A 70,951-nucleotide genomic window follows, 5' to 3' on the forward strand; every position below is an offset into this window, starting at 1 on the left:
ACCAGAAGAGGGTATCAGATCCCATTACAGATGATTGTGAGCCACCATGTGGTTGCTGGGAATTGAACTCAGGACCTCTGGAAGAGCAGTCAGTGCTCTTAACCACTGAGCCATCTCTCCAGCCCCCTTTGGTTTGTTTTTAATTTTATTTCTATGGTTGCTTTGCCTGTGTTATGTCTGTGCATCTTGTATGTGCCTGATACCCACAGAGATAAGAGGCCTTCAGATCTCCTGGAACCAGAGTTCTAGAAGGTTGTGATATGAGTCATATGGGTGCTGGGAGTGGAACTCAAGTCCTCTGGAAAGAGCAAGCAGCCAGTGCTCTTCACCAGGGACATCTTCGGCCTTTTTTTTTTTTTTTTTTTTCCTTAAAAAGTTTTTGAGACAGGATCTCCCTATGTACCTCTGGCTAACCTGGAACCTGGTATGGGGACTGTGTCACCTGCCTCCACTGGGATTGAAGGTGTGTGCTACCACACTCCGGCCTCTTCATAGATTTGAAAACTAGCGTACAACATCACATAGCACTTTCGTAGATATCTGTTCTGATTGATTGATCTGTTTTTCCTTATTGGCATATCCGAAGTTGCCCCTATTACTTCCATTATCCGTCATTTGTAAATTAAAAAAAAAACTTTACATTTATCTAGTGGGGTGTGTGTGTGTGTATGTGTGTGTGTATGTGTGTGTATGTATGTGTATGTGTGTGTATGTGTGTGTATGTATGTGTTGTATGTGTGTATGTTTATATGTGTGTATGTGTGTATGTTTATATGTGTGTATGTGTGTGTATGTGTGTGTATGTGTGTGCGTGTGTGTGTGTGTGTGTGTGTGCATGCGCGCCATGCCCGTGCGCTTGCGTGCACACTCATGTGCAAGTATATGTGTGGAGGTTAGAAGACAACTTTTAGAGTTTGGTTTCTCCCTCTATCATTCAGGCATGCTCATTATTTAAGATCTGAATAGAAATACCGAGCAGAGCTATGAGTTTTGTTTTCTTTGGAAACTGCTGGCTAGACACTTGAGAGCTGTCTCAGTGGCTGACAACATTGACTGCTCTTCCAGAGGACCTGACTTCAGTGTTCAGCAGCCACGTGGAAGGTCACGACTGTCTGTAACTCAAGTCTCAGGGGATCCCACATCCTCTTCTGCCTTCCAAATGCACACAGACATGTTTGCCAGGCAAAATACCCATATACATAAAAATACATACATACATACATATCCAGGTGTAGTGCCCCTTATCTTTAACCCCAGCACTTGGAAGGCAAAGGCAGACAGATCTCTTTGAGTTTGAGGCCATGTGTTTTGAGGCTGTTCCAGATCAGCTGGCGCTACATAGTGAGACCTTCTCTCAAAAGAAAACCGTAGAAGGCAGGAAGACGACTTGGTGGTTAAGAGGATCCTACGTCAATTCCCAGCACTCAGATAGCTCACACCTGCCTGCAACTCCAGCTCTAGGAGATCGGATCCCCCTCACCTCCCGGAAAACCCACACTTCTGTGCACACCTCGATCCACAGACATACACATATGAGCGCACACCTGCGATTTAAAAGAAAGGTAAGACATGACTGACATACAGTACAAGTTCAAGGCAGGCCTAAGCAAATTTACTGTATCCGGCATGGCTCCAGGGATGGGCCATATTGGGGAGGTGCGGGAATGAGGAAAAGACAGACACACTCACAGAAAAGCTGGGAGAAGCTGGGAACTGGACGACTCTCTCTGACGGAGAAGCCACAGCACCCTGGAAGTACAGTGTGTTTATTACGCAGAGCTGAACAGAGAGGCAGGATTCTTGCATAGAACACGGAACCCTGTTATTATATGAATATAAACAAGGAGGCAGGGCTTATGGTAATCAGTTGGTCCAAGGAGACAGGTCAAAGCTAGTTCAGTAGAACCAGTCAGGAGAAGGCAGGCCATGCATACATGGGTGAGGAAGCTGTGGGGGGCATTTTCTGCACACACTACCAACGTCCATGCATGGATCTGACAGGAAGGCTTTGTTATTTCCCTCTGAGTCCCAAAGGTTTTGCCATTTTCCATGGGTCTGAGGCCGGGGTACTTGGCGTGGCTGTGCCATGTCAAGAGTACACATTCATTCAGACTTTTATTCAGTCAGGGCTTTCTCCACTCCACACACAACCCAGTGAGACTGGGTTGAAATTTTAAAAAGGGTGGACTGACTCTCTCTCTCTCTCTCTCTCTCTCTCTCTCTCTCTCTCTCACACACACACACACACACACACACACACACACACACACAAGAGAATGTAGTAAAGACACCTGTGATGGCCTTTTGGTGCTGCATTCTGACATGGTGAAGTTGAAGTGCAGAATGTATGGATGGGGACCGGGATTATCGTTCATCTTGGTTGTCAACTTGATTGGATTTAGTATCAGTGAAGAGACCGATCTGTGAGGTTGTCTCCAGGAAGGATTAACTGCACAAAGGCTCTCCTTCCGTGTGGGCAGCACCTTCTGGTGGGGTTCAGATTTGAAGGGTTCTGGAGGAAAAGCACTGCTGCTTGCCTGTGTGCCGTTGCTCATAGCTGGCGGGTGTGGCTACTTGTTATTGTTGGACGGTGCGGCGTGCACTGTGTAAATAGACTTAAATCCCCTTAGTAATATCTACCCCTTCCATCAGTTCTGCTCCTCCTCCAGGGCACTCTGACTAACAGGTGCTCCTCTCTTTGGTAACAGTGCTAATCCCTTTTTATGTGAGCAGAACACCTCTCAGTTTAACCATCGATAAAAGCCTACCTCTAACGACTGTCAGATTGGATTAAGTTTCTGCAGGGGATCTCTGAAGGGACACGAACCTTCAACCCATCACGATGACTGAATGTGGATTACTAAAAACGTATAAAAATCATAAAGAGGAAACCAACTTTGAAGAAAAGAATGACCATGCGGCTTTTTAAAGGTTTTGTTTTTTAACCTTTGTTTTTAATCTTATGTATTTGGGTATTTTCCTGTATGAATGTCTGTGGACCACATGTGTGCAGTGCCTTCAGAGGTTGGGATAGGTTAGAAGAGGGCATCAGGACGCTGGGACTAACTCCCCTGGGAGTTGGAGATTGTGAGCTGTCATGTGGGTGCTGGGAATCGAACCGGCATCCTCTGGAGGAACAGCCAGGGCTCTTAAACATAGCCATCCTTCCAATCCCACAACATCTTTTTAAAGTACTAAAGTTTTAAGAATTAAAACAAACAAGCAAAATAACAACAAAAATAACAACAACAACAAAAAACAAACAAACAAACAAACAAACCCTATCGGTTTCTCTTAGAGACTGTGGTAAGGACTACTAAGCATAATTAAATGTGATATCCCCAATGTTAAAATGTAGGCCATAGACAGACATGGAGTCATCTTGAACTGCATAGTTTCATCCTCCCCAAAAACAGATAATTAAATATAAATAACGGTAGGCTTTATTTCATATGACTATATTGGGAGGTTTGAATGTGTCCCACGCAAACCATGTGGTACGGTGGTTTGCATATGCCCCTCCCCCAAATCCATTGCAAGTCCACGGTGTTAAGAAGCACCATCAGGCTTGGCTCTCATGAGTGGCATTAATGTTGGTTCTAAAGAAAAGACTGAGCCTTCAGGTTTGATTTCTGGCTCTCTCCCATTCTTTGTCCTCCTGGGGATGATGCACCTTCATAATATACGTGTATACAACAAATATCCATCACCTACCCATTTAGAACTAGTGATTCAGGCAGTTCGGGTGCATGCCTTTAACCCAGCACTTAGGAGGCAGAGGCAGGCGGATCTCTGAGATCGAGGCCAACCTAGTCAGTGCATAGAGTTCTGATACAGCCAGGGCTACACAGGGAAACCCTGTCTTGAAGGGGGGAAAAAAATGGAAGTAGATTCTTCGATGCCTTGAAAATACAGTGGTAACTAAACAGAGATAGCTCTGCCTGTGTATGTAAGAGTAGGGCAATGTTTAATTAGTACACGATTGTTGCTCATCGTTGTGGGGAGAACTGTGAAGAAGTACTAGAAACTATGAGACAGCAAAAACAAGTATTCTCATCAAGTTCTTAACTGCGCCTACAGCCTGTTCTAAGCTTACTTTTATTTTCAATGTGCGCATGCGCACCCGTGTGTGAGCATGTGGGAGTTGAACACTTTTGGGAGTTGGTTTCTCCTTTCTCCTTGCGGTCTGGGGGTCAAACTCGGGCCATCAGGCTTGGCAAGCAAGTCTTACTGGCTGAGCTATACAGGCTGGGCCAACCCATCCACCCTGGTCTTCAGTTGAGAGAACTCTTGTTTCTGCCTTTCCCGACAAGAAATCTCAGCTCTTTGCTGTGGGCCAAGAGGAACAGACTTTCAGAGTGGGAGGTTTGTGGGTTTTCCTGCATCTAAAATGAACTTTCAACTGTTTCTTCCTTTTGGTTCCCCTTTAACCTATCCTTATTTTGCACGGTATTTTGAAGATTTTTGCATGGTCATCTTCAGAGTGAGTGGAATTTACCCACTCCTTGTCATTCCCCTTTTTCCACTTTCAATTTGTTGACTGAGTTTTTGGTGTTTTTTTTTTTTTTTTTTTTTTTTTTTTCTGAGAAAAGGCCTCACTATGTGGCAGCCTGGGAATTCACTGTGTGGTCCAGGCTGGCCTCAGATTCACAGAGATCTGTCAGCTTCTGCCTTCCCAGTGCAGGGGTTAAAGTCATGTGCTACTGTGTCTGGCCTATACATGTATTTTGATAGACTTACTATAAGTCAGGCTGCCTTGAAACACTGTATCCCAGGTGGCTTTGAACCTGTGGCAATCCTCCTTAGTCTTGTAAAAGCTGGAATAACAAACATAAATTACTATGTTCAACATTTTTAGGTTTTTTTTTTTTTTTTTGTACTATGGATTGACTCTAGGGCTTAGTACACTCTGAGTAAATACTCGACCACTGACTTGTGTCTTAAATTATTAAAAAATAGAAAAGTGGGGCGGAGTGGATAGAGGGGACTGCTGTAAACTCTCAACAACCTGAGTTTAATTCCTGGGCCCCACATGGTAGAAAAAGAAAACCAACTCCTATAAATTATCTTCTGACTTCATAAAAAGGACTGTGAGGGGTTGGGGATTTAGCTCAGTGGTAGAGCGCTTGCCTAGGAAAAGGCCCTGGGTTCGGTTCCTGAAAAAAAAGAACCAAAAAAAAAAAAAAAAAAAAAAGGACTGTGTTTGCATGTGTGTGTGGCCTAGAATTTACTATGTGTGTGAGGATGATTCCTTCTCCTGGTCCTCCTCCTTCTAACTCCCAAGTGTGATTATAGGATATATATATATATATATATATATATATATTTTTTAAAGATTTATTTATTTTATGTATACAAGTACACTGTAGCTTTCTTCAGACCAGAAGAGGGCATCAGATCCCTTTACAGATGGTTGTGAGCCACCATGTGGTTGGTGGGAATCGAACTCAGGACCTCTGGAAGAGCAGTCAGTGCTCTTAACCTCTGAGCCATCTCTCCAGCCCCCCCCCCTTTTTTTTTGAGACAGGGTCTAGTCTTGAATTTTCTCTGTAGCCCATGCAGGTCTCAAACTTGGAATCCTCCTGCCTCAACCTCCAGAGTTACTGGAATTGTAACTCTGCACAACCAGGATTGACTTAATATCTAATTTGTGTAAATTTAAAATGTTTTGCCTGGTAGTGGGGGGCACACACCTTTCAGCTCAGAACTCCAGAGACAGGAGAATCCCTGAGTGCCAAGTCAGTCTGGTCTACAGAGTGAGTTCCAGGATGGCCAGGGTTACAGAGAAACCCTGTCTTAAAAAAAAAAACAAAAAAAACCCATGTCTGTAATCCATCATGTCAAGTTGAAGTGCCTGAGTAGCACAGGAAGTCCTGGGTTTATTTCCCAGCCAGCACTAGAGAAAAAACAAAAAACCTAACCTCTCCACATATACTAAATTAGGGTGTTTCATAAGATTTTATTATGTCTGTAGCCCATAACTTATCATTGTTAAGACTAAAGATCTCTACATTAATCAATGTAGCTTTTGTGTTTGTTCCGGGAACTTTTTACCTACAAGTCAGACTGTAAATCAGTACAGATCTTCTCTGTGAACTTAGGAACTTCCTGAAAATCCACTTATCTCAAGGGTTGGGTGCTCACCAAAAAAACACTTCCTTCTCCAACAGTGAGAGTCTGGACTCAACTGGCCAAATCCCTAACTCTCTGTTCTTATCGACAGAGCTGGGCCTGGGTTCAATCCCAGCAACCCAAAAGGGAGTGGGAGATCTGATTTTCATTTCTTCACTTTGTTTGTCTCAAACTATTATACCATGAACAACCAGAGCTCCATCTTGAAAAGGTCACCTCAAATCACTCCACCTTAGAGTACAGAACTCTCTAAAAACAAAATCACCTTTTACTTTTTCTTGGAGGTACTGATGAGGTCCTGTCAGAGCGCTTTTACACTTGCCTACATTAAGAAATTTGACTTAGTGAACACATCGCTGTGGGCTCTTTATTATGTGGTAGTAAGGATGTGGCAGTCACGGTGATGGGAGTTTACAGCCAGCACAGTTAGTAAGTGCTGGCTGGCTATGCTGGGAACTTAAAACTCTTGTGTGTGCGAGCATGTGTAGGTCAGAGAACAACTTTTGGGAGCTGGTTCTCTCCTTCCACTGTGGGTTCTGGATTGAACTCAGGTGCTACCCATTGAGCTACCTTGCCAGGCGTAGTCTAAAATCAGACACACTGGTGTCACAGGAACACAGGAGACAGGAAACAAACCAAAGGAATGCATAGCAAGATGAGGCTGGTGAGAACTGAAGGAATTCCTTTTCTGTCTTCATGTAGAATCAACACAGTGGGATTATCTGTATGAGTCAACCTAGCTGCGTAATCCGCTTATCCTGTTATAATTCAAATGGCCTCCTTTTCATTATTGACTTGTGACTGTGCCCTCATAGTTTGAACTTCTAGAGGCTAAAGTTTTTTGTTGCTATTTATTTTTGAACAGGACCTCACTGGGGCCTGAACCAGTCACAATCCTCCTGTCTCTGTCTTCTAAGCACTGGGATTACAGCCACAGACTACCATGCTTAGCAATAAGACTCATAGCTTGTTTACAAAGCAGTGGCCCTAGGTCCAATTTGCCGTCGCAATTTTCCTTTTATTGAAAGTACATTTTTTTGCTTGGAGAGATGGTTCAGTGGTTAAGGGCATTGGCTGCTCTTCCAGAGGTCATAGGTTTGATTCCCAGCACCCACTTTGGTGGCTCACACCCATCTGTAACTCAGTTCCAGGGGATCTGGCCCCCACAGACATAACACCATATACATAAAAAATTTTTCCAGGGGTTGGGGATTTAGCCCAGTGGTAGAGCACTTGCCTAGCAAGCGCAAGGCCCTGGGTTCGGTCCCCAGCTCCGAAAAAAAGAAAAGAAAAAACATTTTTTTCCCCCTCACATACTATATCCTGATTTCTGTTTCTCCTCTCTCTAGTCCTCCCTACCTCTCATCCCATCTGGATCCACTCCTTTCCTCTCAATATGAAACAGGCTTCTAAGGGAGAATTAAAATAAACCTAACACATTGGCTAAGACAAAACAAACAGAAGAGAAAGAGCCCAAAAGGAAGTGTAAGAATCGTGGCTGGAGAGATGGCTCAGCGGTTAAGAGCACTGACTGCTGGGCTGGGGATTTAGCTCAGTGGTAGAGCGCTTACCTAGGAAGCAAGGCCCTGGGTTGGTCCCCAGCTCAAAAAAAAAAAAAAAAAAAAAAAAAAAAAGCACTGACTGCTCTTCCAGAGGTCCTGAGTTGAATTCCCAGCAACCACATGGTGGCTCACAACCACCTGTAATGAGATCCGATGCCCTCTTCTGGTGTGTCTGAAGACAGCTACTGTGTACTTATATATAATAAATAAACTTTAAAAAAAGTGTAAGAATCAAAGACCCATGTTGGCACACTTGAGAATTCCATAAAAACACTAAACTGAAAGTCGTAAAACAAAGGAACTTTAGGGTAAAAAGAGGTAAGAAAAAAAAGACCCTGACATGGCGTTTCAAGACCAGAACCTCCGCAGGAGCAGTTGCGTTCGTTTACTGTTGCTGGGCTTTCATCCCCTTACAGGTACTGACTTCCTTGGAGTGAATTTTTATTTGCGAGTGGTTATCAATAGGAGATCATCTGGGTTAGGGATGGAGATAGGAGTCCACTTTTTTGGGCCCTAGGACCTTATCTGGTGAAGATCCATCCAGGCCCTGTTCAGGCTGCCTCAGTTCTCCCAGTTCATGTTCATCGACCTTTTTTGATTTAGAGGGCCTTGTCTTCTTGGTGTTCTTCATCCCTCAGGTTCTTACTCTTTCTGCCTCAGCTCTGAGGGGAGGAATTTGATAGACATCCATTTAGGGCTCACTGTTCCAAGGTCTCTCAAGCTCTTCTGTTTACCTTTTTTTTTTTTTTTTTTTTTTCAACACAGGGTTTCTCTATGGAGATCCACCTGCCACTGCCTCCCTCGTGTAAGATTAAAGGCCTACTCTAACCTTCACACTTCAGTCCGGAAATACTTCTCCACACTGCACAATGTGGTTCTGTAGCACTATATACACACATTCTTTATATCATGGCACCAGACATCATATAGTCTCTGTACAGGACATCTATCCCAGAGCTGAGTCTGTTCGGGGCAAAAACCAATGACTTACACATACTTGAAGCCAGGCAAGCTGTGGGACATAATAAATGGAACTTGAGTTAAACTTGTAACGTGATTGTGGTTATTGAGGGTTGAGGATTTGCAAAGTCAGTGGGGAGGCCCTCCACACCTGAGCTCTAAGTTACCAGAGCTGAGTCATGGAGTGAGAGTGAAGTCACTGTGAGGCTGAGGTTAAGTCATAACAGTAACACATGTAGGCAAACTGACAGAGAGGACAGTAAGGGGGAGCAGATCTAGGGGGATCTCCACGCGGGGGTGGGGCAGGAAAGGCATTCAGCAGCAGGCCCCACTTTTAAGCTTCTCGCAGGACCTGTTAGGGAGAGAAGATGCTTAATAACTTGTAAGCTAGGAACCAAAAGCCCAGTTACCCCCAAGTGCCGCAAGGCCACGGGGCCTCGCAGAGTCAACTGCCCCTTTTAAGTCATTTCAGTCTTCTGAGTACCATCTTTTAGACCTGCACAGTGGGACAATCCAGTCATCGCGGCCATCATCAGATCCACAGGACAAGGACCTCCCTGGACCTTCCCAGCCGAAAGAGATGACCCGCGCCGTCTGAGCACCGGCTATGGGTTTATCTCATTCAGGCCCACGCCCCAGCCTCAGGGCCTAAAATCCTCTCTCGGTCCCTCACAGCGTGAGCCCTCCGCTCCAAGCTCGCGGAAGGCACGGCCGGAAGGGGCGGCACTACGCCCGGCGAATCCTTCTCGCCATGGCTTCTCGTGGCGTCGTTGGCATTTTCTTGCTCTCTGCTCTCCCTCTCTTGTGTCTGGAGCTCCGGCGCGGGATCCCGAGTCTCGGTAAGTGTTGCCTTTCCCCCTCTCGGTGCTCACAACTGGGATGCTTTCACCGGAGTGGTGCGTACCTCCGTGCGCTTTTGACTACAATCCCCAGAATGCATCGCGCCCGCCCCTCTTCCGGAGCCGCCTCCATTTCGCGGGAAAAGTTCTATGCACCTCTGGCCTTGGTCGGCTTGGAAAGGGAACGGAGTGAGAATTGCGGGGAGGCTTATGAACTGCTCCGCCTCAAAGAGTGATGAGAGGCGGAAATAAGTAAGCTGAAAGCACGAAGGTCTTCAGGGCATTGAGACTGAACCTTAAAATCAAGGAGCCATCGCCTGGAAAAAGGGAATGGTTCCGGCGAAGGCCTTGTGTCAAGATCAAGGAATGGATGAAAGGAGTCCCCAAATAACATGTATTAAGTCCTTAGTTTAAGTCAGACTCTGCAATCACAATCTCCACGACTGCCATTAGGACTTGTAGGTACTGTTAGCTAAAACAGCTCTCCACCCCAAAGCGGGGACGAGTTTATTTTGGAATCAACCCAAAATGCCCATGGTCTGGGAATACAGGTTTAGATAGCTTCAAATTCTGTTCCCATGGTTCCATAAAGTTTTTATAGTAACAGCCAGAAATATCATAAAGCACTTCAGATAGCTATTGGTCTGTCGGGGAGATGAGTTAACAGCAACGCGTAGGGAAACCTCTCTCAGAGACCTCAGATGCTCACAAGGTTCCGAAGTTTTGGGTTGGTGGAAAGTTGTGGGCTAAGTTAATATATTGTGTAGGTTTCGTGTGATAGTTGTAGTCATTGACTATTACGGGGGCTAGAGCCCCTTTATAGTATATATATGTTATAGCCCATAATAATTCCTGATTAGGCTCTGGACCTGCAACATTTGAACCATTCCACAGTCTAAAAAGTTCTTATCATTTAATCACCTTTTGTAGAATATACAATGTAAGGGGAGGTTTCTTTACCTGTTAAAATCTTTACATTCGAGAGCACTGTGATCTATTGAGGACGACCAGTGACTAATTGGAGGTGGTTTTGATTTTTTCTTTAAAGATTTATTTACTATACATATATTTTTATACACACACATATATATATACATATATATACACATAAATACACACACACACATATATATATACATATATATATACACACACACACACACACACACACACACACACACACACTATAGCTGTCTTCAGACACACCAGAAGAGGGCATCATTACAGATGGTTGTGAAACACCATGTGGTTGCTGGGATTTGAACTCAGGACCTCTAGGAAGAGCAGTCAGTTCTCCTAACCACTGAGCCATCACTCCAGCCCTGATTCTTTTTTTTTCTTTTTTCTTTTTTTTTAGCCAGGGTTTTTCTGTGTAGCCCTGGCTGCCCTGGAACTCACTTTATGGACCAGGCTGGCTTTGAGCTCATAAAGATCCATCTGCCTCTGCCTCCCGGGTGCTGGGATTAAAGACCTGGGTCACCACCGCCCTCCATGGTTTTTCTTTTTATGTGTATCTTTTGAGTCTTCAACTAGCTTAGGTTAGCCTGCATCTTGAAGCAACCTCCTGCCTCAGGCTTCCAGGTCCTGAGAGGATAGCTGACAGCCTAGGTAACCCAGAGTTTTTTTAAAGGGCCATCCTGTGTGGAGAATGTTTTGGAAGGAAGCTATTAGAGAGCGTGGTGAGGCAAGCTAGGGTTTGCTGAATGAGGATGAATTGTGGACAGAGTCGGGGTAAGGTGAGGTAGACACAAAAGACCTCACAGATGAGTAGTTTCTGTGTCTGCCTCCCTCCTTAAGCGTGTGTGTGTGTGTGTGTGTGTGTGTGTGTGTGTGTGTTGGTGTGATTGGTGTTGTTTTTCGAGACAGGGTTTCTCTGTGTAACCCTGGCTGACCTGGAAGTCACTTTAGACCAGGCTGGCCTGGAACTCAGAGATCTGCCTGCTTCTGCCTCTCAAGTGCTGGGATCAAAGGAGTGTACCACATTGCCCAGACTTTAAAGTTAATGTCCAAGGTAAAGTTCTTTTTCCTCCAGCCTAACTCCTCTTCAACCAAGAGTCAGGTGCCCTGAAATATGCCTGAGACAAGAAGTGAAAATAAAATGGTGTTTGAAAAGCTAGACTGGGGGCTGGAGAGATGGCTCCCTGATTAAGAGCACTGGCTGTTCTTCCAGAGGACTCTTATTCAATTCCCAGAACCCACATAGCATCTCACACCTGTCTGTAACTCCAGTTCCCAGAGGAAACCCACACCCTCACATAGACATACATACAGGCAAAACCGATACACCTAAAATAAAAAGAATAATTTTAAAAAGCTAGAAGTTTTAAAAATAAAAAACTAAAAACCATTGTGAAATCAAATGTCAGGGCTTGGGTGGTTTGAATACACTTGGCCCATGGGAAGTGGCACTATTAGAAGATATGGTCTTATTGGAGGAAGTGTGTCACTGTGAAATTGGCTTTGAGGGCCTATGTTCAACCTCTGCCCAGTGCAGAAGAGAGCCTCCTTCTGGCCTCTTTCAGTCAAGATGTAGAACTCTTGGTCCCTACAAGACCATGTCTCCGTGCATGATAACATACTTCCCACCATGATGATAATGGACTGAACCTCTAAAACTGTAAGCCAGCTCGAAGTAAATGTGTGCCTTTCTAAGAGTTGCCTTCGTCATGGTATCTCTTCACAACAATAAAATCCAAACTCAGACAAGGCTAAACAAAACAAAAGAACAACAACAAACCCCTAAAAACTCGCAGAGGATACATTTTTAATCCTACTGTGCATGTCTTGCCTCCAAACTTAGCAAATTGTTTTGTATAGACTGATACTCCTGCTTTATTCTATGGTATTTTTAGACAGGGGTTCTCTGTGTAGCTGTGGCTGTCTTGGAATTCTCTTTGTAGACCAGGATGGCCTCGAACTCACAGAGATCAGCCTGCCTCTTCTCTTCCTCCCGAGTCCTGGGATCAAAGGTGGCTAGTGATTCTGTTTAATTAATTAATTAATTAATTAATAATTAATTAATTAATGGTTTTTATTCTAATTCACTTGCGCTCTCAGAACAGTATAAAAAGCACTGATAAACACATGAGTAGTAATTTTATGTGTAAATGACTTGAGTAAGTGCTGGAAACTAGAGAAATGCACAATGGTGGAATTCAATTGAAGAATTTGGTGATTTGGGGGCTAGGCGGAAGTCTATAGCTCAGTAGAGAAACGTATTCTTAGAAGGCTGGTGGCTGAGCCCCAGGACCTGGTAAGTAAATAAGCAAATGACATTTGGGTTGGTAGGGTGGCTTCACTAGTAATGGCAGTCACTGCCAAGCATAATGACTGGAGTTGGATTCCTGGAACCCACGATAAGGGAAGAGAGAGAAGAGAAGAGAGTGAAAAGAGAGAGGGGCGGAAGAGGAAGGGAGGGAGATAAACAGAGAGAGACAGAAAGAAAGAGAAGTTGATTCTTGGTAATTGTCCTCTGACCGCTTGTGCAGTGAGGGATATAACAAATACTTTAAATTATTTTTCTGTTATTTTGATGAGAATGACTAAAAATAGAAGTGGGTTTCACAAGATATCACTCTTAATCTTATTTAGAAGCAAACCAAGTTTTATGTTTTATTAATGTTCATAATATTTATATGCAGCGGGACGTTGTGGGTTCCTAAAACAGGGTGTTTCTTCTAGAATGATTTCCTGACGGTTTGCAGTGACCACCATGTTGAGTTTTAGGGCCCTAGAAGACTTGGGAGACCAATCAGGAGGCTGTGCCATTTAGCATTTAACTCCGCTTTCTAGTGCAAACAATCCGCCATTTATTATTAGCATCGGGAGAGAGAAAGTTTCTTTTTTTTTTTTTTTTGTTCTTTTTTTCGGAGCTGGGGACCGAACCCAGGGCCTTGCGCTTCCTAGGCAAGCGCTCTACCACTGAGCTAAATCCCCAACCCCAAAAGTTTCTTTAGGAAAGATGTTTAATTACATTTTTTTCTTTATAAGGAATTAAAGATCTCATTTTGCTCAGTGGCCGGGTATTCCTACTGCTGGCCCTGCTTACGATCGTCATTTCCGTGACCACCTCCTGGTTTAGCTCACTTAAACCTCCCCAAGTTCATCCGAAAGGTAAGTTTAATGCTTGTACTACCTTAAAAAAATTTTTTTGTTTTTACTCAAAAAATAAAAAGTAACCTTTTCTACTCAATTTTTTCTTACTTATTCTACAGCAAGAACTGTTTTATCACTAATTTATCATGTGTAATTTCAAGTGGGAGCCTGTTCTCTCCTTCCACCGTATGGGTTCCAGGGATGGGAACTAAGGTCATAGGTTTCTCAGTAAGTGTCTCTGCCCACTGAGCTATCTACCAGCCTTGGGAGCTTTAAAAGCCCTGCATGGAGAGGTGGTGGTGGGAAAGAGAACTGGCTGCTCTTCCAGCACCCTGAGCTCTAGCCCCAGCACCCACATGGGTGCTGACAACTGTCTGTAACACTAGATTCTGGGGCTCCGACACCCTCTTCTGGCCTCCATGGGCATGCATGCATGTGGTACAGACATACATGCAGACAGAACAGTCACACACATAAAATTTAAAACAAAGCAAAAAACAAAACAGAACAAACCCTCCCCCCCCCCAGTATTGTACTTGGCTTCTAACAAATTACTTTTAAAACTCCCAGCTATCCTTAAATGCTATTAACAAAAAGCTTCCCAGTAATGAATTTGTGGGGTTTTTTTTAATAATTTATTCATTTTTATTATATCTTTATGTGCATTGGTGTTTTGTCTGCCCATGTCTGTGCGAGGCTGTCAGATCCCATGGAACTGGACTCACAGGACAGTTGCGAACTGTCATGTGGGTGCTGGGAATTGAACCCCTGTCCTCTGGGAGAGCAGCTGGTTCTCTTAACCCCTAAACCATCTCTCCAGCCCTGGGTTTTGTTTTTGAAGGTAGGCTCTGGAATAACCCAGGGTGGCTTATTACTCCCTCTATAGCTGACGATGACTTCGAACTAATGATCCTCCTGCCTCCACCTCCCCCTGCCGAGATTGCAAATCTGCACCAGCATAGCTAGTAGTTTGTGGTGGTGGGGAGCCAGCCCAAGGCTTGGCGTGTTAGGCCAGCATTCGCTGACCAAACTGCAACCTTAGCCTCTGTAACTTATTGCTTTTAAAATGTAAGTCAATACAAGGAATAGTGTAAACGTATAGCTCCTTCACCTTAGCCATGCAAAACATAATTGCAAAGGATCACTCAACCCAATACTATATGGCTCTGTGTGTGCTTTGGGGATTCCCAGTCATATAGATTTCCCGCTTTCTCTGCTTTGATCGTTCATACTTCAAATGATTCAATTTACATATTCAACAAAAAACACTGTCTTTTCCATTAGGAATTTCTAATCTAATAAAACCTAACAATATGTTGCTATCAAGAAGATGGTTTGCTGTTTACGTTGCATTGGGAGCTCCTGTGGTTTGCTGGTTTTAATGTGGAAATGTGCCCTCCACAGTCCTGCCTTTGTAAATTGTTCCTTTGCATTATTTGGGTGTGAGTCAGTCACATGGCTGATTTATGGCTTGACAGGTTCTGTGCTGAGCTGTGCTTGCCCTGCCTCCACTGGGGTGCCCCAAGCCATTCAGGGGAGGCAAAACACAGTCTATAATGGGGGTCCTCAGTTAATGTTTTTCCAGGGTGGGAAACAACGGAGTCTCGGATGTTCGCCCTGATTCCCAGTCTCCTGTGTACCCAGGCGCAGCTGGGGTGCCTCTGGGAATTGGGAATAGGGGTCCCGATTGGCGCTTCCCCTCAGAATACCCATGTGCCAGGCAGGAAGGGGAAGGCAGAGCCTTGGAAGGGGGGCTGAACCGGTTTGGTTCCAAGAGAGGGGCTGGGAGAGATTTAGGCTCAGCTCTTTGTGACAGCAAACCCCTCCCACCCCCATCCTTGGTGAAGAGATGGTCCGTGCTTGTTCAAACTGCTTGATTTGATGATTCGTGAGAACGCATCTACTTTACACAGGGTGAACCAGGGATTAATTACCTTTTGCAGGAAGGAATTGGAAGGGAAGCTCAGTGACTCTCAGCCCTATCTTGACACCTCATTAGCATGGATTTTATTAGCTGGGCTTTATGCTCCCTGACTGATTGTCCTCTCAGTGGGGTGTCGCATGGTTTGTTGCAGAACAGGTAAAGGGAGGTAGAGGCAGGTAGGGTGTGGCCCCATTCCTACTGTTCTTAATTCTGAGATTTATGGGGTTTGGGCACACTCAAAGCCTTACTGGTTCTCTGCCTGCTGGCTCAGTCCACCTGCCCTGCAGTTCTTGGCATAATCTTCACTGAAGGCAACATAGCATAACATTAAAGCTGTATCTAGGTTAGGAATGTGGCACATGCTATAATCGTAGTGTTCGGGAAACCGAGACAGGAGGATCCCCAGTTTGAGGCCAGCCAGGACTACATAGGGAGACCCTGTCTCCAAAAAAAAAAGAACTTTGTAATACACAATAATATCACAATAACATACAATGTTAGTGAATTGTTCCAGTACAGCTTTTATTATAGGTTCCATGTGCACACGTTTATTGTTACTGTTAACGTTACCTCTGTTATTGTTTAGTGTGCAGTGTTCAGATCTAAAGACTTGTTCTCAGAGAAAATGTAGTTGGTTCTTTAGAATTAAAAGGTACTTCTCTGTTTTGGATTCAGAAGGAGAAGAAGAGAATGCGAAAAGACAAAAACTCGCGAGGGAGAGGCAACAAGAAGCCCAGGGCGAGAAGGTGAGGCTCAGCCCTTGAGGGCGCTGCGGGCACTGTGGGCGCTGTGGGCGCTGGTCCCTCACTCTCTGCGGTGAGCAGTCACTGGTGCCTCATTCACAGTGCATGTGAGGAGCTGGAGGGGTGGCTCAGCGGTTAAGGGCACTGGCTGCTCTCCCAAAGGTTCTGAGTTCAATTCCCAGCAGCATATATGGTGGCTTATACTGCATATGACAGTACCTTCCCTCCTTTTTTGAGACAGAGTCTCTTGTGTTGTGAGATGACCTTGACTTTACAATGTCATTGAGGACAACCTTGAGTGCTGTTCACTGCCTCCACTTCCTAAGGGCTGGGCTGGGATTACCATACTTAGTGTTGACCCTTTTTTTTTGGTTCTTTTTTTTTTTTTTGGGAGCTGAGGACCGAACCCAGGGCCTTGCGCTTGCTAGGCAAGCGCTCTACCACTGAGCTAAATCCCCAACCCCCTCAGTGTTGACTCTTTAATTTTACAATAAAAAACCTTATTTATTACATTTTATTCACTCTTCATTCATGGGTCTGTGGGACGAGTGTGGAAAGAGTTGGTTCTTTCCTTGTCCCAGGGTCAGGTGATCAGACACGGGGACAGGTGCCTTTACCCACATGGACAGTTGTACTTGCCCTGGCCACTGTTGTAGCCAATGTTGGCCTCAATCTCAGGGTCTTCCTGCCTCAGTTCAGCAGCCTGAGTGCCGCTACCAAAGGTGTGTGCCACCATTCCCAGAACATCCTTGTCTTCTGCGTGCAATATTTTTTATTATTTCGGAGTCTTGGTCACTGTTCTGTTGCTGCAAAGAGACACCATGATTCTAGAAGAAAGCATTTAATTAGGGGCTTGCCTAGTCCCTGATCGTCATGGCAGGGAGCAAGTATGGCACAGTTGAAGTAGCTGAGAGTTTTATTTCCTGGTCCCCAGGTAGCAGGCAGAGTCAAAGTCGCTGGGCCTGGCTTGGACTTTTGAAACCACAAAGCCCACCCCCAGTGACATGCCACCTTCAACAAGGTCACACCAGCTAAGGTGACTAAATGCTCAAATATATGAGCCTGTCTTAGGGTCACTATGGCTGTGATGAAACACCACGACCACGGCAACACTTATAAAGGAAAACAGTTCACTGGGGCTGGCCTACAGTTCAGAGGGTCAGCCCATTGTCATCATGGTGAGAGCACAGCAGCGTGCAGGCACAGGGAGAGCTGAGGGTCTACATCCTGATCGGCAGGCAGCAGGGAGAAAGACACACTGGGCCTGGCTTGACTTCTGAGAAATTCAAAGCTCCCCGTCCCTCCCCACATACATCAAGGCTTCCTTGTTGAAGGATTACACGTCCTAATCCTGCCAGTCCCTAGTGACTAAGCAGGCAAATATATGAGCCTATGGTGGTGGTGGGGGCATTCCTGTCCAAACCAGCTTGAGTTTCAAACCTTGTTCTTGATTTGTAACTTTGTAGACAGCGGGAGCTACACAGAAACGCTGATGTATAGTAATCACACATTTTCACTCCACCAGGCCAGCAGATATATACAGAATGTCTTAAAGCCTCAGCAGGAGATGAAGTTGAAAAAACTGGAAGAGCGGTTTTACCAGATGACGGGGGAGACCTGGAGGCTGAGCACGGGCCACAGACTGGAGGTTAGGGCGCTCTGCTTTTGTACTTGGAATCCTGTTGTTGGTTTCCTGCTAGGCATGTGTGTTATGCCCAGTGTGTGTGCGTGCTCGTCCATGTAGACACTCTCGGGAGTTAGTGTCAAGCGTCTTCCTGTATTCTCCTTTGTAGATTGTGTCTCCCACTGAACCCAGAGCTCACAGTTTCAGCGATGCTGTCTGGATAGGTCAGGGCCCTGATCCCTGTGTCACCTCCAGCACTGGGGTTACAGATACCACCACATGAGCAGCAAATGCTTTCTCACCCAGCCCTCTCCCCAGCTCCCGTGTGTCCTTCAGATGTGTTGCCAAGGCCCACGTTTGTGCTCATGTTTCCTTGTATGTGTAGTTATTTGTGTTTGTAGTTATGTGTGTTTGTAGTTATGTGTTTGTGTGTTTGTTGTTATGTGTGTGTTTGTTGTTATTTGTATGTGTGTAGTTATTTGTGTGTATGGTTATTTTTGTGTGTGTGTGTATGTGTAGTTGTGTGTGTGTAGTTATTTGTGTGTAGTTATTTGTGTGTGTGTATGTAGTTATTTGTGTATGTGGTTATGTGTGTGTGTATGTGTAGTTGTGCGTGTATGCGTGTGTATAGTTATGTGTGTGTGTGTGTGTGTGTGTGTGTGTGGTTATGTGTGTGTGTGTATGTGTAGTTGTGTGTGTATGCATGTGTATAGTTGTGTGTGTGTGTGTTTGGTAGGGTTTTGAGTCTGAGTCTCGCTGTGGGACTCAGGTCAGCCTTGAACTCACTTTGTGGCCTCCTACTTGCAGTGACTCTCCTGCCTCTGCCCCTTAGTACTGGGGTTGCAGGCACCAAGCCCAGTGCTTGACTCCAGCATCAGTTTTATTCTGTGCGTTTGTGTGAGGTGGTTAAGGGACCGTTTCTACCTGTGGTAGAGAATGTGTTCCTTGAGAAAACTACTGAGTAACACTGTCCTGAGCAACTTCTGATCTTCGCTTAAGTAAAATATTCAGATATGCAGAGTATTGAGCTCTCATTAGGAAACAGAGGTATTTATTTTTATTTCGTGCGTGAGTATTTTGCTTGCATGTATGTATGTACTCAGGAGAGGGTGTCAGAGTCGTCACTGGAGTCATGTGGTTGTTAGCCTTCATGTGTGGATCGGGAACAAACCTGTGTTGTCCACGGAGCAGCTCTTCAGTGCTGAGCCTTCTCTCCAGCCCTAAGCTCACATCGGGTGGAGCACGCCCAGCTCTGTTTCTGAAATCACGGGCATGAATCCTGTGTTTTCATTTGGAAGTGAAGGGTTACAATCTAAGTATTTATACAGAGCAACGGGATATCCAGCTTTCCAGGTTAGAGTAGCTGCTGACGGGTTTATACTGAGGCCATTTTTTTGTGTGTATTGTGTTTCCAGCTTATAGGGCATCTTACGTTGCCTTGTAAAGGAAGGGAAGGATCCCGTAAAGGTGTCAGGGTGCGTATCCAGTCTACAAGGCCAGTTCTTTTTTTTTTTTTTTTTTGTTTTTTTTTTCGGAGCTGGTGACCGAACCCAGGGCCTTGCGCTTCCTAGGCAAGTGCTCTACCACTGAGCTAAATCCCCAGCCCCCTACAAGGCCAGTTCTTACCTGTCTCAGACACCACCTAGTCAAGCTGGGCAGCACACAGTGCCACTGCCCTGCGTTGTCACGTCCTGGGTATGTGGTACATGTGTGACATGTGGACCCAGGACGAGGCCCCAGGGCATCAAATGTGCTCTCTGTCGCTCTCCACCTCATCTATGTAATTTTCATCCTATTACCCTGTTTGTGTGGTGTTTGCCTGCCTGTGTGTCTGTATGTACTACAGTCGTGGCTGGTGCCATAGAGGTCAGAAGAGGGCATTGGCTCATGTGGAACTGGAATCAGTTGTGAGCCGCCATGGGTGTTGTGAGTCAAAACCAGGACTTCTGCAGGAGCAGCCAGTGCTCTTGACCACTGAGCCACCCGTACCTCATTTTTGAGACACTGCCCCTGACTGAACCTGAAGCTCCGTGCTGTCACTCGTTAGCTGGCCGGTGAGTCCCTGGGGTCTGCCTGTGACTCCGGAGTTACAGGGACGCCCTTCCATGCCCAGCTGTTATGTGAATGCTGGGGATTTGAACTTAGGCCTCTCTGGTGTTGGAGCAAACATTCTTACGCCCCGAGCTAGCACGTCTTCAGTTTCTGGGCCAGTGGACACAGTTAGGCTGATTTTATTTTCGTTTATTTTTGCTTTTGAGATGAGGTCTTGCCACAGTCCCTGGGTTGGTTTCCACCTCCTTGGCCCAGGCGTCCTGGAGTAGCTGAGACCACAGGCGTGTAGTTCCATGTACTGCTGAGTTCCAGTGTGCAGCACTCTATCCCACTCAACAGGCGGGCTTTAGCCTGACTGGTAGATTCGGCAATGGCCCCAGAGTGACTTAGTTATTAGTACTGCTGTCAGAGGTGGTTAGTGGTGTCGCAGCAGCCCAGGAACAGGGCAGACTGTTGGCGTGGTCGTTCTGAGGCTTCCGTGAGAATCGTGGTGTGAGAGCTGAATTGGATCTGTCAACTCCAACCTGTCTACAGCGGGCTAGCCTGGGCTTCACTAGTGAACTGCTTGGCGTTATTCCTGTTCCCCGTGTTCCTCTCACACATTTTTCTTGATAAAGGAAGGGCCACTAAACCCCAGTAAAGTGGTGACCATTCCAGTTCTGTGAAGAAGGTTCTGAAAACGTTAGAGCGAGGAAGGAGTTCCTGAGCGATTAAGTCTGTTCTAGAAAACTCTGCATTAGTGTTGGCTTGATGTCCTTGGGAGGCCTGCTCTGTTCTGGGGAGAGATGTGAGGTGGACCTGGGGGAGCGGGAAGCTGAGTGGGGTGGGAGCAGTGGAAAGAGGGGAAACTGTGGTCGTGATGTATTTATTGTATAAGAAAAGAATAAAAATTAAAAAGACATTCAGCATTAAATTCTTTTCTGAGCAGGCCGTTTAGTGAGATATGTGAGGTGCTGTCTTTGTGGTCAAGTGCTTTAGAGGACAATAAAGAACTTCAGTCTCACAGAGGTTAGTCCCGGTGGCTGGAGGGCAGAGCGCACTGCCGTGCACTGGAGAAGGCAGAGTCAGGTTGTGCTCTAGGACATGCGTCCACTGACCTGTGGGCAACCCCACCCCATCTTTCCCCACTTCCCATAGGTCATCACATTCTGGACCTGTTAGGGCCCATTCCCTGGATCAAATGGTTTTATGTGTTGCTCTCAGATGCGCTCTGAGGCGGGCTTTACTCTTCTTGTGGCTGTTTTGCCCAGGTGGAACCACGGCAACAGATAAGAGTGTAAGGAGCAACCTTTGCACTTCCTGGAGTGGCTGCCGTTTAGAGGCTGATTACCTTGTAGGCTGGGTCTGCACGGGGGAGCCTAGATGTTTACCAGAACCGTACACTATGGTTATGCTTAGCTACGGATATTTTGGAATCACATCCTGAGACATTCCTTTGTAGGCATGTTGTTGTGTGACTTCCTGGGGAGATAGGGCACCATTCACAGACCAAGGAGGTGATTCCTCCCAGGTCTAGCTTGGTGAGTCAGGGAATTTACAGGTGTGCAGGTGAGGGGGAACTCACTCGCTGTGCCACTCAGAAGCCCGAAGGTGACAGTGATGCAAAAGTGCTGTAACCCTGGGTCTTCCTGCACCCCGTGCAGACCGCAGTCAGCAATAGTTTTCCTAACACTGAGGAGGGGTCTTTATGCATCCGAGACTCTAATGCTCTCCGGGTCCTTTGGCCTTGGGCCTCCTGGGAATAAGGATGAATCAGAGGAAAGAGCTGCACATCCCATCTCCTGTTTGCACAGCCGCTGACAAGCACATCACCTCCCTGCACGGCTGCCTTTGAGGCGAGGAGGTTGAATACCATTAGTCTTTTCCTTGTTTCTGTCTTTGGAGAGACTCAGTGGTTAGTCAGACAGACAGACACTCGTGAGGCAGAGGAGGAGATGCTGAGTGTCCGGGGCCAGTCTGGACTCCATATGAGCTGCAGGCCTGCAGGGCCGCCTGGTGAGGTCCTGTGCTGAAGCACAAAACAGCTCAACAACAGGAGCGCCGAGCAGGGTCTTGCTAGCTTTTCCTGGGCGGGGAAGACCTCCGAGCCCGGCTCGATAAAGGTAGACTCTGGGACTCACTCATGTGCTCTTGCCCAAAGAGACTACACTCGGGTTGTTTTTGACAGGAGGATGAAGATTCGGAGTTTGAAAATTCAAGTCAAGCGTCTTTTGAAACAGTTAACGGAGAGGCAGCAAGAAGACAGAACTTGCCTAAGTTTTTGACTGAAATTTCACCACCCGCTCAGCCGCCCTCAAGGAAGGAGGTTTGTCCACACCCACTCTCCAAGTCTGATGGAGGATGACAGGAGCGTGTTCTTTGAGGGGCTACTCTGGGAAGAGGAGGATGCTCTTAACCCGGGTGGTGTCTTCCCACAGCCTTGTAAAGGGGTCAGCTCTGTGGATCACTGGTCCTACTTAAAAGTCAACCCCTGAGCCAGGTTAGAGGAAAGCTATGGGGTGAATGGTACAGAAATAATTTGATAGTGTAGAGATGAAAGAGACCGTGCTCGCAAAGGGAAGCATTCCCATTGGCTGCCTTAAGACATTGCTGTCTTGGGAGCGCCTTTTACAGGTTGAATGCCCTCATTTGACGTTCTTGGGATCAGAAGTATTTCAGATTTTAGAATATTTTCATGTATACATCGAGATATTGGGGTAATGCTCAAGTGTAAACACACTCAGTTTTTGGTATCCCTTATTTACATAAACTGAAGACAGTTTATTCAGTATCTAAATAATTCTGTGTGTAATGGCATGGCTTCTGTCTCCTCCTCCCAGGTACTGCAGCACGAGCCAAGGCAGAGGGCCGGGTACAGGCTATGCACACAAGCGCTCTGGGCTGCCTCCCAGGCTGCACTCACTCTTCTTTTTTTCCTTTTCTAATTAAAAGACATTTAAAAATTACACGTACCTACTTAGTGCATTATATGTGTGTATGTATGAGAGTGTGAAGATCTGAGAACTACCTGGATTCTCTGGGGGATTGAGCCCAGGTTGTCACCCTGTGCCCTAGTCAATGTTCTATTGATATGAAGGGACACCATGACTGTGGCAGCTTTTATAAAGGGAAACATTTAATTGGTGCTGGCTTACATTTCAGAGGTTTAGTCCATTACTGTCAAGGAAGGAGCGTGGCGGGCACAGGGTGGGCATATAGGCAGATATGGTGCTGGAGAGGTAGGTAGCTGAGAGTTCTGTATCTGGATCTGAAAGCAGCAGGAAGAGAAATTGGGACTGGCTTGAGCACTTAAAACCTCAAAGCCCACCCCCAGTGATGTACTTCCTCCAACAAGGCCACACCCCCGATAGTGCCACTTCCTGAGTCTATGAGAGCCATTTTCATTCAAACCACCACATCTGGTAAGCCACCGTGTTCACCATGTAACTTTGATATAAACTTTATGTAGTTTTGAGATACTGTCTACTGTATAGCCCTGGCTATCCTAGAACTTGCTATGCAGACCAGGCTAGCCTTGGACTCAGAGATATGCCTGTCTCTCTTATAGATCTTAAGCACTGGGGTTAAGAGAAAAAGACAGAAAGCAAGTTAGACACAGCTAGAAAAAGCTGCCTCACGTTTTCATTGTAACTGTAAACTAACTTTCTTCCTGCCTTCGTTTGCTGAGGCAGGGTTTCTCTGTGTTGCCCTGGCTGTCCTGGAACTCACTCTGTAGACCAGGCTGGCATCAAACTCAGATCCACCTGTTTCTGCCTCCTGAGTACCAGGACTCAAGGCTTCATTGTGCACTTAAAAAACCGTTAGTTATTTATTGTATGTGAGTGTGTGTGTGCATGTGTGGGGCAGAGGATAACTATGCAGGAGTTGGTTCTTTCTCCTCCATGTGGGTCCCAGGATCAAACTCTGGGTCAGCTGGACAGCAAGCACTGTTAACTGAGCCTCCAGGCCCGGCCTCGCTGTAAAGGTCTGAGAGATGTACATAAGAAGCCTTTTAAACCCTAGGTGCATGTGGCCTATTGTACGGGGTTTCCTCAGAGCTTTCATATTTCCATTTCGTATTTCTTTAGGTTCCTGATTTACCTGAAGAACCATCAGAAACAGCTGAAGGGGTACGTTTCTCTATTATACTCCCTTTCCTTTGAAATCAGGTCCCGTGGGCTTAGGGGGAAGAGTGGGGTCCTTGCAGCTGCCTTGGGGTCAAGTCTCTTCTGAGGATGGCATCAGACGCTCCGCTGAGTGCGGCTTGAGATCAGGCTGCGGAGTGGGAGGGTCCAGCCCGGCTTACTAACAGCAGCGATGAAACGGGCTTCGCTGTGTTCTCCACTTACGATGAAGCCGGCAGCTGCTTGTGCGATTAAAGAATGGTTCGCTGTTGCTGGGCTGGGCTGGATTCTGCACCTGCTGTCACCGACTGTCCTGCTTTCTGCTACTGGCTGTCTTAGTTACAGGTGACTGATGTAGGGGACCACATGTCTTTTGAACCATGGAGTTGTAAGTCAGCATGCCTAGAAAGAGAACTGTCTGTATCCCATTCGTGAGTTCAGCATCCTTTAGACTCCTCAGAAAAGTTTTTTGAAATAGCCATGCACAGTTAAGAGACTTAATCTTGTCAACACATTTCTAACGTTCAAGATTGCTATCTGAGGGGTTGGGGATTTAGCTCAGTGGTAGAGCGCTTGCCTAGCAAGCACAAGGCCCTGGGTTCGGTCCCCAGCTCTGAAAAAAAGAAAAGAAAAAAAAAAAGATTGCTATCTGAATATCTTAGGAAAATCTGAAAACTTATTCACAGATAAATTAAAAGCAGTCCAGACACTGTGTATGTATATGTGCCTGCAAGAGTTTGTGTCCCACATGAGTGCAGGAGCCCATGAAGGCCAGGGGAGGCCATTAATCCCCTAGGATGGGGTTGCATGAGATTGTGTTTCAACTGAGGTGGGTGTTAGGACCTTAACCCAGGGCCTCTGCAAAAGCAGTACATGCGCTCTGCCCCTTTAAAATAATTTTTTTTTCTTTTAGATTTCATTGTGGAGCTTTCAGGGGTCCCACTGTGGGACCCAGCAGTAGAGGGCCATGCCATGGAGACATCTGTATAGCATAGGGCTGTTGTTTGTTTGCTGGGGGCAGTCCTTCAGCTAGCTCATCTGACTCAACCTGACTTCCCCACCATTCGGTCTCTCCACGCGGCTCTCACTGCTCTACCTTCCTGCCCTCTGCTGACCTCGAGCTTGCTTCTGTCTCTGCCGTTCTCTCTGTGCAGCGGTTCTGCTGCGGCTCCAGCAGCCAGCTCCTGATTATGCAAAATGCCACACTTATTCGTTTGGTCTGAACCAAGCAGCACCAGGACAGTGCCTGGTCCATCTCTCTGTGCTGCCTTTTGGCATTAAGGGCTATGTGACCTCCCCCAATGCACTTGCCTTTTTGGGCAGGTGTGCAAGTGACAAACATTTATATATCCCGCTCTCCTGGCGAAGCAATTGAGAACAATTGAGAATGCAGGGACATGCTTTTTTTTTTTTTTTTTTTTTTTTCTTTTTTTCGAGCTGGGGACCGAACCCAGGGCCTTACGCTTCCTAGGCAAATGCTCTACCACTGAGCTAAATCCCCAACCCCAGGGACATGCTTTCTTAGTTGATAAAATATCCCCAAATCATTTAATATGCATGAATGTTTTGCCTGCATGTATGTCTGTGCACCACATGCATGCCCATTATCTTAGGGTTTTAGTGCTGGAAAGAGACATCCTGACCATGCAACTCTTATAAAAGAAAACATTTAATTGGGGCTGGCTTACAGTTTCAGAGGTTCGGTCCATTATCATGGTGAGAAGCATGGCATCGTGCAGGCAGACACGGTGCTAGAGAAAGCGCTGAGAGTTCTACATCTTGATCCGTAAGAAAGCAGGAGACTGTGTCACTGAGTGTATTTGAGCATTTAAGACCTCAAAGCCCAGGGGCAGGAGAGTGGTTAAGCACATTGATGGTTAAGCTCTCCCAGAAGACCCAGTAGACCCAGTTTCCAGCACCTACATAGCAGCTGACTAACGTTCCTAGGGTTATGATACATTCTTTGGACATCCACGGTTGTGGTGGCTTGAATAGTTAGGCCCCCATAGACTCAGGTGTTTGAATGCTTGGCCACAGGGAGTGGCACTAACACTAGTAGGAGGTGTGGCCTTGTTAGAGGAAGTGTCATGGTGGAGGTAGCTTTGAGGTTTTTTTTTTAAGATTTTTTTTTTTTAATATGAGTGCACTGTGGCTGTTTTCAAACACTTCAGAAGTGGGCATCAGATCCCATTACAGATGGCTGTGTTGCAGGGTCATCTTTTTTTTTTTCTTTTCTTTTTCCTTTTTTTCGGAGCTGGGGACCAAACCCAGGGCCTTACACTTGCTAGGCAAGCGCTCTACCCCTGAGCTAAATCCCCAACCCTGCAGGGTCATCTTGAGCGTTTGATCCTCTCGGCTCCATCTTGGTAGCTAGGAACTGCTTGTATCACCATGTGTGGCGTAAAATTGGTCCTGGTTCTTCCTCCTAGCCACATGCTCTCAGAAACAAGATGCAGACTCAAAATATTATTTATAAATACCTTGCTCTTATAGCTAGGCTTTACTCTATCATAGCTAAAATAACCCAATCATTTTAACCTACATTCTGTCACATGGCTGGTTACCCGCATTCAGATGCCAAGTGTCCGTCAACTTACATCTTCCCAGGTGGGTTGCCAGCCTGCTCTATCCCAGAATACTGTCTCCTGGATGTCTCTCACCTTCCGTTTCCTGCCCACGCTATAGGCCAAAGACTTTTAAATTGACAGGTAGTGCATCCATACAATACAGGAAATATTCTCGCCACAGTGTGGTGCACGGGTAGTGGGTTCTGAACCCAGGGCGTTGTGCTGCTAGGCACTCTTGTACCAGCTGAGCCTCATGCCCAGGCTACAGTAGAGTTCCGCCTGGAACTAGTTCTAGTTCTGTCTTTGTTTGAGGTCTTGTTTTGTAACTTAGGCTGGCCTCAGATGTGCCGTCCTCCTGCCTGGGCATTGTGTGTGGATTGGAGTGGGTGACCACTGTAGCTGACATTTCTAATTCACAGGTGGTTACTGTTGCCCTTCGATGCCCAAGTGGACGTCTTTTGAGGAGAAGATTTTTCAAGTCGTGGAATTCACAGGTAAGGAAATCAATGTTTTCAGAAATAGCGTCTTACGAAATTTGGTCAACAGTGTGTTCAAATGCAGTGGGAGACAAGAGCACACAATTTGAGGGTTCTGCACTGCAGTTTGAGAGAATTATGATCTCTACATAACATTGTTTTCCCCTTTCATTTTCTTTTTTTCATATTAGGAAAGAATAATCTCTGAGCTACATTTCCCTAGTTGTTTGGCTACATTTAAGCTGATGGGTATCTAGTGCTTACCCTGTAGTCAAGGCTGGCCTGGAACTCACTGTGTGGTAGCCTCCCAAATGACTAGGTTCTAGGCATGAGCTACCACACCTAGCAGCTTATTTTAAAAAGTTTTAATTGGGGCTGCAGTGTAATATGAGTGTAAAGCTTCCGCTGCAGGGGCTGTGGACCTGACAACTGGCAAGACTGTGAGTTCAGAGCCAGCTAGGGAGGCTCTGTCTCAAAACCACTGTCAACTTACTATGACAGAGTGTGTGCTCAGTGCATGTATAAAACCGGGGTTCAATTCCCAACACTTCCAAAACCATCTTAAGGTTATGACATACAGATTTATTCTATAGATCAGCAGTGGCTCCTGGGCTGCTGGCTGGCAAATTAAGGCTTGGGCTGCATGATTTGATACTTAGACTCCCTGAGAACATTATGTCTGTCATTTGTCTGACTTTTGTTGTTGAGACACAAGATCTTGCTGTTGCAGGGGTTGGTCTCAAACCCAGTAACTTTTGGTTCCAGTAAGTTTCCGATCTTAGCTCTGGACTTCAGCCATAGTGCAGTCAACCACGCTCAGCTTTCTGTTTTTGAAGCAAACACGATCTGTTTAAAGTGTCATGTTTTGAGGCAAATGTGTTTCCAGTTGGGTGTGGTATGAACATTTTCTCTTTCTTTTTGGTGGTGCTGGGCTTCAAACCCAGTGTGTATATGGTAATCTTTATGGACAATACAGGGAAGGCCATAGTCAATCAGACTTTGTCTCAGGTATGCCAAAACATGTCAATTTCGACAAGGCCTCTTAGTGATTTCAATCCAAAAATTTTCCCAAATGTTTTTTTTCAAGACAGGGTTTCTCTGTGTAACAGCCCTGGCTGTCCTGGAACTCTTTGTAGACCAGGTTGGCCTCGAATTCAGAGATCCACCTGCCTCTGCCTCCCAAGTGCTGGGATTAAAGGTGTGTGTGTCACCATGCCTGGCCTCTTCTCGAACTTTAAGTATTTTTCATCTCATTTATGGATTAGGTTTTGTTACTATTATGACAGTAGGCCTACACTTTCTGGAACAAAGACATCTAAGGTTCTCCTATCTCCAAATTCATGACATATTGTTCTCCCTTAAAGTCTAAAAAAGTTTCTTTGGAAGATATGGAAATTTCTTTTTATTCATTCCTAGGGACTGGATTTCAGAATGACAGAGCTATACAGTGCCACAGTGACAAAGATTCTGGAGGAACGTGTGTGGTTTCAGTCTGATACTTTTTTTTTTTTGCCTCTTAGGTCTTATTTGACTGGATGATGAAAATTGGGTACCACAGATCCCTATACGGCCTCTCCACTTCCTTTCCCAGAAGGCCTTTGGAGGTGGGGGGAGGCTCGTCACTGGAGGACATAGGAATAACTGTGGATACTGTACTTAATGTGGAAGAGAGAGAGCAGAGCAGCCAGTAAAGAGAAGTACCTGAGTCCTTCAACAGAGTGCTGTTCACATTAAAGCCATGCTGTACCTTGAGCTCCTCTTGTCCACAGGCGTGTACTGTGGATGAGGACCGCCTTGTGATGGTGTGTGTCTCTGTCATCTTATAACGTGAAGAGGTAAAAAGCACATATCGTAAGACAGGCAGCATCTGATGATGTTACTGCCTCAACTCCCAGGATTTCTGAGTTAATTAGACTATCTTCAAACCAAACCAAACCAAACCATACCACACCACACCACACCCTAGCTTATGTAAGAACTATGATTTCTGCTTGAGTCTACCTTACCATATAGTATTTCACAATTCAGTCAAAATCTAAGGAGGAATGTAGATTCTATTGTATTTCTAAAAATTTAAAGAAATTCCACGGCCAACTGATCCTATATAATTTTGACTTAAATCTGGAGATAAAGTTTGTATGACATGAACTTTGGGGAATATATTGAAACTGCAGTAAACAAGGCCATTCTAAGTGCATTTGAAATGTGAGCTGTTGTTTGTGTGTGTGCTGATGCCCTTAGCAGAGCATGTCAACCTGTGGGGTCCTGTGGGCCTCCAAACAACCCTCTCACAGGGGTGCACCTAAGACCATCTGCAGTAGCAAAATTATTTTTTTTTCTTTTCTGTTTTTTGAAGCTGGGGACCAAACCCAGGGCCTTGCGCTCACTAGGCAAGCGCTCTACCACTGAGCTAAATCCCCAACCTGCAAAATTATTTATAAAGTAGCGACAAAATAATTTCATGGTTGGGTGTTACCACAAATGAGGACCTGTATTAAACAGTCGCAGTATTACAGAGGTTGACAACTGCTGCCTTAGTCTGTCTTAGGTATATTTCTTAATTTTTTGGAGAGAGTTTCATGTAGCCTTGAATTTCCTGATCCTCTCCTGCCCCCTTCCAAGATCCTGGGATTACCAGGCGGAGCTACTGCATCCCGTTAATGAACCGGTAGACGGACCCTTGTGCCTCATCATGCACCGCAAGTACGCTATATCAATTGAGCTCCTTCCCAGCCCCCATGATTTCTATCCTTCAATTTCCAAACTACCCAAGGCTCTACTTGTGGTGTGTGTCTTCAAATCACTCTACAGACAGATGTTAAGTAAACCCTGGCGATGGTACGCATGACCTCGGAATCTCATCATTACCACTGCTACCAAACAACAAACAGGTCCATTCCCACCTCTAGGTCAAAGGAGACAATCAGCTTTTAAAGTTTCTTGTGTTATACTTCGTCTACAGTTATTAAAGCAGACTCAATGAGATGCTTAGATATATGAAAAAATGCCTTTTCAATGCCCTAGAAGTTATCAGCAAATGCTTGACTACTTTGCATTTGAATGTAAACGATAAGCAAGCATTTCTTCTGTAGTTGTTTGTGTACATAACCTGGACTGAATGTAGGGCCTGGGGTGAATGCCCCACCAGAGATAATCCCCAGTCCCTAACCACACCATGCAAGTTATGTTAGCACAGCTGTTTACTGTTATTACACAGCAGATACCTGGCCAGACAGGGTGCCCCATACCCTCGGAAGGAGAGCCAGGACAATCAAGGAGGTTCAAGGTCTAAGAAGCCTAAAGCGAGGGGGAAAGCCAGCCACAGTTTTGAGTATCTGTATCAAGTTCCAAAATGGCGATGCTTCCATTGAATGCACATCACATTAGAATGTCTCTCTAAATTGGGAAGTTTATTTGTTCAGTACAGCAAGGAGGATGCAACACTGTCAGGACAAATATACAGAATGTGCAGGTCAACATCCAACAGTAATTCAGTTCAGGAAACTTGAAAGGAAATCTTAGTGTTATGACAACATACTCCCAAGAATCTCTTCTTCAGTTAGTCATACATTTCAACAAAATAAAGGGTTATGAATTTAAGTGGAAGTCAGCTTGTCAATTCTTAAAAATAAAACTCCAACTCTATAATCCATGCCAGTTAAACTTGTAACTAAATTTCCAAGTAAGCGCAAAGGAGATGAAGCCACCAGTGACCCTTTCCCTTAACCAGTCACGGAGGACGGCTACTACAGCAGGCCGGCGGGCAGGCGGCTGCCTGGTGACGCGGCGAGGACAGTGGACTCAAGTTCACACCGTGCTGATGGCTCACCATTAGTATGGCACGTTTTGGTCCATGATGTGTTTTAACGTCAAGACATAGCACAATTTGTTACAGAGACACACAGATAACTGTTGTTTTTAAATATATATATGTATATATATTTTTTAAAAAGCCAGGTATACTTCCACATACAAAGACAGGTCCTGGGGAGGAATTTACAGGAAGTAGTCTGGGGTGCGCCGGGTCACATGAGGCTCTCCACGACGAGGTGCTGGGTCAAACTGAAGACTAAAAGCGACAGAGAAAATGGTCAGCAAGTAAGGCAGCAAGTGAGGCACGGGACGGCAGGGCCTCCTTTCTGTAGCTTTCTGCTATGGTGCACCCCATGTGGCTGGGATGACCCCAAGCTCATCACTAGCAATCAAGCTGTTACCACTTCATGGCCATGGTGAAAATTTACATGTCTGTTAGTGCCTGGCAGAAAAGAACACTGAATTTTACCCAAGTGCCTTTCCTGTCAAAACTGCTGTTTGTCTCAAATATTAATGTTATTATAGTATTATAACATTAATATTTGACTTTTTCATATTTTAAATCAACACTGTTGCCCTGAGATAAACCCCACTTGGGTTTTCCTTCTCCAGGCAGCCCTAATAGGATGTAACCATAGTTACACACAAGCATTCACAGCATCAGGATCAGGACGCAGCCCCAAGTTTGTGTGCTGCGGTTGAGACATGGCTTCATATAGCCTATAGTGGCCAAAACCTGCAGTAAAGGCTCTACCTTACAGTACTGGGATTATAGGCATGCAAGTGACATCATATATAGCACATGTTTTATTTTACAAGTGTTTCTGAAACAAGGTTGCATGTACTCCAGGCTGGCCTTGAACTCAAGCTGGCCTGCTCCCATCTCCCAGGTATCAGGATTATAGGTGTGCATCGCCAAGGCCAGTTTACACAGTGCTAAGCTTGAACCCAGGGCTTCGGATGCTAGGGTGAGCAGAATGCCAATAAGGCCATCTCCCAGTAGGAAATGTTTTACTAAACCTAAAACGAGTCAATTGTAGTTTTGTGTTGTGTGTGAGTGTGAATACATATGTGTGTGTGAATACATGCATGAATGTCAGTGGTCAAAGGTCAGTAGGTGTCAGATCCCCTGGAACTGAAATTACAGAGGGCTGTGAGCTGCGGCGTAGGAGCTGGGAATTAACTGCCATTTTGTGGGAGGTCAGCCGTACTCTTAACCACCGAGACACTTTCCAGCCCCTGGTAGTTGTAGTGGACAAGTTCCTCTGTTTGTCTGAGTTCTTGTTTGTTTTCTGAGACAGGGTATGTGTGTAGTCCTGGCTGTCCTGGAACTCATGTAGAGCTTACCCCAGACTGCTCTCAAACTCATCTCTCCACCTCTGCCTCTGCCTCCCGAGTGCTAGGTAAGAACTTTTACCACCACACCCAGCTTAAGGGTCTCTTAAATGGTTTTCTATTAGCTGTTAGCTCTTGGGGAGATTTCAATAAAGTATAAATAATTAAAAACTACTTTTTTGAGCTGGGTAGTGTTGGTGCATGCCTTTAACATGGGAGGCAGAGGCAGGAGGATCTCTGAATTTTAAGTCAGCCTGGTCTAACAGTTAAGTTCCAGGACAGCCTGAGCTACCCAGAGAAACCCTGTTTTGAAAAGCACTTTTCTGGGCTGGCTGTGTAGCAGTGGCAGAGCAGTGACCTTGAGTGCAGGAGGCCGTGGCCTGCGTACCTGGCGTACTAACGTTCTCAAGCTCAGTTAGGGAAGACGGTCGGCACTCCTGTACAAGCAGGGCTATTCATGTGTCTTTACAAGACTTTTTTATTCATGCATGCATGTGTGTATGGGTATGACAAGTCTGTGTACATGGGTGTGCAGGTGTCTGCGGGAGCCAGAAAAGGGAGCTGGACTCCGTCCCTCATGACTGTAGTGTGAGCTGCTGAGCCGTCTCTCCAGCCCCTAAGTCTGTCTTCAGTACCTGCTTTCCCCTGTAAAAGCATTACATGCGGTTACAATGCAAAGGTACTTACAAAGAGTATTTTAAAGTGTCGTCTAATTCCATGATAGCAGCCTGGTTCCCACAGCGGTAGCAGTAATTGGGTGCACTAAAAATGGTGACCACATTCCGATCATGGCACCAATTATATCCCTGCAACATGACAAAGGTCACTGTTTCATTATAAAACCCAATCTTGACACAGATCTCAAATCACAAATACTTCGGTGGCTATGCTACCTTCAATGATCTAAGTTTACACAAGTGCCCAGAATATTAAACAATTATTGGGTACAGGATTCTATTATACACCTCAGTAACCATATAGCTTTTTTTTTTTTTTTTTTTTTTTTTTTTTAGATTCATTTATTATATATGAGCACACTGTAGCTGTCTTCACACACACCAGAAGAGGGCATCGTATCTCTTTACAGGTGGTTGTAAGACACCATGTGGTTGCTGGGAATTGAACTCAGGACCTCTGGAAGAGCAGTCGGGTCCATATAGCTTTTCTTAACCTACACTTAGATCTTAACTTAGAGTATACAACTCAATTTCTCAGAAAAAGATAGTAACCTCCCCGTTTTCCTTTATAAACTTTGTTAAGTATTTTACTGTTTTTCTTTTTTTGTTGAGGAAGAATCTTGCTATTAGGCTACCCTGTTCTCAAACTTCCAATTGCCCCAGCCTCCCAAGTGCTGAGACTCGATAGAAACGCGCCTGGCTTCTAAAGTTTGCTACACAAGTCTTCAAGCTAGCATTAGGCAAGTAACAACGTAGAAAATGCTTTCCCGGAGGGCTGAGCCAATGCTCACTGGTAACCTTGACAGTCTCTAATGGTCACCTGTGTCAGGGCCGCTGACTCACACTACACACTATGTGATGTAAGGCAGTATTTACTCGATGTATAACACAGCATTTCCATCCTTTAATTTGTTATGTTAAAGGTTTCAGTTTTTCTCAAATAGCTAAAATTTGATTGTTTTCCAATTCTGGAGTCTCAGAATTTCAGAATGTTAAAGCTTAGTCATCGATTTTCTTCCAGTCACATTGACATCTGTGCTTGCTGGTATAATGAAGTTTAATGTCACCACTACGTGTATGTGCTTTTGACTGCGCTCCTACCCCACTCACTCCTGGCCTGTCCTAGGCTGGTGACGTTTGTTTTGCCTTCTTAAAGCACTAATGCTGGTTAGAGGGGCTCTGTTCTCCTTTATTCCTTTAGTAGTGACAAAGCTAACACAACAGGAAAAGTCCAGCAATTGCCACCTCAACTGAGTGGCCAAACAGCTTTCAAACCTCCTTGGTAAATGTACCAAGGACACAGCACAGCACTCTACAATGTGCACCTCAAAAGTGGCATGTAATAATGGTCTCTACTGAGATCAATTAAGTCTCCATTGAGCGTCCTCTGGAAGAGCAGTGTGCCCCTAGTGAGCCTTCGCTCCAGCCCCTATTGAAGGTATTTTAATTCAGAGTATTTCCTTATATGTTCTAGACAGCATGAAACTCACGCTCCCTTCCTGCTTTGGCCTCCCAAATATTGGGATTACAAGCACCCAACATGCCCAGATTTAGAAACACCAAATTGGGTAACTTGGATATAAGCTATATACATTGCAAAACTTAAAACACTGTTACAATCATCTGACTCAAGGTTTGAGTAGGAGTATACAGATGAAAATGGTCTGACTGAAACACTGGCTACAACAGACAATGGCTTTAACAGAATCATGGAGCTCTGGATTTGGTAATGGGCTCTGGCTCCTTCACTCTGAGTCGCGAAGCCTTATCACAGACGCATACACCATGAGATGCAGGTCAATCTGCAGGAAAAGTACATACTTCCATTACAAGCTGGTGAGCACGGGACACCAGTGTGAGACCGTTGGCATGGTTAAATGTTTCAGAAATATCTTGTCCAAATGTGTAGCCAGCACCACGTGGAGAAATGCCCCAGCCACCACGGTCATCTGGATCTGACCATAAGAGATCACACATTGGGCCCTGGACAAGGATAAAGAACAAATATATACTATGAGTTATGTTTAACTGAGTTACCCTTCCCACACGTGACTACACTTTTTTCCCTTAAAATCAAAACCAACAAGTAACTGCCAAATTTACCTCATGTGGGACTTCCTGCAAGCGATCCAGGGCTCTTATGTGATCCAGTGTATCTATGGATGGAGAGAGGCCACCATGGAGGCAGAATATCTGTTTTTTAAATTGAGAAAAACATGTTTTTGACTTGTAATTGCTAAATTAACGAACAGTAAGCAATGGTGACAAGCGTCGGCCGTGACAGCCTTTCCTTCCCAATGGTATTACAGCGCAAAGCAGGATCAGGTCACCAGCAGTAACCACAGCAGCGAGTGCTGAGGGCTCTCCTTTCCCCCGCTGTGGTCCGGGGTCTGAGGCCTCTGCATGCAGTCCAGTGTCCCCACAGTGGGGCTGCTGCTGCTGCTGCTGCTGCTGCCCCAGCACAGGATGCTCACCACCGTCACTGCGTCTGCTCACACTCCCGATGCACACAACTGTTTCTCAACATCAACAGCCTCCTGACTCCTGGTATTGACTACAATGAGCTTTTTGGTGTTCCTCAGATTTCCTGAGCACATACCCACATTACACACTTTCTCTATATAGCTTATCACCTTTAATTCCTTCCTCATTATTGTATGATGTGTGGAAGACATCTCACAGAGGTCGGGGCAACTTTTAGGGTTCTTTCTCTCCTTACACTTTACTCACTGGGTCACTTCTCCTGCACACCGAACTGTAGTTTGCATGTATATGCAGGCCTGTTAGTGGGTGCACACAGATGTGCAGGCCTAAGGTTGGTAGTGGATGTCCCTCTTTGATCCCTCCACCTTTCTCACCAAGGCAGGGCCTCTTGCTTGAAAGCTTGCTGCTGTGGCTAGCTCACTCCGGGAATCCCATCTCCAGGAGAGGGGTCACAGGCGGGCACCGTGCCCTCCATGGCTGCTAGGTATCTAAGCACCAATCTTCATGGTTGCAAACAAGTACTTGATGTGTTTACAAATTAGGAAGAAGGTGTTGGTCACCCCCGGCCACCTCCCCAGTTGTCTTCTGTTCCTTTTACTGTAGACAGTGCACCTACAGGACTCTGACATAAAGTGGGATGATATAAGCGTTTTAAATTTTTCCTCAGGACTACCCTCTGTTCAAGGACTAGACTAAGGAAGAGAATAACGAGAATTTTCGTGAGCAGCTCATTGGCAGGGGCAATGTATGTGCTATGGATGTAGCCCAGGCTAGCTTAGGCGTCAGCAGTTCTTCCCAGAGCTCCTGAATGGGTCTACGTGAGCACATCAGCCTTTTCTCCTGAGTCTGACGAGGTTTCTCATGCTTCCCTAACAGAGAAGACTGTTAATGGATCTTCTAAAACATTTAGCACTGTATGATTCTTAACTGAATTTTAAATCACTGATATAGGACACCCTCCCCACCAAAATCGGTTTCACTTTATCTTTCTGTGCCTGCAGTATCTGGTTGGCTACTGAACTTATATAGATAAAACATACGGCCACGGAAGCCCTGAAACCCGAGTGCTGGGATTACAGTTGCACATCATGTCTATCTGTGAGGATTTTCAAGTTTTCCATTTTTTCCCACCAGCTCCATGCTCCTTAAAGCCCCATATACTTGGCCTACAGACACATTTAAGGAGGCTGGCAGACAGCTCAGCACATGACAACTTCATTTTGCCATAGGCCAACCTCCCTCGCTCCCCTGCAAATAAATGTATTAAAAATAAAATCTCCCAAACCCAAACCTAACAAAGCAGACCTGGTTCTAGATGGCTCGCAGTCAAGGCTTGCCACGCAGGGACTGGAGCCCAGCACCATGTAAGAAGCCAGGCACACAGCACTGCACGGAGGCTCAGTGCTGGGAAGCTGGAGACATAAGGGCGGCTCTGGCCAGGCTGTCTACCCGAATCAGTGAAAAACCCTGTCTCACCAATCAACATGTACATCAACTGAGTTAGGACAGCAACCTCCAGCCGCCATAGGCTCGTCTGCACACACGTGCACATACAATAGGCAGATCTGATTGCTAGGTACCAATATACTGAACACCACGTGTGACCTAAACTTGTCATTCCCTTCCAGGACTCTGTGCACCACTTGTTTTATCTACTTGATTTCTGAGGTGTTTGTGTCTTCCAGTGATAACACTTCATAAATGATAGCCTGTCACAATGGTGTGTGTATGCTGGCTGTTTTGTTTCTTATAAATACTTCAAAAACAGTAAAGACTAATGAGTTTGGAGAATGCTGGTTAGTATAAGAAATGCATAAGAGTTCTACCAATGTATGGACCAGGTTTAAAAATCAGATAGACAACTAATACTACTGTTATCTTTCTAAATTAATTTCATTACTTTAAAGCTAAAAGACTTTACTTGAATTACTTGAAAATTTTTAATTAAAATTTAATAACTTTTATTCACATTAGCAAGTATAGGTAAAGTATTGTCATTTTAATTATTACAGTATCCAAAATTATACTCAGACTAGCAAGCCAAAGAGTATCCATTACACCTTCAAGAGCGCTGTGCTTTCATGGTTTCTCTGTGCAGCTGTCAGTCCTGGAACTCACTCTGTAGCCCAGGGAGGCCTTGAATTCAGAGATCCATTGTCTCTGCTGCCTGAGTGCAGGGATTAAAGGCCTGCTAACATTCAGATTTTATTCTGTGTTTTGTACATGAATTTAAATCAGCTCACTGTGAAGCTTCTAAATACTGAACTAGGAAACCCGTGTAATGTCTTTTTTTTTTTTTTTTTTTTTTTTTTAAAGATTTATTTATTTATTACATATAAGTACACTGTAGCTGTCTTCAGACACACCAGAAGAGGGCATCCAATCTCTTTTACAGATGGTTGTGAGCCACCATGTGGTTGCTGGGAATTGAACTCAGGACCTCTGGAAGAACAGTTGGGTGCTCTTAACTGCTGAGCCATCTCTCCAGCCCCCGTGTAATGTCTTATGTATGCCTTAAAACTTACGGGGTTGGGGATTTAGCTCAGTGGTAGAGCGCTGCCTCAGCAAGCTTAAGGCCCTGAGTTCGGTCCCCAGCTCAAAAAAAAAAAAAAGAAAAAAAAAAAAAAAAAAAAAACTTACTATGCTGGAAACAGAGATCCCTCTTGATAAAAAAGATGTAATATACAATATTATATTTGTAGTTATCATGAAAATAGGAATAAAAAGCCACTAATGGTAACCAGGGAACGTAGTAATATGGGCACAATTTCCAATTACATCTTGTGTTACTAATAATATATATGCCCCAAGACTTAAGCAATTATTTACACTGTTTTTGTTTTGTTTTGTTTTGTTTTTTAGAGCACACATTAGGGCACAGATCTTCTTTGGCCAGAAGACTAGAGCCAGGGAAAGCAGGGCTTGGTGACTGAAGCCTAGAACCCCAGCTACTTGGGAACATAAGGCAGGAGAGTTGAGCTGTGCTGAGAGTACGGTCAAGTCTGAGCCTGAGCAATTGAGTGAGACTCCCTCCAAAATAGGCATACACAAAACCCAAAAACCACCACCGCCAAACCAACCAAATCATGAACGGGGCTGTAGCCCAGGGGCAGCGCCCTGGCTTGGCACCAGGTTTAACTCCCCAGCACTGTATTAATCAGAATAGAGAGACTTACATAACTTGTCAATACAGATCCTGGATGCCTGATAGTAAATGTTCTCCCACATTTAACCTCCTTCTGCAAGACACCGTCACCCACATACACACCTGTCCATCTACTAAAGCTGTAAGTGGAAGATAATCAAAGAGATCTGTAAAGTATTTCCACACGTTGGCATTTCCATACTTTCGTAGGCATTCATCATAAAAGCCATATACTTGTGTGATCTGCCGGCTTTCATGATTTCCTCGCAATATTGTGATACGCTCTGGATAGCGCACCTGGAAGACAAGGAAAAGAAACCCGTCATACAGTCACGTCTCTCCAGTGCTGTTACCTTTAACCTCAAATCCATTTCTTAAAGAAATGGATTCTTTTGTCCATTTTTAAATTAAATTTAAGAACGGGTATATACATATGATATATATAGAACAAATGGATTTTTATGCTTAGACTTGGGTCCCCTACTATAGACATCTCATTATGAATATGCAATTTTCTGAAACCTAGAAGTCCTAGGCATTTGTCTGAGCAGGAGTAGTAAGAAGGAAGCAGCCAGAGCAATCTTGTGGGGAAACTAGAGAAAGAAAGAACAGAAAAGCCTAGAGTAGAGCATGAATAAAAAATGTTCTTTTGAGGGGCTGGGATTTAGCTCAGTGGTAGAGCGCTTACCTAGGAAGCGAAGGCCCTGGGTTGGGGTCCCCAGCTCCAAAAAAAAAAAAAAAAAAAAAAAAAAAGTTCTTTGAGGGGAGACACTCTTGCTGTGAGTTACAGGCAGGTAATGTGGACAGACTACAGGAGAGCTGCAGCGTTTAATGGGTTTGACTCTCGTGACTGTGTGACATCAAAGAGGACTCTGGGAACAGGGAAGTAGCAAGATAGACAGGAGCTGAGATTCATCCGGCAGTCAACACAGGGAAGAAAGGAGCAGATCTTGAAGGCAGAAGTGTGATGAAGTGTGGAGTGCAGGGCAGTACAAACAGGAAGTCAGAGGAGCAATGGGCTTCTCACGCCGTGAATTAAACACTTGTTTAATGATTCCATATGAAGCTTGGTAATTAAATATAATTCCAGAGCTCAGTTATAGACAACCATGAGTTATACACTCATCAGAAATAGACGGAAGTTTTTTTTTTTTTTGGTTCTTTTTTTTCGGAGCTGGGGACCGAACCCAGGGCCTTGCGCTTCCTAGGCAAGAGCTCTACCACTGAGCTAAATCCCCAACCCCTAGACGGAAGTTTTAAAGCATGGACTTTCCTCTCTCTTTAAAAGATGGAAAGCCAACTATTATTTAAGACCAAACGCACCATGAAATTAAAGATGATTCATGCAGCACTAACATTCTTCTGCCTTTGGCCTCCTCTGAAGTTCACCCCGCCCCACATTCATCAATCCCTTTTTTTTTTTTTTTTTTGGTTCTTTTTTTTTTGGAGCTGGGGACCGAACCCAGGGCCTTGCGCTTCCTAGGTAATTCCATCGCTGAGCTAAATCCCCAGCCCCATCAATCATACCTTTAATGCTACAAGAAGAGTCACGGTCTCCACAGAATAATATCCTCTGTCTACATAGTCACCCATGAATAGATAGTTGGTGTCTGGTGATTTTCCACCAATTCTGAAGAGTTCCATAAGGTCATGGAATTGGCCATGCACATCTCCACAGACGGTAACAGGACAGCGAACCTCTTGTACATTTGATTCTTTTGTTAAAATTTCCTTAGCCTGTTAGAAAAGGAAAATAAATATTCGGTTACAAACTTAACAACATTTCTTACCTACTGAAAAAAAAATGTGGGGAAACCCACTTGGGAGTATAAAGTAAACTAATACCCTACAAAGGGATGGGCCGAAATACAGCTATCATAGCAAAGACCAGAAATGACGTATCTACAAAGACACGGAGAACCTGGAACCCTTATGTGACGCTGGTAGGAATCAAAGTGAAATTTGTTTCAAGTGTCCATGCAGCACTGTTCTTTGCTGAAGGATTTATTTTTACTTTGTATTTATTTGTCTGTGTATGCCCCATGTGTCAGGGGCCAGAGGAAGCAGAAGAGGCATCTGATCCCCGAGCTGCAGTTACAGTGGTCATGAGATACCTGACAGGAGCACTGGGACTGAACTCAGGTCCCCTGGAGGTGCAGCAGGTGCTGATAGGAGTACAAATTATCCAAGCGCCCATTAAGCATGAACTGATATAACACAGCACACCCAACCAGGTAGAGTAAGTGGGAACCAACGATAAAAACAACGCACCGATATGTGCTGTAATCTACGCTTTAACCAAAGAAGCTATGTGACAGACAGATGACTTCACTCACTCCCGAGTCCAGAAGAGACGACAAAGGTAGAAAGCAGACGATGGCTGCTTAGCACTGCACAGAGTGGACCAGAGACCGGGTGTGGGGCCTGAGGGCAGTGAGAGGCTCCAGTGTGATGGAGCTACACGGACGGATGTCATCTAGACTGGCCTCGCCTCCACAGCCAGTTCCAGGCCAGCCACGGGTACACAGGGAGACCTGTTTCAAAAAAGCCCCCAAATAAACCAAACGACTTCTTTCCATGACAAATACGGAACTCACCACTTACTCAGATTTATTTTCCCAAGTTCACGACTGTCTTTACTGATTTGTGTTGCTACTGCTGGAGACGGTCATGCCCTGCCCTAATGACATCATGGTGGACCATATACCACAGACGACAGTGGTCCTGAGATGTTCCCACTGTCTCCCCAGTGACAAAGCTGTCCATTGGTTAACGTGTTATCTATGTACATGAAGTAATGCCGGTACGAAAATCCAGTCTACTGGGTGACCAGATGTATAAGGCACATGCAGTTCTATATGTACCACAGATGTGAGGTAAACACAGGTGACTGTCGCTAGGGCATTTCTGTGGATCTTTAAAAGCCGTGTGAAATGCTCTGCTGAATTCTGCCCACGGCAACCTCACACATCTTTGTGCTTTCTGCATCTTCCGACTGTGATTTTCTCCTGTGCCACAGCTAAGTTGGGCTTAACTACCCTTCATGACATTCTCATGGCAAAACTGCCTACTGACGAATTTCAACTTCTGAGAACACGACTCAACGTTCAAGCAGCATATAGCTACAATCCATGATTAATATTTAATTGACACTATGCCAGGACTTTAAAAAAGTTGAGTCTAATGCTTTGATGTTTTAAGTTCCTTCCCTTTATTTACTTTGGGTGCGGTGCTAAAGACTAAACCCAGAGACTTACGCATGCTAAACATAATCTACTACTGAGCTGCACACCAGCCAGTATCTCTCCACATCTGATTTAAGCTCCAAGACTCACTTCGTGTTAATGTGTCTAGTTCAGTACTAGCAAACTCTCCTGGATTTTGTCTACAGGTGACCCCACTCCTCCCTTTCCATGAATCTACTTAGCACGACCTGAACACGGAAGCACAACACTGTGTGCTCCAGGACAGTCTGTGGTTTTAGTCAGGAGACTCTTTTCTTAGTTAGATCCTGCCTCAAAACAACAAACCAAGAAGCCCAGGTTGGCCTACACCTTGACTGAGATAGATGCTTTGCCTCCCCTTCTCAAGTTCTCAGTCATGAGACTTGAGGAGTTTTAGTAGCCTGTCTTGGTCAAGGTCTTATCTTTTTAAAAGAATTTATTCTGTTCAATTTTGTCTGTGAGTGTATGTGAATGTGTGTGTGCTGGTGTTCATGCCTGTGTGTACTTAGAAGCCTGAGACCATGTCAGATCCCTCAGAGCTTCTTACAGGTCTCAGTGATTCCTGAGCCTGTAACACAGATGACATGGTCTGAACTCTGGTCCTCGAACTTGTGTAGCAAGCACTCTTAACCACAGAGCCAGCCTGGCAGCCAGGGGCTCGTTTTAGCCCCAATGTAGTAGCCAATTCACCTGGCAGAGCCTCCCAATCATCTCCTACTGACTTATTCATGTGATAAGTGACCACAATTTTCTGTTATTTTTGCATTTATAACATGAGTTGTTTGTTCAAAGTTTTTTTAAAAAAAAAAAGATTTGTTTATTTATTATATGTAAGTATATACTGTAGCTGTCTTCAGACACACCAGAAGAGGGCATCAGATCCCATTACAGATGGTTGTGAGCTACCATGTGGGTGCTGGGAATTGAACGCAGGACCTCTGGAAGGGCAGTCAGTGCTCTTAACCACTGAGCCATCTCTCCAGCCCTTGTTCAAAGTTTTAACACGGAGAACTTTTTTTTTTTTTTTAAATGAGGTCTCACGAAGCCAAGATAAGTCTCAAAACTGCTATGCATCCTAGGACGGTCCTCCTGCTTTCCGCTCCCAAATACTTGAATACTATGAATTTAAGCTAGGACTGTGCCCGCTAGGCAATCACACAACCAGCTGAACTGCAACCCCAGCTCTCTGTTTCAAGAGTAACGGTGGCTCGATCAATGCCGGGTGTGCAGCCCAGGGGTAGAGCAAGTACTTAACCAGAGCTCTGACCAACTCCTTTGCTTAAACCTCGACTATTTTGGGTTTTCTGCTATGTTTGACAAACTAACCACTAGCTAACACTACACTGTTGAAAAAGGCAACTTCTCTCCTAGATTCTTATGAAAATAAACATAGTCTGTCCAGAGAAGGGAATACTAGATCTTAATGACATTATATGTGAAAAAATGCCAAGTTAAACCCACGTGATCTGTTTAATAAAAAAAAGAAAAAAAAAAAAAAACAACAAACTTAAAAACAAAACAAAAACATCACTGAGTATGTAGCTGGCCAGTAACTAATTCTGTACCATCTTGCTGTTGCACATGTGTCACCACATTGCTGGGGTCCACACAGAACAAAATATGCAGTCAAGTCAAGTCACACTTGTCTGCCAGCAGAGGCCACCGAGAACAACCGAACCACAGCTGTCAATCAGAGCGACTGGTAAGGGATTAGTAAACTGGCTACCGGGGTCCTCTCACTGAGTAGTGCAGGATGCCCTTATACTCCTTTCTGGGCCCCTTGCCTCCACTTCCAAAGGGCTGACTGGAATACAGGGGTAAACAACTGGCGCACCGCTCCATTTTCTAAAGATGGGTATTTCTATTAACTCAAAAATTTCTAGCAACTCAATGTTCTACTGTAGTAGTTCAAGGCACTGATTTAGGATACTGACTAGAAAAACAAAATTGCAGCAGGCTAAAACTTGGGAGCTAGAGAATGGCTCAGATCTGAGGCACTCGCCTCCAATCCTGCAGAGCTGAGGTGACACCAGGACTCAATAGAGGGAGAGAATGGGCACCTGAAAGGTGTCCTCCGACCTCCACATTCAAGCTGTGGCATGCACCTTCCTTTTAGCTCCTGCTAAAGACTAAGGAGGGCTGAAGAGTACTCACAGTGCATCTGACTTGATTCCACACACTTTTCTGGTGAAATCTTTGGCATAAACACTGTATACCCATTGGTGAATTCCTATGTCAAGTTAAAATAATAAATCTTAGTGTGAAATCAGATGGCAGACTTCTCTTCAAAACTAGTAGATAAGAAAGACTGCTCCATCAAGAATGTTGTCAGGCTGGGTGTGGTGGTGCACCCTTTAATCCCAGCTCTCAGGAGGCAGAGGTAAGTGGGTCACTATGAATTCAGTGCCAGCCTGGTCTGCATAGTGAGTTCTAGGAATGCCAGCATTACGTAGAGTCTGTCTCAAAGACAAAACAAAGCAAGACAAACACACACACACACACACACACACACACACACACACACACACACACAGGTTTAGCAATTAAAGCACTGTAAAATAGCTAAGCTACTGTGCCCTCAGCCTGACCTCAGCAGCTGGGCATACCAAGCTATTGAATATTCTAGAGAGTGCGCTCCCATTAAGCCACACCCCATCCTCTTTCTTCTGTTTTGAAGCAGCTCTACTCAGGGACAGCTATTCCAACAGCAGTGTTCTAGATTGTTTTAAAGCCAATTTTGACAGGAGCTCTAACCTCTTATTTCTGTAAAATTCACAAGCGTAGGTCTCCAACTTTTCACTCAAAAGCTGCTTAGGTCGGCACAGTGGAGCACAGACTTTCACTACTGGCCAGCCTATGATTAGTAGGAATGAAAGGAAGCAAAGATTCTCTTCATGGCACTAGGTAACCATGTAACCTAAGGTCTTTATCCTTATTTAGACTAGGTGTCTAGAACCTGCATCTCTAGAGCGTGAAGTCACATCTTTCCCGTGTATAAAGTAAAAACGGCTGGGTTCCCCCCCTCCCCACCTGATTCTCTGAGGGTTGATTCTTCGAATGTTTTCATTACCGTATTACTGAAATTACTTGTATGTGTGCACATGTGCACACACAATGTTAACTGAGGGTTTATTCTAATTAACAAGCCTCTGAGGCAGTTCTAGAGTGATAAAGTTGCTCAATATAGTAAAAACACCTGAAAAAATATATTCATAACATATGCACAAAAGAAGTCAGAAGCAGCTCTAAGAATGTAATTATCTAGTGTTTTTACTATGATGCAGCAAAAGAAATTTGATTATTTGCAGGACACAGATAAGACCAGATTTAAAGCTGAAATGTGGACTGTGGCTTAAGACCACAGTTGGAGCTGGGCAGTGGTGCATACCCTTTAATCCCAGCACCAGCGAGGCAGAGGCAGGCAGATCTCTGTGAATTTTAAGGCCAGCTTGACCTACAGAGTGAGTTCCAGGACATCCAGGGTGACACAGAGAAACCCTGTCTCAAAAAACAAAAATAAAACCAAACCAAAAAACCCCCATAGTTGTAGAGACATAACTTGGTAGCCAGAATTCCCGCTGCCGACACTACACTGGCGCCAGCCGGCCATTCTTTTCTTTTCATCTCTGTAAGACCTGCCTTGGGTCTAAGTGTGTACTTAACTGACTCCCCCAGTGGTTGCTGTAACACACCCCGAGGCCATGATCCTTGCCTTTGACTGCACTCAGTCTTCCCCTCTACACATGAATGAACGGCTACTGCACTTATTCCCAACACTCTAGGCAAGTTCATAGAAAGCAAAAACAGACCAACTCTGAAACAAATCTTCTTACGTGGAGGTGTAACGTCTACAGCAGGGATAAGGAGATGGCTCGGTGGTTACGAGCACTTGCCCTCGCAGGGGACACAGGCTCAGTTCCTATCACCTACATGGTGGCTCACAGCCACCTGCAACTCCAGTTCCAGGGGATCCAATGACCTCCACAGGGACTACGCACATACTTGATACATAGACATACATACAGGCACACAACTCACATACATAAAACTAAGTCTAAAAAATGAAAAGCCCTAGAGGAACGTCACGCATGGCAGTACAACCCAGCACTCAGGGGGCTGAAGCTGCAGGATCTGGAGCTTTCGGCCAGCCATAGCCACACAGCAAGCCCAGCTCAACCAAAAACTTCGCAGTTAATAAGCATGGTGCTCCCTTCCTATACCAACATGAAGTGCTGGAAAGAGACTGAGCCCAGGCCAGGCTTGCAGGGTAAGCACTGTGCCAACTGGGCTGTAGTTCTAGCCAACTCCACTCCCTAAACAAGGAAATTAGCCCTCTGGATTACAACAGCAAGGGTCTCAATGCCAAGCAACATGGCCGCTTACAAAGCAAGTTATGGATGTGTGCACTGACCAAGAGAAACAGAAATTGTTTAGGATGCTAATCCCAGGATGCTTTAATGTAAACAAAACACTACAAACACCCCATCATTCCACACTGATAGAGACCAAGGTTTAAAGTATCATACACAGTTGGGTTTATAGCAAGGCATGGCTGCACATGTCCCCATTCCCAGCACTCAGGAGACCAACCTGAGCTTGTACGGTGTTTGCTTCTATAGTGAGTTATAGGCCTGCCTCAGCTACCTTGTGAGATCTTAACTCACAAACAAAGCAAACCACAAACAAACAAATTAAGTTAATGGTTGTTAGGCAAAACTGTGTCCAAAATAAAATGTATGTTATCTTTCTCCTGTATTTGTTATTTTTCTTAGACATGTATTTATTTGATGTACATGAGTGCTCTCATGCACATGTATATCTGCATGTGTCCCTGCATGCCAGAAGGCATCAGATCCCAGTATAGGTGGCTTCGAGCCACCAGGTGGTTGCTGGGAATTGAACTCAGGACTTCTGGAGGAACAGATAATGCTCTTAACCACTGAGCCATCTCTCCAGCCCCATCTCTGTTGTTTCTAACAAAATTCCAATCGTTCGATTTTACCAATGAAGACTTGGGAGTCAGATGCTGGGGTGAAAGTCTGCTAGCTCAGATATGCAGAGGAAGCACCCTGACGACCTTCCTCTTCAGGAAAAAGCAGCTCCCTTTCTCCACAAATTACTCAGACTGAATGTCCCTCCCTTCCACTTCCTGTGTGTATCCATCTTCCTGACTTCCTTACTCGGCTTTTTTCCTATGTTCATTCCCCACCAAATGGTTGCTTTCTCGGCCTCTGGACCCAGTTGACTTTATTTGGTCCCGTTTATAATAAGCAGAAAGTTCTCAATTAAAGGCACGTGCAAAGGATGAGCCACACCCCAGCTAGAAACAGGTTTTTCAGTTAATACAAATCTTGGTGCTCTCAGTGTGATCGAATTATCTTGCAACACATTTCCCAAGCTTGTACATAAATAAGATAAATGGGGGAGGAGGAGCTCCAATGCTACCTGACTATAAAGTGCAGCATTGTTTTGCCTGCACATATGTCTGTGTTACTGGTTCCTGAGGAAGACAGAAGAGGGCACTGGGTCCCCTGGAACTAGAGTTATAGATAGTTGGGCTGCTAGGCAGGTGCTGACAGTTGAATCTAGGTCTTCTCGAAGAACAGCCACTGTTCTAACTGCTAAGCTACCTCTCCAGCCCATGGCTGACATTTCTAAAAGCAAGTTCTGGACCAGCGTCTTCTATCTGAAAATACTGTCTTCTTTGCTTGTGTTGAGACAGTGTCACTGTGTATCCCAGACTGACTTTAAACTCACAGTCCTCCTGTCTCAGCCTTCTTGGTGCAGAGGTACAGGTGGGTACTACAATGTGTACCTAAAAATGTCACATTTAAAAATCATCAAAACCAGATTTCAAACAGTAGTAACTGTGTAAGCAACCACCCTCTCCTATATCCACACTGGATTTTTATCCTGCCATAAAAAAGGAACGACACAGTGACCATGCCGTAAAGATAAACCAACCTCGGAACCACTGAGAAAGACTAGACTGCACATTTGGTCATCAGGTGTCCTTACTGGTCTCCATATTAGTCCCGTCCCCCGCCATGTGGAGAGGTTTAACAAGAGAAGAGGAGAGGAGAGGATAGGTCAGCCATGAACATGTGGATGGAAGGGGGTGGGGAGATGGGGAGAGAAGGGACAGGGACAGAGAGGGCAAGAGAGAGCAAGAGGGGAGTAAGAGCCTCCATATTAGTTTTTGAGACAAAGTCTCTCACTGAACCTCTAAGCCTGTAAGGCAGCCCCAATTAAATGTTGTCTAGACTTGCCTTGGTCATGGTGTCTGTTCACAGCAGTAAAATCCTAACTAAGACACTTACCAAGTCCGTCACAGAATGGCTCAGTGATGGGCTATCTCTCGTCTGTTTGATCCCTGGCACTAGAAGCAATACTACCCCAAGTGATCAACAAAAAACTAAAGGAAAATTTACTGGAAGTTGTTCAAATATAAAACTATTCAATGAAAACAAATTTTACAAGTAAACATCTTGATCTATATGTGTAAATTTTTCCACATATAGGTATATTTTACATATCACATATAAAGCCAAGAAGTTATTCAGGGGCTGGAGAGACGGCTCAGCAGTTAAGACCACTGACTGCTCTTTAAGAGGTCCTGAGCTCAAATCCCAGCAACCACATGGTGGCTCACAACCACCTGTATGCCCACTTCATGTATGTCTAAAGACAGCTGCAATGTACTTACACATGATAAACAAATCTTTCAAAAAATTATCCAATTTAACAATATTTTCTGATTAAAGACTAAAACAGATTTTATCTGTCAATACAGAAAGTAGCCTAACCCCCACATCCCAGGTCCTCACCCCCATCTTCCCAACCCCTCCCCCCCACTCCATGGGTCATCCGCAAACGTCTTCAGTTATAGAATAAAATCTTAACAGGTCAATCTTTTTCCTAAGTTTTCCCAAGACGAGAGATAAATATAGTTCTAGTCACAGAACGTCCTGGGCAGACCTAGGCAGCGTGGCACAGCATCTCTAAAAGCTGTCGCGCACACTGCCGACAGTGGAAGGAATCCCAGAAGCAGTGTTTATGCTCAAAGGAGTCAGATCACAATTAGCCTCAAAGCTGGATGCTAAAGAGGTGAGTGTATGGATCCTGTGGTCTCAGAAGGCAGGCCTCCCGGTTCTAGGCCAACAATTCTACAGTGACACAAATTAACTTCAAAGCCTGACATGTCTTTGTGCAGGGGCTTTGGCAGTCATTCACCCTCTGACACTGAGACGAGGTTTGCTGCCTCGACCCAGGCAACCACAACCTTTCCCACAACCACTCTCACCTTGATTTCAGCTGCCTCAGTTGCCAAGCTAAATCAGAATAGGAATTTAACATCTGGGGGAAACCATCCCCTAACAACATCACTTCCTAGTGTGGTACAGCAAATGAAATCGAAAAAAACAGAATTGGGCTAAGCATGGTGGTACATGCCTTTAACCCCAGTGCCCAGGAGGCAGAGGCGGGCAGAATTTGAGGTCAAGGTGGAAGATTCCATGGAGCTGGAGTACACAGTGAGGCCCTCTCTTTTTAAAAAAGGTTAGTAACTAACTCTCTCTTAGCCCGAGAAATGGCACAGATGCTGGGTGCTCAAACCTGAAGACTACAATGTGATCCTCAGAGCCCACATAAGTGGTGTTCTCCTCCAGCGGTTCTTTGACCTCCCCATGTGCACTCACGAACGAACACAGCATACATAATGCATGTATGCACCTGCATATGCGTGCGTACACACATACAAATAAATGGTGTCTATTTTACAGCATTGCTGTAAACTTGGTAACCTGTGTGCTGAAGGTTAACGGGAAATGCACAATGTACGCAAAATCTACATTGAACTACAATCACCAGAAATCTCACTAAAGCAAGAGTGACGCCCACCAAATAAGACCAAAGCGCAGGGCTGGGGATTTAGTTCAGTGGTAGAGCGCTTGCCTAGGAAGCGCAAGGCCCTGGGTTCGGTCCCCAGCTCCAAAAAAAAAAAGAACAACAACAACAAAAAAAAAAACACCAAAAAACAAACCAAAGCGCATCCTTTCTCATTCAGCATTCACCCAGGGCGTCGTCCGGTTAGGACTGAGAGTAGCTCTTGATTCTTCCCACCCAGAAGACTGTTAAGCAGCATCCCTGCCTCACAGATAAGCACCAGATGTGCAGAGACTGGGGCTCGCCGTGGGGCAGCACTGAATTATGATTGGCTGAACTTAAACAGGGGATGGAGGTGGCTCGGGGGTTAAGAACCTGTACTAAGCCTACAAGTGACTCCTAGGACCCCGCATCGCATCGGTGGCTCACCACCACTTACAGAGACAGCTCCAAGAAATAGGACACCCCTGGCTTCCTTCCTCAGGTTTCAGCACTGAGCACGCAGACACGCAATTAAAAATGAATAAATCTGTTGGGGATTTAGCTCAGTGGTAGAGCGCTTGCCTAGGAAGCGCAAGGCCCTAGGTTCGGTCCCCAGCTCCGAAAAAAAATAAAAGAGAAAAAACAAACAAACAAACAAACAAACAAACAAAAACACTGTATGCTGCTACTAACTGGTAATCCAGCTTACTTAGAAACTGAGTTTTATAAAAAACCTTTAAAAGGCTCATAAATCCTCCTAAGAGCTTAAGACTCGAGTGCGATACTTCACAGCCCTGGTAAAACCTTCTGCAGGAGCGTGTCCTAAAATTATTAGGATGTCGAACGGAAACACTAAACTGATTCAGCCACCTCTCTCGGTTTAGATCATCAGGTCTGGATGTCACAATTACAGTAAGGTTGACTGACTCAAGATCCAAACTGGACAGACAGCTCAGTGGTGCTCTAGCTTGAGAGCGATCACCCAAAGGGTTACCTTTAAGACTTAAGGAAATTACAGGTTATCACACAAGAGAAATAGCTAACTGGGTCGATAACACAGTTTCTTTGGGAGAAACACCATTTTCTTCACAGTTCTTCTGAAAGAAAGAAACTCTCCTGTGTTAAGTAGTTACTCAACATACGAAGGCCTTGGTCAACTTGAAAAATACACTAAGGGTTATTACTCCTCTCCCCCACTCCCCATCCCAAGAAAGGAATGCCTGCAAATCAGATGGACACAATCCTTTTGGGGGGTGTGTGTGTGTGTGTGTGTGTGTGTGTGTACACGGGGGTAAAAATGTAAGTAACTTTCTGTAACGTGGTCTCTCATAAATAGCACACATCCCAGTTATCTTTGCCAGTAAACGCTGTTTCCAAACTCAACACCTGCTGCCTTCTTCCTGAAAAAGAAATCACTCTCTCTCGAGAGCCGGTCGCCCGTCAAGGCCGAGCCTTCTTCACCTGCCTCCACCAAACTCAGCCTGGGAGAAAGCTCTGCCTGCCATCACGCCCACTAGTCTGCAAACAAAAGCTTCATGCACTCCGCGGTTTTCGAAGGGCCCGGTTCACCTGCGAACGACCCCACGCTAACCAAGTCTCGGTGTTAACGACTTTCAGGGCAGTTGCCCGTGGACCCAGGGGACTGCAGCAGCCTGACTTTCGGGGGCTGGGATGGGGTCCCGCACCCCGTCCCACACTCCAGGCCGGGCCAGGGCCCGTTTCCCCCGCGCGCGCCTCCGCGGCGGGCCGCCTACCTTCTCGCACAGCGTCCGCACTTGGTTCTCGTTCAGCTGCTTACACTCGTTCAGCTGCTCCACCCACTGGTCCAGCTCCTTGGTGAACGCCTTGTCGTCCATGGCGGCGAGCCGCGCGTCCCCGCCGCCTCCCCCGCCGCCGGCCCCCGGCGGGACCACCGAGCCGCGGAGCGCGCAGCCCGCGCCCCGCCCAAGCCCAGCGGGCAGCCGCCGGCCCCGGCCTCCGGGAGCGCCCGCCCGCCCGGCCCCCGGCCACGCGCTCGGGGCGCGGCGAAGGGCTCACGGCTCGGAGCGCAGAGCGCGGCGCGGCTCGGGGAGGCTCCGGCCCGACGGCGCCCGCCCTCCCGCTGCCGCCGCCGCCCGCAGGCCTCTCCGCGCTCTGGCCGCGGTTCTCTCGCTCTTTCTCTTCCCTCCCTCCGGGTTTCCGTCATCGCCCCGGCATTTCCGCCGGGAAAAGGAGAGTGGGCGGTGCCGGCGGGCTCGGCGCACGAGGAGGGGAGCAGCGCCCTCGCGCGGCTCGGCGGAGAAACGGTCCGAGGGGCCTGGGGCCAGCATCCTTCTCTGGTTCTTCCTGCCCTCTGGGAAGTGGGTTCTTGCCTTGGATCTCTCTCAGCACAGGGAATTGGGACTGTTGGGCTTTTTCCTCAACCTTTTACTTCCCTAGTACATGCACTAAATGTTGATTGAGTAAATTTCTACAGATTTCTACTCTGAGCAGTAATTAGTTGCGAGGCCCTAAATCTCGGACCCTTTCTGTCTTCATCAGAAAGATAATTTTTAACAAAGGATGTATTTACATTTATGTCTCGCGTGCGCAAGTGCTTTGGGAGGACAAAAGAGAGTGTTGGATCCCCTGGAGCTGGAATTGGTAGTGTCTGGTGCTAGAAACCAAATTTAGGGCATCTGTAAAAGTAGTAAACATTTTTCTTCTTTTGGTTTTTCGACACAGTGTTTTTCGGTGTAGTCTTGGCTGTGTTGTAAGACCCCATAGTGGCCTTACCTTAAGAGCACCACCCAAAGAGCACAGATTGACAAAGTGACCGCTGCAATAGCATGAGGGTATAAGGTTTTTTTTAAAAAAAGATTTATTTAAGGGGTTGGGGATTTAGCTCAGTGGTAGAGCGCTTACCTAGCAAGCACAAGGCCCTGGGTTCGGTCCCCAGCTCTGAAAAAAAAAATTTATTTATTTATTTTATGTACAGCATTCTGCCTACATATATGACTACAGGTCAGAAGAGGGCACCAGATCTCATTACAGATGATTGTGAGCCACCATGTGGTTGCTGGGAATTGAACTCATGACCTCTGGAAGTGCAGTCAGTGCTCTTAACCACTGAGCCATCTCTCCACCCCGGGTATAAGGTTTTTAATCTGTGTACATGGGGCTGCTCATCCACGCAGGGAGAGGCAACCCGAACCCAAAAAGCACACAACTTTTATTCATTACAGAGGGCAGACTTCAGCAACAGGGTTAGCTGTCCCATTCTCATTGGTGGTACACAGGACAAAGGATCTTGTCAGGTATTGACTGGCCTGCTCAAGGGGCTGTTCTTGGCTCAATTGGTCACTTTCCGCATCCAGGCCTACACCTGGCCTTGGAGAATGACTGGGAAAGGGCTAAGTTGGCACGTCCCTTAGAGGGAAGGGGTGAACTGGGTGGTCGGGCAGGGTCAGGATGACATCTTTCGGTTGTTCTCAGAGTTTACCACAGGGAGGGGTAGGGGGTCTTTCCAAGAACAGTTGTTTTTTGTTTGCTTGTTTGTTTTTTTTGTCTTAATTAGCTTAGTCAGAATCTTGATCACCAAAACTTTATCATACCACTGGGCATCCCGACGTCAGATGAATCTCTCAGAAAGGTCACAAGTTGTCATAGGCATCCTGACCACCACATGTATTTCTCAAAACCTTGTTTTTATAGCTTTGTTTTTCACGTCTATGAAACTTTATTCCTTCAGCTGTTCTGGAACTTGCTGTGTAGACCGGACTGACCTCTTAACTCAAGAGATCCACCTGCCTCTGCCTCCTTACTGCTGAGATGAAAGGTGTGTGCCATCACCAACACGCTGTGTTTAACCCAACTTCAGCCAATCTCTTTAACCCATGACGTGATGTTTAAGATTATCTGTGGTCATTTTAGTTTAACACTTTGTTGGGGCTACTGTGATACCTGGACTGTAATTAGTGATTGTTATATAACAGGGGCTAGATACTGAGGCCTTGAAAACTGTGCTAATCAATCTTTTTTTTTTTTTTTTTTTGTTTTTTTTTTCTCAGAGCTGGGGACCAACCCAGGGCCTGCGCTTCCTAGGCAAGCGCCACCACTGAGCTAAATCCCCAACCCCTGTGCTAATCAATCTTATTCCTCGGTCTGAAACCTGTTCCACGGCTGCTGTAATCAGGCGCTAAACAGCGTCCTGAATCAGAAGGCAAGGGTTCCTGAGTTGGCTTTGTCCGTTTCTCATCTTGGAGCAAACCCCAAACTTCCTCTAGCTGCAGATTTGTCAACAGTTGAAATAAATAAGCACAAATCTGTCAGTTGTGTCAACTACATAGAATCTCTATTTAATATTATTTGTGACGTGGATCTTCTCCACTTTTAGGTGGGCTTTGGGCATCACACTCAGGTCGCAAGGCTTGTAGGCAAGAACCCCGCTCCCCAACCATCTCCACAGTCCTTGTTTAAGACAAGGTTTCTTTTATTCCAGGCAACTTGCTCTGTATCTGAGGATGACCTTAAACTCCTAATCCTCCAGTCTCCTCCTCCCAAATTCTGGGATTACAGGCACCTGCTACATACCACGCCTCTCTGTGATGAGGTGGAAAAGGTGTCTGTCTGTCAGTAGTACAGCAACTCTTTCCTTATGCCTTTTAAAGGGTGAAATCAATGTGTCAAAAGGATGTCATCTGAACTGAGCTCAACTTTCTCCCCTTTGAAGTTGCCTGGAAAGGGGGAAAGAAGGAGAGGGGGGAGAGAGACAGGGGGAGGGGGGGGGGGAGAGTGGGAGAGGCAGAAGGAGAGCTGTGATAATGACTGCCCTCTCTGAGGAAGTTAGGCTGCACAGCTTAAAGAAGGACTGCGTAATCCAAAAGGCTCAGAATGAGACGAGTATTGTTGAGATCAGAAAATATGACTTGAGAACACAGATGGAGGTGAGGGAAGGCGGTCTTTGAATACAAGTCAAGGGTTTCGAGTTGACTTTGTAAGTCACGAGGGAATGCTGGCAATAAGGAGGGACCGAAATGGTTTACTAAGTAGTGCCGTAGAGGAGCTAGGGATGCTGGGCCCCAAACTTGCCACCCTAAGACAGTTCTCACCGTGTGCCACAGGCTGCCTTGGAGCCTGCCATGCCCTGCCTCAGCTTTGTGAGTGTTGAGATTACCAGCATGCCCTTCCACACTTAGACGCCTGCCTTGTGAAGTGTGGCTATTGCCAGGGTGCTCGGAATTCCCTTTAGTGGCCTTTGTCACATTAATGAAAGAATTTGTAAACGGACAGAAGCTCAAGGACCTGTCTGTCAGTTTGAGAGAACCACAGGCTGGAGGAGAAGACCTTGGCAATCTTGACCGAGAGGGAGATGGAGAAGAGGAAGAGAGGAAATCAATGTCTTCTGAGGGAAGGCCTGAGAAGGCAAGTGTGTTCCAAGGTGGAGCTGCAAGGTGGTAGGAGAGGAGAGTGGGGAAGAATGTTGAGAGGGCAGGAAAGAAGAAAAAGTCTGTTAAAGAGGGAAAGCATTGCCAGGAAATGACTATCAGTGGGCTCTGAGGAACCGCAAAGGCTCTGGGCCTTAGGGTGCATGGGCCTGCATAAATCATTAGCACAGTGCCTCTGCTCTCCTGGCAGGCTTTTCTCACACAGGCTGTTTGTTAGGGCAAGCCCCTGTGGAGAAGGGCTTGCCCGTCTTTCTTTGTCAACTGGCTTCTTACTGGGCTCTTACTGTGGCTCTGTCCGGTCTCTGCTCTCAGGCCGCACGCAGGTGCCTTTCTGTGCTGCCCAGGCCTCTCTTGCCTCACAGTGTGGACTGAGTTCCACACGGCATCTAGGAAATCAAGACCCCTTTTTCAAGTACTTTGTACATTTCTATGCGTTTTGCATCTTTCTACTCAGTCCAACAGCCCCATAAAGTAAACACGACCTCCATCTGACAGAAGAGGAAAGACGCAGGTGTACAAGTGTGGGATGTGGCATGGTGTTGTAAGTGTTCATGATTTGTTGAAGAATGACACCCCAGACTCAGATAGTATGTAAATGCAAAGAGTGTTTTATTTTGCAGAAGTCCAGCACGCTGGGGTCTCCCATTACCAAGATAGCAGGACAACCAAGTGAGTCATTACTGGGGCATAGGGGCTGGAAACTTGCTGGGGAAGTAGCTGAAGAAGTCTGGAAACTGCTGCTGACCCACTGTCCTTGCCTCAGGCCAGGTGGAGAGGCATCTTCTGAGGCCTGGACTTGCTTGGACTTGCCCTGTCCTGAACTGTCGCTCTGAACCCTGTCATGGAGACAGCCTATCCTTCTCAGTGTGGGGCTAATAGCATGAGCATTGTGTTTGATCTCTAAAACCACACACACACACCTCACATACATATATCTGACAAAGGATTGATAACTAGAGTATATAATGAACTAAACAAAGCCAACTAAACACTTCCATCAAAAAAGGGCAAATGGTATGAATGTGACATTCGTCAAGCTAATGAATTTATGGTAATAATAATGAGTGCAAGTGGCCAATAAATTATAACAACACAATGTTTTCACTTCCTTAGAGTTTGAGAGTGCTGTATGTTTCTGGTATTATATACTGTATTATTTTTTTTTTTTTCTTTTTTTTTTTTTTTTTTTTTTTCGAGCTGGGGACTGAACCCAGGGCCCGCTGCTAGGCAAGCGCTCTACCACTGAGCTAAATCCCAACCCCAATACTGTATTATTTTATCTTATTAATTAAAACTTTATTGTAAAGAACTTGCAAATACAAAAATTATGCCTTTAATCCCAGCCCTTGGGAGGCAGAGGCAGGTGGTTCTCTGAATTCAAGACCTCAACCTGGGGGCTGGAGAGATGGCTCAGTGGTTAAGAGCACCGATTGCTCTTCCTGAGGTCCTGAGTTCAAATCCCAGCAACCACATGGTGGCTCACAACCATCTGTAATGAGATCTGATGCCCTCTTCTGGTGTGTCTGAAAGGCAGCTACAGTGTACTCATATACAATAAAATAAAATCTTTAAAAAAAAAAAAAAAAAAAAGACCTCAACCTGGTCTACAGAGTGAGTTCCAGGACAACCAGGGCTACACAGAGAAACCCTGTCTTGGGAAAAAAGAAACAAAAAACCCATAAAGGGCAAATGATACAAAAGACATCAATCAAATGAATGAATAGACAGTCGTTAAAATGAGTGCAAGTGGCCAACAAATTATAACACCTTACGTTATTTTTCATTTTCTTAGATTTACAGGCTGCTTTGATATTTTTTAGTATTTCATACACTGTATCACCATATTAATTAAATCTTTATTGTAAAGACCTTGCAAATACAGAAAGCATGCTTTAGGGTTCTCCAGATGAAGTTTATACACCTCAGTGGACTTCCACACAGTTAAAACAGCTGCAAGGCATGGTGATGCAAGCCTTTAGTGCCAGCACTCGGGAGGTAGAGGCAGTAAGGTCTCTGAGACTTTGAGGTCAACCTGGCCTACAAACGGGAGTTCAAAGACAGCCAGGGCTGTTACACAGAGAAACCCTGTCTCAAAAGAAACGAAATAAAACAAACAAAACCCAGCCACGCCGAAGCTTTTACACTTTTACTAGCAATTATGTTTTTATGCACACCTTTTTATCTATGTACCAGATAGTTGCGATTTTTTTTTTTTTCAGATTTATTTATTTTATTCATATGAGTACACTATAGCTGTCTTCAGACACACCAGAAGAGGGCATCAGATTCCATTACAGATGGTCGTGAGCCACCATGCGGTTGCTGGGAATTGAATCCCGATCCTCTGAAGAGCTGTCAGTGCTCTTAACCGCTGAGCCATCTCTCCAGCCCTGGTGGTTGTAATTCTTTTGAGGACCCTCTCAACTGGCTCCCATAATTTCTGTATCAATCTGTGCTTCCCCCCAGGCAGTGAATAAGGGCTCGTCTATCTCCAACATTTGTCAGATTTCTTTAAGAAAATACTTTAATTATAGGATCTGTGTATCTGTATGTGGGTATGTGTATGTTCGTGCAGATGCTCACAGAGGCCAGATTGTGCTGGATCTCCAGGAGCTGGAATGTTCAAGGGTGGGGGCAGGGTCTGCCAAGTCGGGACTGAGGGATGCTGGTAGAACCTGGAGGCTTTGGTATGTGAGATATGCAGCTCGGTCTCTTCTCCCCGGTGCAAAACCAACGAATAGCATTCTTTAGTGTCGGTCAGAGAGACAACTCCTGAAAAAGTGGATGGACTTGATTTCAGCTTATGAGCACCTGGAGGCTCCATACAAAATGGCTACAGTTATGTCAGACCATTATCGAGTTCCCATGCTACTGGTTTCATGTTCAGAGAGTCTTGCCTGTCCTACTGTCTCTCTGTTTCTTCTAAAGTTTGAATGTTTCACACTTTGAGGTCTTTGATCCGTTTTGAACTGATTTTTGTTCAGAGTGAAAGGTATAAATCTAATTTCACTTTTCTGCCGGTAGATATTAGTTGGCCCGCACCATTTATTGAGTGGGCAAAAGGAGTTTGAGGTAGGGGCAAGAGATCTTGTTCCTGTGTTTCACCAACCGGGGGAGCGTGCTAGGCAGTGGAAACTACACCAAAGGTGGGAGTCCTGAGTCTCCGAACTTCAGCAGTTAGAGTGGGTCAGGTTACAGAACACGCAAACCAGGGCGGGCAGAGAGTCTGAGGTGCTGAGAGAGGAGAGTCAGCGCAAGTCTTTTTCAGCAGGAGTGCGTGCGCATGAATGGGAGGCGGATCCTGTGGGCGCAGTGGAGCGGGAGCCCACTAAGGGAGCCATCCCCAGCTGGCTTGTTCTCATGGCGAGCCTTTAACAAACTTTTCTGTTTTGGAGACAGGGTTTCTCTGTGTAGCTCTGGCTGTCCTGGAACTATGCATATTCGGCTTACCTCGAACTAAGAGATCCGCCGGCCTCTGCCTCCTCCCAAGTGCTGGGATTAAAGGTGCGCACGCACACACCGGGCCGCCATTAACAAGCTTTTGATACAGACACTTCTCAGACAACTATTTTACAGTTGGAATAATCCACCCCACGCGTGTTGTAAAGTAAATCCCTGCGTTCTCAATCGCTACTCGCTGTTCCGAAGGTGCGGGGCTAGCAGGATTTGTAAATGTTTGCCACCCCCTCACCTGCCCAAAGCCCAACAAGAGGAGTCTCTGAGAGGATCACGGTATACAGCCACCTGCTGTGGGGGAGGTGACACTAAGACGTGACTAGGCACAGTCCTGCTGAGTCACTCAGAATGAATAAACTGGGGAACCTCTCCCACTATGCTAATAGCTTTTTTTGTGTTTTTTTTTTGTGTGTGTGTGAGAAAGGAACGTGACTTTTGATAAACAAAGGGCAGGCAGTTGGAGCAAGGGCTGAAGAGCCAGCAGAGAGCAAGACCCAGAGGGTCAGAATGGAGCAGGGAGTTAGAGCAGGGAAAGCTGCACGGAGTTTTAAGTCGTGTTAAGTTAGAAGCTACCTGAGAGACTACCTCAGCAAGAAGGCCAACAACAGCCTTAAACTGTATAGATATCTCTGTACCCTTATTACTAAACCACAGGGGTTGAGGATTTAGCTCAGTGGTAGAGCGCTTGCCTAGCAAGCACAAGGCTCTGGGTTTGGTCCTCAGCTCCAGGAAAAAAAAAAAAAAAGACAAAACAAACCACAAACAGAACCCTGAAAGCCCCAAGATGTTCTACAAAATAGAAAGAGAAGGGATACTGCCAACCTGGGTCTGTGAAGAGAGTATTATTCTGTTACCAAAATCAGAAAAAGACACAACAAAAACTGTTGACCAATTTCCCTCATGAACACGGAGGATCTGGGAGGAGATGGGGAAGGGGAAAAGCATGATCAAGAATATATATGAGGGCTGGAGAGATGGCTCAGCGGTTAAGAGCACCCGACTGCTCTTCCAGAGGTCATGAGTTCAATTCCCAGCAACCACATGGTGGCTCACAACCATCTGTAAAGAGATCTGATGCCCTCTTCTGGTGTATCTGAAGACAGCTACAGTGTACTTATATAAAATAAATAAATAAATCTTTAAAAAAAAAAAAAGAATATATATGAAAAAAATTCTCATCTAAAAAATTCTCAACAAAATACTTGCAAATCACCTTCAAGAATTCATGAAGACCTTACAACCAGGGGGTTTGTAGGTTTGGTTTGTCTCACTCAAATCAACAAGTGTGATGAACCGTGTAAATGAACTTCGGGATAGAGAGCTGTCATCATTTCTCTCGCTGCAGAAAAGGCATCTGATAAGGTTCGCCATGTCTCTGCTGCCTAGTCTTCTGTCAACTGGACACAGGCTAGAGTCATGTGAGAAGAGGAAACTTCAGTTGAGAAAATGCCTCCATCAGATTGGCCTGTGGATGATTGGTGTGTGTGTGTGTGTGGGGGAGCAGGGCTGGCTCACTATGTGGTCTGTGTGACACTTTAGGCTGATGGTCCTGGGAACCATAAGAAAGGAAGTTGCACAAGTCGTAGGGAACCAGCCAGCAAGCAGCGTTCCTCCATAGCTTCTGCATCAGTTCCTAAACTCAGGGTCTTGCCCTGATGTCCCTGGATGATGGACTACAGTTTGTAAAATGAAATAAGCCCTTTACTTCCTAAGTTGATTTTGGTCATGGTTTTTAATCATAGCAGTAGAGATCCTAACTAACAAAATCCTTTCACGATAAAAGATCCGGAAAAATTAGGAATAGCTAGACAGTACCTCAGAACAGTAAACACTATACACAACAAACTTATGGTAAACATTATGCTAAATGAGGGGAAACGAGAGTATTTCCTCCTAAATCCAGAACATGACAAGGGTAGCCATTCTCTCCTCTCATTAATGTAGTACTCAAAGTCTTTGCTACAGTAGTAAGACAGGAAAACATATAAAATACATAAATAAAGGAAAGAAAGAAGTCCCATTATCTCCATTTACAGATATAGCAAGATTTTATACTTGAAAGAGTCTACAGACTTCACTAGAAAGTTCTTCGATTTAGTAAACATTTTCAATAAAGTTTTAGGATACAAAACAACAAACAACAACGACAACTAATCAGTCGTCATATAGATCAATAAACTTTTTGAGAAAAAATAGAAACAAAATATTATTCATAATAGCTTGAAGAAGAATAAAGGAAGAACCCTAACCAAGGAAGTGAAACCTCTACAATGTGAACTTTAACGCACCAAACGAAGAGAATTGTATTAGCTTTGGTTTTACTGTTGTGAACAGACACCATGACTAAGACAACTTTTGTAAAAGACAACATTGAATTGGGGCTGGCTTACCGGTTGAGAATTTCAGCCATTATCATCCTGGCAGGAAGCATGGCAGTGCTCAGGCAGGCATGGTGCAGGAGGAGCTGAGAGCTCTTCATCTACCGAAGGACGCTAGGAAGAGACTATTCTTAGGCAGCTAGGAGGAGGTTCTCAAAGCCCATCTAGACAGTGACACACTTTCTCCAACAAGGCCACAGTGGTGCCACTCCCTGGACCAAGTGAGTTCAAACCACCACATTCTACTCCCTGGTCCCCATTGGCTTGTTCAAACACATGAGTCTCTGGGGGCCATGTGAAACACATTTAGTTCAATTCAAATGTCCAAAAGTCTATAACAGTCTCAACAAGATAAAAGTCCAAAGTTCAAAGTCCCTTCTGAGATTCATGCACTCTCTAAACTGTATCCCTTAAGAAATCGAAATAAAAAAGCAGACCACATACCTCCAACATCACACAGGATATACATTACCACTCCAAAAGTCATGGTAAGCAAATACTGGACCAAAACAAGACCAAAAGCCTCCTAATAATTTAGTCACTACCTGGGCCAAGCCATGTTCAAACCGCCACAAGAAGATACCAGGTAATGGGAAGATTTTTCCATGGTCTTGGATTGATGAAATCCACCCTGTGAAATGGCTGTATTACCAAGGGGCTAGAAAAAAACCCAAAAGTTCATAGGGTAACAAAAGAGATCTCAGAAGTAATGCTGCTGGAAATATAGAACTTAACTTCTAATTACTAACTTCTAATTACTAGTCTGTACTAAAAATGATGGCAGAGCACTGGCACAGAGGCAGGCATGAAGAACAATGGACAAGAATAGGGGACACAGAGGACCCAGCTATTCCTCTCCTGGGCATATACCCAAAAGATGCTCCAACATACAACAAAGACACGTGCTCCACTATGTTCATAGCAGCCTTATTTATAATAGCCAGAAGCTGGAAAGAACCCAGATGCCCTTCAACAGAGGAATGGATACAGAAAATGTGGCACATCTACACAATGGAGTACTACTCAGTCAAAAACAATGACTTTATGAAATTCATAGGCAAATGGATGGAACTGGAAAATATCATCCTGAGTGAGGTAACCCAATCACAGAAAAATACACATGGTATGCACTCATTGATAAGTGACTATTAGCCCAAATGCTTGAATTACCCTAGATGCACAGAACACATGAAACTCAAGAAGGATGACCAAAATGTGAATGCTTCACTCCTTCTTTAAAAGGGGAACAAGAATACCCTTGGCAGGGGAGAGAGAGGCAAAGTTTAGAACAGAGGCAGAAAGAACACCCATTCAGAGCCTGCCCCACATGTGGCCCATACATATACAGCCACCAAACTAGATAAGATGGATGAGGCAAAGAAGTGCAGGCCGACAGGAACCAGATGTAGATCTCTCCTGAGAGACACAGCCAGAATACAGCAAATACATAGGCGAATGCCAGCAGCAAACCACTGAACTGAGAATGGTACCCCGGTTGAAGGAATCAGAGAAAGGACTGGAAGAGCTTGAAGGGGCTTGAGACCCCATATGAACAACAATGCCAACCAACCAGAGCTTCCAGGGACTAAGCCACTACCCAAAGACTATACATGGACTGACCCTAGGCTCCAACCTCATAGGTAGCAATGAATAGCCTAGTAAGAGCACCAGTGGAAGGGGAAGCCCTTGGTCCTGCCAAGGCTGGACCCCCAGTGAGCGGGATTCTTGTGGGGAGGGCGGTAATGGGGGGAGGATTGGAAGGGGAACAGCAATATAGAAGGGGAGGAGGAGGGGCTAGGGGGATGTTGGCATGGAAACTGGGAAAGGTTTGAAATGTAAATAAAAAAATCCAATTTAATAAAGATAAATAAATAAATAAATAAATAAATAAAAAAGAATAGAGGACACGGAAATGAACCACCCAGGTATGAGGATTATTAATTGACAAAGGAGGGCTCAGCCCACTGTACATGGCAGGGGCCTAGGTTACTGGAAGGAAGCTAGCAGGGCACAGGTTTGTGAGTGAGTCAGCCAGCAAGCAGTTCTACTTCACAGTGTTTGCTGCAAGTTCTTGCTTGAGTTTCTTTCCTGACTTCCCTCAGTGATGTACCATGGAAGGGTAAGCCAAAGCTTCCCCCAAGTTGCTTTTTGTCAGAGTGCTTTTATCATTGCAATGGAATGAAGCTACAATAGCTGTCCACCCTAACTATAGAAAAGACTACTGGAGAAGATACCACTCACTTTGGACACAGGACATAGAGAAACCAAACCAGAAAACTCTCCTGGAAGGCACAGTGCAAGCTAGTGGGGGAGAAAAGACCTCAGTGGCCTTATCCGTCACTGGCTCTGCGCTCCACAGTAACAGTCTTTTTGGCAAGGTGCACCCAGCGGTGCAGTAATGGTTTGATGACTGAAAAGGTAAACAACTCCTTTCCGATTTGCTACGAGTCGTGTGCTGACAGTGTAAATTGGGAAATCAGCTGGTGGCTGCGGAGGTCATGTGCCTTAGAGGGGGCCCTACTGGTGTTTGCTAAATGGCCATGTCGTTAAACTGCCCTTTAAATGCTTTATACCCAATGTTTCTATCCACACATTTGCGTTGCTCTTCACTTTAGTCAGAGAAGGGTCTGTTTTGCAGTGGCTGGTGGTTAATGGTGAGAACCATAACTGTTCGAAATTCTGAGCATGAGTAATTGTGAGCACTCAGCTGTAGGCGGATCTGTACTAGACTCCACAGAAGACGGACTGGAGGGAATGCAGACGCTGGCAGATTGGGAGAAGAGCTGTGAAATGGTGACTCTGGACAGAACATGGTTGTCACACCCGTCAACTCACAGCAGCTGTCATTACGTTTTGCTAGATTGAGCCAGTCAAAATTCCAGCATGGCTTGGGGTGGGCTCCCTCAGGCTCCACACTTAGCAGGAGAATTGATAGCTGCAGAGGAAAAGAGAGCTACTCTCTTTTGGAAACATGGCTTGTGATAAGTGGGCTATAACCAGTGGATGGCTCCATGCTGAATTTGAATTATAAACCAAAGGGGGGGGGGAAGACATGAAATTGGGTTAAATAGGAGTCAGTAAGGGGAACTGGAAAGAGGTAGTGGTAGATAGGTAAGAGCTAAATACGTCGTATATGTGACTGGAGAGATGGCTCTGCAGTTAAGAGTGCCTGTTCTTGCAAAGGGCCTGACTTTTATTTAGTTGCCAGAACCACATAGTGGTCCACAACCACCAGTAATTTTAGTTCCAGGGGATCTGATACCCTCTTTTGGCTGCCTCAGAACATCAGCCATACATGTGGTGAACATACATACCTGCAGGCAAAACACTATATACATAAAATTAAAAGAACAAACCAGAAACACCCCCCCCAAATCAACAACAAAAAACCCAAATCAAACAAAAACAAAAACCCAACCAATGAAAAACAACAAGAATATAATGTAGAGGAATCTGAAAAGCACCATCCGTGGCTGGGTTATCTGAAGAATCAAAGAAATACAAGAGAAGGGAACAGAAACAACAGAGTGGCAGGGAAGGACCTTGAGAGACGCCAGACAAGAACCAACGACTCAGACTTGTTGAGTTTCAAATCCTGTATGCCCACCAAGCTCACTCCTCTATCCTGTCTTTAACTTGAGTCTTTTTGGCAGGCTAGGTTGGCCTTGCTCTGCTCTTACCCTACATTGTCTGTTCCTGTCCCTTGCTCCTTATCCTTCCCTTTTTCTATTTTTTTAAAAAAGATTTACTGGTATTTCCCCTGCATGTATGAGGGTGCCAGATCCCCTGGAACTGGAGTTACACACAGTTGTGAGCTGCTGTGTGGATGCTGGGAATTGAACCTGGGTCCTCTTGGAAGAGCGCAGTCAATGTTCTTAATGGCTGGACCAAATCTCCAGGTCCTGCTTTTTCTTCCTCTAAAAAACATAATCTGGTCAAATGAGGCACAAAAATGCAGTAAAATAAAGACTACCGTATATCCACAACTATAAAAAGGTATAAAGGAAATATGACATTGAAAATTAATAAAGGTTAAAAACAGTAACAGAAGGACAAAGTAAAGGAGGTGTTAGGGAAAGGAAGAATCCAGAGTCAATAAGAGAAAAAAAAAATGTGAGCAAGAGATAAAATCTGGTTACAAAACAAAAAAATACTTGATGAGCAATAAAAAATGAATACATTAGGAAATATTAAAAGTTTAATGGAGATGTGAAGGGGAAAAGGGGCATTGTGAGATACGCCTCTACCACACTTTCACTCATGGGCTGTGTGGTTGGGCTGCTGTGTTGACAGGATGCTGTGGTAGATCTGTCTTGTTGACAATGTGTTCAGGAACTGCGGTCTTTTCACGGGGGCTAAGAGGTCTTTTTTACCTTCCCATGTTACATACATTAGAATGCTCTTAACTCTGCGGTGGTGGTGATGGTGGCATGCGCCGTAAACCCCAGTACTCGGGAGGCAGAGGTAGGTGGATTTTTGCGAGATCGAGACCAGCCTGGTTTACAGAGTTCAAGGAAAGCCAGGGCTGTTAAGCAGAGAATCTATCTTTGAACCCAGCACCCTCCCAAAATGCCTTTAACTACAAAACACTGCAAGCCACCCTTCTCTATGTATGGCCTTGTTTGAGGAAGTGTGTGACTGTGTAGGCTGGCTCTGAGGGCTCCTAGTGCTCAAGCTCCACTCGATGTGGAAGAGGCAGTCTCCTGCTACTTGTGGATCAAGACGTAAAACTCCCAATTCCTCCTGCACCATATCTGCCTGGATGCTGCCATGCCTTCTGCTAGGAGGATAATGGACCTAACCTCTGAAGCTGTAAGCCAGCCCCAGTGAAATGTTGCTCTTGATAAGTCTTTTCTCGGAAATAAAACCCAAACTAAGAAACTACGGAAACACCTTTTCTGTTCATGTAACTCAATACTGCTCAAGACTCAGTTTATGTTAGCTTCATTCTTAGAAATATTCTCATGTCCACCAGGAGGAAGTTTTAGTTCTTCCCCTCTGGCGGTAAGAGTCTACACCCATGCCATCTCACTGTAATGGTTGGTTTTGCACACCTACCCCACTTCACAGATGGCAGGTGCATTTCAACTCAGAAATGTTTTACTGGTTGTGGCAAATGCCCATCATATTGCTGAGTAGAAAAAGAAAGTATTAAGTGGATACTTCTTCCCAAGCAGAATATGGATTACATGGAATGTTAAGTTTTCATTTTTCAATCAAACTGTTAATCCCCATGTTAGAATCTACTCTGGAGTGTATTAAATTTTTACTCTTCTAATCTGTGTAGGCATGTATATGCCAAGGCATGGGTGTGGATGTCAGTCAACTTGACAGGGAATTTGAAAGGTGAGGTTCTCTCCTGCCAAATGTGAACCCCAGGGATCAAACTGTCAGGCTTGGCAAACTGTGAGGTAGTTCTTTGTGACATTTGAAGGCAGCATTGAGATGAAAAGTCCCATGGGACTTCAGGGGAGTCCTATTATAAAGTAACAGATGTAAAATAAAAAGTTAGAACGGTAATACAAGGGGAGGAGGGTCCTTGAAGGCATGATACGGGGAAGGGAAGAATGAAAACATGGAGGGTGGCGAGGTCTCCACAGATAGCAAAAAGGTCACCAGGTGGTTAAGGTGCCTTTACCCATGGGTCCATCTCACTGGATTGTAGGTATGTGCCACCAGACTTGACATTTTACATGGAAGCAAGGATCTAAACACTGGTCTTCATTCTTACAGTAAGCACTTTTCCACTGAACCATTTCTCCAGCCCTTACATTCACTAAGTGTAGTCAAAGTGATCTTAAGCAACGACTTGAAATCTATGCATGTAGAGTAGGCAACTCTAATTTATGTAAACATGAAGAAATATCACATCATTGGATTACCCTTTTAAACCTCTTATATTCAACTTTTATCTTTCATTGTTTTTGTTGGGGACAGAACCCAAGGCCTTGCACACTACTACTGAAGTTCAGCCCTAGGTCTGAATTTCAAACTTTGCTGTTATATCCATATACAAAATCATGTTTAGACCTTAATAATCAGTATTCAATGATTATACAATTCCATAATTGTCTATAGAGTTGATATGAAGATTGGTTAATGTACATACACAAAACAAAAAAGAACTTTTACCCCAAATCAAGAGATTAAAGAACCAAGTTCAGTTGACTACTAAAGAGTTAAGACAGGTAATTTTTATTTTTGGAAACAAAATACTTAATGTCTATAAAGTTACCTAACAAAGGCATAAAGACTAAAAGTCTCAAGGTAGTTTTCTGTGACATTTGAAGGCAGCTTTGAGATGAAAAGTCCCAGGGTTGGGGATTTAGCTCAGTGGTAGAGCGCTTGCCTAGCAAGCTTAAGGCCCTGGGTTTGGTCCCCAGCTCGGGAGATGAAAAGTCCCACGGGACTTCAGGGGAGTCCTTTTATAAAGTAACAGACGTAAAATAAAAAGCTAGAACGGTAATACAAGGGGGGAGGGTCCTTGAAGGCATGATACGGGGAAGGGAAGAATGAAAACATGGAGGGTGGGCGAGGTCTCCACAGATAGTAAATAGGTCACCAGGTAGTCAACAACCTCCACCGTCAGTTTCTGGATGGAAGACAAGCATTTGACTTCATCTCCTCTATTGAGCAGACATACCTGTGTGGTTAACATCCTTGGTTCTCGGTGCTTCTCTGTACAAGGACCTCTGTGCACACAATGGTAATAAAGAGCAGAGTTTATACACCAGAATTTGAATACTTATAACCTTGGAAACATTTTGTACCCATGTTAGCCAGGTTTTTTTTTTTTTTTTTTTTTTTTTTTTTTGGAACTGGGGATTGACAGGGCCTTAAACTTTAGGCAGCGCTCTACCACTGAGCTAAATCCCCAACCCCGTTAGCCAGTTTTTATTAGTAAGGAGTTACTAACTAGCATTCTCCCTCTAGTCACTGTCCTTAAAATTCTATAAGGAGGGGTTGGGGATTTAGCTCAGTGGTAGAGCACTTGCCTAGCAAGTGCAAGGCCCTGGGTTCGGTCCCCAGCTCCGAAAAAAAGAAAAAAAAATCCTATAAGGAATGTATCTTTAAATGCTGGTCTTAGACCAGTGGATCACGGTCTCTGTAGTCTAGGTTGTCCTTTATCTTGGGAATCTCCTGCCTTGGTTTCTCCAAGTGCTGGTATTAGCAATCATGTTGGATTACTGTTCCTAACCACAGTTCTATATTTCAAAGCCACAACATACCAGGAATTTACATTATTCAGAAGTGCTATCATTGTCTGAATTGAAAACTCTTGATTATAAAAATATTTCAAACATCTTAAATAGCTGAATTGTGGCCAAATTACTTCACTGGAAAGAATATAAAATTTACTTTTGTTTTCAAGTCCTAACTCATATCATATTAAGTAATGTCATGGAAAAGACATTATCTCATTTAAATGATCTCATTTTACAATATTGGATGCGTGCAAGTTTGAAAAAGGATGTCCCAGTAAAATTTAGAAGCAAGAGTTACATAAATATGAAGGGTCTAATGATCCCCAGACATTGGTATAAAAGACACTGGCTAAAACACTAAAGTATTATATTGCACAAGCCAAAATATATCTATGTAATATTACTACATTTAGCTATCTCATATTTATCTGTCACTTTACCATCATTATTTTAGAGGAATCTTCTCATTGGGAAATGGAGCCTTACATTTGACTAAATTTATACAGGGTTAATGATCTCCTGAGCATCTCAGCTGAATAATTCAGTAATGTTCTATTCCATTACTTGGGCCTATGTTGGTTTTTTTTTTTTTTCCCAACATTATCACTTCTCCCCTATGTGAAAAACTCCCTCTTGAGTGAAATGTGAGGTCTCCATTTCACTCAGCAAAAAGGTTACCAGGGAGTTAAGGTTCTTTAACTATGAAACTCCAAGAAACAATGAAACACTTTAAAAGCTGAGCAGTATTGGGAGAAAAGCATGAGAGAGCAGGCGAAGGCAGTGGGAGAAGTTGCATTTTGGCATTGAGTTAGTAACCTAAAGGTTCCTTTTTGCTTTTGCCTCCATGTAGTAAGATATGTGTAAACCAGGAGCCATTCATATTTTTCAAGAAATACTATGGGATAAAACTTTTTTTTAAAAAAGATTTATTTGTAATATATGAGTACACTGTGGCTGTCTGCAGACACACCAGAAGAGGGCATCAGATGTCATTAGAGATGGCTGTGAGCCACCATGTGGTTGTTGGGATTTGAACTCAGGACCTCTGGAAGAGCAGGCCCAGGGGATAAAACTTAAATCAGAAGAAATCAGTTTATTCAGATAGTTCTTCATGTCCCAAAATGGTATTTATAAAAAAAAAACCCATTTTTCATTTTTGCTTATAATTTTTAAAGCAATTTTAGTTTGTTCTAGTTCACACTTTTAGAATAAAGTGACATCGTGTTTAATTAAAAGCACCACCTCCAGATTTTCAAATGTCACTCAATATTCAGGTAGGTTTTTTTCCTCCCCAGGCAGGGTTTTATTATCTCACGCTGGCCTTAAATTTGCTACGAAGATGAGGATGGCCTTAAATGTCCTCCTGGGCCTCCTTCCTGAGTGCTGCAGCCACAGCCATGCGTCACCCAGCTTATGTGCTGCTGAGGATGACACCAAGAGCTCAGTGCATGCCAGGAAAAAACCCGCTACCAGCTGAGCTATAGCCTCAGCCATGTTTCAATTTATTTTTTGAGAAATTAAAACCATCAAAACTTTCACAAAGACAATATTAACAGAATCTGCCAACTGTTTAAAGGAGTAGTTAACTGAAGTACTTGCTTTTGACTTACCTAAGAGTTTCTGAGACAGGATTTAATGTACCATAAGGCTGCAGATTAGCAGTTTGGATGGTCTGGAAATTTGTGATCCAAATGCCTCCAACTCTCAAGGGCTGGGATTAAGTGTCACCATACACAGCTAATAGAGATGTTTCTAATAACCAATGTCATGATCATTTTATCGAAGTCAGATATGCACAGACTGGGCAAAGTTATTTCTTGGTTAAAAGCTAACATATGGCTTTCATATATGGTCAGGAGTTCTGGTTCTGATTCTATTTTAAAATAGAACAGCCATGAAGACGTTACTGTACGGCAGTTACTGTCACCCTTTCAGATTCCCCATCCCCTGCAGTTATGGTTCTGTCCTGACCACAATCTTTGAAGTTTGCATGTTGACACGACTTCCATCCTATTGGCTTAATGCCATTGCAGAGGCAGTCCCTCAGGGGTCTCAGAGTCTTTGTGAATTGAAACTTGACTTAGTCTTTATCAAAGGTAGAAAAATACATAATCTTTGGAGGCTTGTGCAATACGAAGCTTTTAACAGAGAAGTCTGAAGAAACACAGGAACTGCTACCTGTATTATTGGCTTAGTACTTTGTACAGCAGGGCAAACTACAAGCTGACATGGGTTCACTCAGTGTCGGAGGCTTTCCTTACTGGGGCAACATAGAGATGGGTGCTGAACCACAGTAAAGGTAATGCCTGTGGAGAGACACTGCTCAAGACTTACTAGGTTCTATATCCTGTTTGGTCATAATGGTTACTACTAAGCAAAAAAGTCAAAATGTTGAAGAGGAAAACACCTAAAACATTAAAATTACTGTAGAATTACTCTTATCACTTCAATATGGGCTAAATTAAGAGTAAAGAGATGGACATCTTAGTGGGGCTGCAGTGGTCCACTCTGAGCTTCGCTATGCTGCCCAAAGACAACTAGAAGAAAGATGCTGGAAAGTCGGCCAAAAAAGACAAAAGACCCAGCAAATAAATCTGGTGGCAAGGCCAAAAAGAAGTGGTCCAAAGGCAAAGTTCGGGACAAGCTGAACAATCTCGTCCTGTTTGACAAAGCTACTTACAAAAAACTTTGTAAGGAAGTTCCCACCTATAAGCTTATTACTCCAGCTGTGGTCTCCGAGAGACTGAAGATTCGAGGTTCCTTGGCCAGGGCAGCCCTTCAGGAGCTACGTAGTAAAGGACTTATCGAGCTGGTTTCAAAGCACAGAGCCCAAGTAATTTACACCAGAAACACAAAGGGTGAAGATGCCCCAGCTGCTGGTGAAGA

General features: G+C 44.9%; 2 protein-coding genes, 1 long non-coding RNA gene and 1 pseudogene across 3 annotated transcripts; 2 read left to right on the plus strand and 2 right to left on the minus strand.

Annotated features, from left to right (window-relative positions):
- Nucleotides 1-8,429: 8,429 nt before the first annotated feature.
- On the minus strand, nt 8,430-9,171 carry LOC116914710. Its single transcript, XR_004389764.1, has 2 exons — nt 9,139-9,171; nt 8,430-9,006 (listed from the first exon to the last, which is right to left on the minus strand). It is a non-coding gene; the product is annotated as an uncharacterized LOC116914710 (long non-coding RNA).
- A 208-nt stretch (nt 9,172-9,379) lies between these two features.
- On the plus strand, nt 9,380-29,281 carry Ubxn8 (UBX domain protein 8). The gene is made up of 8 exons (XM_032919139.1): nt 9,380-9,493; nt 13,484-13,606; nt 16,188-16,258; nt 17,781-17,903; nt 22,099-22,236; nt 23,999-24,040; nt 27,021-27,095; nt 28,598-29,281. Exons 1-8 carry the CDS (start codon nt 9,406-9,408, stop codon nt 28,766-28,768), a joined length of 831 nt encoding a protein of 276 aa, XP_032775030.1. The 5' UTR covers nt 9,380-9,405; the 3' UTR covers nt 28,769-29,281.
- Nucleotides 29,282-30,466: 1,185 nt separating this feature from the next.
- Ppp2cb (protein phosphatase 2 catalytic subunit beta) lies at nt 30,467-51,772 on the minus strand. The gene is made up of 7 exons (XM_032918794.1): nt 51,376-51,772; nt 40,059-40,268; nt 38,655-38,828; nt 35,006-35,095; nt 34,724-34,885; nt 32,913-33,031; nt 30,467-31,146 (listed from the first exon to the last, which is right to left on the minus strand). The coding sequence occupies exons 1-7, from the start codon at nt 51,475-51,477 to the stop codon at nt 31,074-31,076; spliced, it is 930 nt and encodes a 309-aa protein (XP_032774685.1). The 5' UTR covers nt 51,478-51,772; the 3' UTR covers nt 30,467-31,073.
- An 18,813-nt stretch (nt 51,773-70,585) lies between these two features.
- Nucleotides 70,586-70,951, plus strand: part of LOC116915034 — a 422-nt pseudogene continuing 56 nt past the window's right edge.

The sequence above is a fragment of the Rattus rattus genome, chromosome 13, assembly GCF_011064425.1.
Source record: "Rattus rattus isolate New Zealand chromosome 13, Rrattus_CSIRO_v1, whole genome shotgun sequence".
Lineage (NCBI taxonomy): Eukaryota > Metazoa > Chordata > Mammalia > Rodentia > Muridae > Rattus > Rattus rattus.

Coding starts and splice junctions, on each gene's coding strand:
- Ubxn8 (XM_032919139.1), top strand. CDS start 9,406: ATGGCTTCTCGTGGCGTCGTTGGCATTTTCTTGCTCTCTGCTCTCCCT. Junction 9,494..13,483: donor GCGCGGGATCCCGAGTCTCG/GTAAGTGTTGCC, acceptor TTTCTTTATAAG/GAATTAAAGATCTCATTTTG. Junction 13,607..16,187: donor TCCCCAAGTTCATCCGAAAG/GTAAGTTTAATG, acceptor TTTTGGATTCAG/AAGGAGAAGAAGAGAATGCG.
- Ppp2cb (XM_032918794.1), bottom strand. CDS start 51,477: ATGGACGACAAGGCGTTCACCAAGGAGCTGGACCAGTGGGTGGAGCAG. Junction 38,829..40,058: donor CTCTTCTTGTAGCATTAAAG/GTATGATTGATG, acceptor CTTGTCTTCCAG/GTGCGCTATCCAGAGCGTAT. Junction 33,032..34,723: donor CTCACCAGCTTGTAATGGAA/GTATGTACTTTT, acceptor GTCATGTTGCAG/GGATATAATTGGTGCCATGA.